This window comes from Nyctereutes procyonoides, unplaced genomic scaffold (genome assembly GCF_905146905.1).
Source record: "Nyctereutes procyonoides isolate TBG_1078 unplaced genomic scaffold, NYPRO_anot_genome, whole genome shotgun sequence".
Classification (NCBI taxonomy): Eukaryota; Metazoa; Chordata; class Mammalia; order Carnivora; family Canidae; genus Nyctereutes; species Nyctereutes procyonoides.
This window is the reverse complement of record NW_026575045.1, coordinates 3,211,421-3,283,509: the sequence shown is the minus strand read 5'-3', so window position 1 is coordinate 3,283,509 and position 72,089 is coordinate 3,211,421. Positions and strand designations below refer to the sequence as shown.

Below are 72,089 nucleotides of genomic sequence, written 5' to 3'. Positions count from 1 at the left end.
GTTTATTATTTGGTGGTGATTAATGCAACAAAGTGCCAATAAGTAACTCAATACGCAATCCCAATTCAGCAGATTTTATCAGTGCTTTTTTTTGAAGCTTGCATGAAAATATGAACAATCATTTACCTGAATAATCTTTTCTTGTGTGTATACACAAAGTGGATGCTCTTACGTATCACCTGGCTTAAAAAAAGAAGCAAATAAAGCAGTCTCTTTCCGTTTTTTTCCTACTCTTTTCTTTGTTATTTCTCTTCCAGAAACTTCTAGGGTCAATTCAAAGCTGCTGTCTCCCGTCTGTGAACAATGAAGAATGGGGCTACCTGCCAGCCTGGAAGTGTTCATGACTGACAACCTTTCTCCTGACGATTAGCTGTTCTTTATTACTGGTGGTAAGGATACAAAGTAACAGGAAGAACATGTGGAAGATGGAGAATAAATCCCAACTATTTTCACATTGGAAATTTCTCTTCTAATCCTAATGATATGCATGCTCATTTTTGCCTGATAGTTAATTTAATATGTGCAAAATGACACATCCTGCTTTCTTTTACTGAACATCATATGGTAAGCATTTTCCTTGCTTTTTGTGGGCTACATGTTATTTCAAATGGCTGCATTATGCCATAATTTAATTAATGCCTTATTTTTTTCTTTTCTTTCTTCCTTCCAACTTCTTAACTTCCTACCCACTTCCCTTTCTCCCTTTGTTCCTATCATAAATACTATTGCTTCTTGTCTATTTTGGCTTTTTTTACACCAAGTTTTCAGACCTGGGATTACTGTGTCGAGGCAAACAATGACTTTTATTACTCTTTATATGTGGTACTAAATTGCTTTCCAAAATGTTTGTAGCCATTCCCACTGTTAGCAGGAAAGACAAGTATATCCAATCCCACAGGTCTTTTCTAACAGCGTGAAGTATGTTTGAATTGCCAAAAAAAATCCTTGATGCTGTTTTTATGTATGTATTTTTTAGCAAGGTTACTAATTTTAAATCTTTTGTTAACTATGTTTCCTCCTTTTCAAATCTTTCATTTGTCCACTGAATTTTTTTTTATTAATTCTTTAAATAATAAAGAATTTGCTGTATTTGGCACCTGGTTGGCTCAGTCAGGAGAGCACACTACTCTTGATCTCAGGGTCATGAGCCAAGTCCCATGCTGGGCATGGAGCCTAATTAAAAAACAAAAGAATTTGCTGTATTTATCATATTTGCTGTATATGTCCTTTCACAGCCTTTGTATATCTATTTTAGTTAAAGAAGGTATTTTTGGAGATGTAAATGTTTTCAAAGTCTCTTTAACTAAATCTATTGACTTCTAGTTTTGTGAGCCAATATTTTACTTCTAAGGTTAATAAAATAATCCAGAATTTAGATATTAGATATTCAACTCTTTTTCTATATTTGGTTTTTTAAAATTGTATTATTTAGTGTGTGATACAGGTATAAATGGATTTTCTGCTCCAATCACTAACCACTGACCTCTGTCCCTTTCCTTCTTGGTCATTTTATGAGGCCTTCTTTGTGATATATTAAATTCTTATTATTATGAAGCTATCCCAACTCAGTGCTACATATGTATTGTTGTTGCTGGCTCCCTTTCCTAGTCTTTTTCTTTTCTAGAATGCTCTTTGATTTTTTTAACCTATTTCTTCTTTGAAATAAAATTTAAAATGGTATTATCAGATTTAAAAACATCATTTTGGATTTGATGGTAGTTTCTTTAAACCTGAAAAATTATTTCTTCTTCTTCTTTTTTTTTTTTTTATTTGCTTATGATAGTCACAGAGAGAGAGAGGCGCAGAGACACAGGCAGAGGGAGAAGCAGAGGGAGAAGCAGGCTCCATGCACCGGGAGCCCGACGTGGGATTTGATCCCGGGTCTCCAGGATCGCGCCCTGGGCCAAAGGCAGGCGCCAAACCGCTGCGCCACCCAGGGATCCCAAATTATTTCTTCTATTACTTGGGATAAGATAGCATATGATAACTGAGATATTTTAGCAAAATTTATCTGGAGCTAAACAGGATTCCATGACTTATTGCTCAAAACAGCCTGAAACAGATATGAACTGAGAGGCCAAGATAAATTATAGCCAAGGAAAGGAGTCCAGGTCTATATCTGAGTAAAATGTCAAGAATTAGGTCCAAGGGGAGAAAGTCTTAAAAGGTAGAAAGGGTATTAAGAAATCTAGAACCCAGGAGAGCAAGAATAAATCAGAAAACAGACATTATTTGATCAGTGAGGAATAACCAAATCCTTGGTTCTTCCTCTTGATATTTTTCCACAAATGGATCGCATTTTCCTTTGTGTTCGCAGTGTATCTGGCCATGCATTTTGTAAACTAGAAAGACACTTTTGTAACCCTGGGGAAACGGTCTCAGTGAAATCCAAGCATCTGTCAGATTTCCATAGTGTTTGATGTGTTCTGCAGGAATCTTAACCCAAATTATCAGGGAATCCTTCATCACAATTACCTCACTGCAGATTTCTGAATAAGCTAAAGAAACATTTACTTTGTGATATCCTGTGATATTTTGTTTTGGAAATGTGTACTCTTTTGGAATAAACTGTAAGTCATAATATTTACCTTTAACTATCTTCCACCTAAAAAAATTTTTTTTAAATCAGAAAGACCTATGATACCCTCTTAGCTATAAGCGTTGTTTTCCAGGAAATAAAATACTTTCAGCAACAAATTTTAGGTAGAATCTATTTCCTGAAATTCAGGTTAGGATAACAGATACTAAGATGCCAGATCAGTTCCCCATAAACATATCTTTACTCAAACATTGCTATGAGTTCAAATACATTTTATTTATAAATGTTTTCTGAAATTTTCTTTTTATTAGAGACTTCTTTATAAATGGCATCTCCATGAGTAAATATCATTGAAGGAGAAAAGATCATAAAGAACAGAATGTTGCATCCTTTATGATACTATATTCCAGTTTAGATCTCAGTACCAAGATTCCTTGAAGCTTGGAAGTTATCTACAGAATTCTGGTTGAAAATGCTTCACTGTTGTTTAATATTGGGGAGTAGCTATCGAAGACAATTCTATTTATCCATCTATCCTATTCCTTTGAGAGAGCTTCTGCTTTCCCTAATTCTAATTATGAAGTCTAAATGCTAACAGCCATCATTTGTGTAATCCCATATTTCGGCCATGGTGACTAGTCAGGAGGGAGAGTCCCTGAACCAGCTAAAGGTACATAGAATCTCAAGGCTCTGATAACAGCGCTTGCTCCCGGGAAAGCCTCGTGTAATAGACACTTCTGGTTCTTTGTACCAATCCCTTCAGGTACTTTTATCTGTGTGCCTGTGCCCTGGCTTTGATGCATTTTGCATTTAAGAGCTCACATTTGTGACTCTCTTCTGAGGCCTGTCTGCAGCTAGTGGAGATGCTTTGCTTTCACGTTTCACCTGCAAGCAAGTGCAGGGAGTCAGAAGCATCTGGAATTTATGCCTCTTGGGGTGACATAGCGGCTAGCTGGTGCGGGAGCTTGAGAGTGCTGCAAGCTTATCCTGTGTCTGGACGAACTCTGAGCACCATTTGCACCTCAGAGCTTCTGGCAGGATCAGGCTGAAACTAGAACTTGTCCTAAAATCACACTTCCATTTGGTTTCTTTTTTCTTTTCTGTCTTGCCCCTGTTCCTGTTCTCCTGAGAGCACTTGCGTTATAAATGACTGGAGCACAGTCTCTTCACAGACGCTGCTCCTAGAAAGCCTGACCCACTCAGGCACGGACTCCCGCCGGGTCAGTGAGCGTCTCTCCCTGAGATTTTCGCACCTGGAGCTGGGACCTAGAAGCTTGGCAAGAAGAGTCTACAGCTGCTGTGGTCTGGAGAGAATGCAGCTGACCAACAGGAGGCCGGAGAGACAACCTGTAGTGGGTCTTCCTGCCTCCAACCATCCGGAGGGCATCTCAGGCCCCCCGCAAGGTGTAGCTGAGATAGAAAATGTGTTCAGGGACACCTGGCTAGAGTTCAGAATGTGTGTGGAAATGTGGCTGGAAAAGGGAAGGTTTAAAAAAAAAAAAAAAGGTGGGGCACCTGGGTGGCTCAGCTGTTGAGCATCTGCCTTCGTCTCAGGGCATCATCCTGGGTCCCGAGATCGAGTTCCACATCGGGCTCCACGGAGGGAGCTGACTTCTCCTTCTGCCTGTGTCTCTGCCTCTCTCTCTGTGTCTAAGAAAGAAAGAAAGAAAGAAAGAAAGAAAGAAAGAAAGAAAGAAAGAAAAAATGTGTTCAGTTCTTGTCATTTGCACGCCCCAAATTCCCAACTAATATTGCTGAGATTGGAGTGTTCTCAAATGCTGAAGACCCTCTCCATGGAAAATAGCACATTACCCAAACCTGGTTACATAATCTCAGGGGTTCACATTTATGGATTCTTTATGGTTCAGCCTCAGCTATGGTTCACTCGCAGCACATGCACACCTCTGATTTTATGAGGATTAAACGTTCTCTTACTCCTCCTGGCAAGAGTATTTGCCTTGCTGGGTAATCTCTGGGTAATTTTGGAGAAAAATAGTAACTACGACCTTTGCCTTGGATTTTTTCCACCAGATAAACAGTTAGCAATATAGAAATTACAAATGATCAAGCCGATAAATAAGGAAGTTAAAAAAAAAAAAGTGCACCTAGCCAAGTACATATTCAAAGCTGTGCAAATGTCCCCATGAACAGAAAGTTCATGAAATCAAGTGGACAGGACAGGGAGAGATGGTATTATTGAACTATCATCTTACACTGAGAAATACCTACGTGACTGCGGTACTTCCTTGATTGGGGAAAAGTGTTTATACTGTTGCCAGATCAGTAGAATGCTGTCCTAAGTTCCACAACTCATCGACCTGATTTTATGTACGTTTAGTCAGTTCTCTCCTGACTAACAGTGTGTCCAGATGGAAACAGAACAAAACAAAACACATTTCCCTCAGGACAGCTAAGAGAGCACCTGTCTTCTTGCTGCCCTGTGCCCCTCCCTACACACAGACCAGTACATAGGAAAGATGAAGGGGCCTAATGCCACCAGGCCCATAGTGGCAGTGCCATGGACAGGACCCACATTTCCTGTTTTAGTCCTGGACCTGTGCTTACATGCACCACTTTTCTCTAAGTCCTCTCCTACCTTCCTCTGGCCATCAAGGTACAGCTGTGTGTGTGGACCCGAGGCCAGCGTGAAGCGGGGCCTGCTGGCAGGTGCTTATGGCACATGGCCTCCCCATCCCTTCATCTCACAGCGAGCACTCAAGAACTTCCTGGGACTCTTCTTCTTTTTTTTTTTTTTTTTTTTTTAAGATTTTATTTATTTATTCATGAGAGACACAGAAAGAGAGAGGGGGGCAAAGACACAGGCAGAGGGAGAAGCAGGCTCCATGCAGGGAGCCCAACATGGGACTTGATCCCGGGTCTCCAGGATCTTCAGCCCTGGGCTGAAGGTGGCGCTAAACCGCTGAGCCACCGGGCTGCCCATCTGGGACTCTTCTGCCCCAGGTAAGCAGGCAGGAAGGCAGTGTTTCCACGGTGCCGGGCCGGGGAGGGTGCCACGAGGAGGCAGAGGAGATGGCTCTGCCTGGCGGGATCCTCAGGCCAAGATGCCAGTAGCTTCCACAGTTGTAGTCTTTGTCCCTTTGGGGAATTTTTGGGGGCCTGGGAAGTTTTACCCAGGTTATCTTCTGCTTTCTGAAAAGCTGTTCTTATAAAATGTAAATGTATTTACATATCCCTTGATTTTATGAAATAAGAGAAAGAAGGAAGAAAAAAGAAAGAGAGGGGAGAAAGAAAGAAGGAAAGAAAAGAGAAGAAAGAGAGCAAGCCCTACATTTAATAATGGTATTTGTCAGCAGCTTTCTCTTAATCATATCATCTTCTCATTTTGACAGTGGCGTTAAACTTGAATGCTGCCTCCATCTCTGTGCCTAACTGAAACTTGATTTTGCCTGATGACAGTTTTCCTTCGAGCCAGTTCTCAAGAATAGACCACTCATATCCCCCTCTGCTTTTTTCAGACGTCACACCTTCCAACTGCATAGGCTCATGCAGCTGCAGGACACATTACCACAATCATAGCAACTTCAAACAACACCCATTTATCCACTCACAGTTGTGTGGCCAGCAGCTCCAGGAGGGCCTGTGTTCTCTGCTGAGGGCCTGGCAGGCACAAGTCAAGGTGTTGGCTGGACTGAGCTCTGATCCAGAGGGTCTGGAGAAGAACCTGCTTCCCAGCTCACCTGGGCTATGGGCAGAATTCAGATCCTCATCATCGGTTAGGACTGAGGACCTCATTTCCTTGCTGGCTGTTAGATAGGGACAATTTTCAGCTTCTAGAGGCTTCTCTCTTCTGTGAGGCCCCCTACGTCTTCAAAGCCAACAATGGGTCTGAATCCCCCTCACGCTTGGAATCTCTCTTACTTACTCTTTGGCTACTTTCTGGAGAAATTTCTCTGCCTATTTATTTATTTATTTACTACTTACTCGCTTACCTTAGGTAGGTTCCCCATCCAGCGTGGAGCCCAACGCGGGGCTTGAACTCACAACCCTGAGATCAAGACCTGGGCTGAGATCAAGAGTTGGATGCTTAACTGACTGAGACTTGCCCCCCACCAAGCACTCCATCTACTTTTATTTTTTTAAAAAAGATTTTACTTATTTATTTATGAGAGAGAGAGGGGGGCAGAGACACAAGCAGAGGGAGAAGCAGGCTCCATGCAGGGAGCCTGACGTGGGACTCGATCCCAGGTCTCCAGGATCACGTCCTGGGCTGAAGGCAGCGCTAAACTGCTGAGCCACCTGGGCTGCCCTCCATCTTCTTTTAAATAAAGGGTTTACCAACCTGAGTCAAGCCCTCAGTCACATATTTATTAAGACTGACTGATTTGGGACTTTAGTTAGGTCTTTAAAAATCTTTCATAGCAGCCCCTAGATTAGCAATTGATTGAATAGCTAGGGCACAGGAATCTTGGGGGTGGGAGCATCTTTAGAGTTCTGCCTACCATGACTACTGGCTTAGAAGCACTTTAGACTGCGTTGAGGGTCTTGGGTTAATGTGGCAGCCTCCACATTCCAGAGCTGATATGAATTATTTTCTCCTAGGTAACTCAAGCTTTTGGTTAAATTCTAAAACATTCTTTTAAAAATGTGCCTTAAAATATATACAAAATCTAGTTATGTTCTAATAGGAGGATATTTGGGGTGCCTGGGTAGCTTAGTGGTTGAGAGTGCCTTCGGCTCAGGTTGTGATCCTCGGGGTCCTGGGATCGCATCCCGCATTGGGATCCCTGCAGGGAGCCTGCTTCTCCCTTTGCCTAGGTCTCTGCCTCTCTCTCTGTGTCTCTCATGAATAAATAAATAAAATCTTTAAAAATGATAATAGGAGGATATTTTAGAGTATATAATCTGCTATAACAATGAATCAATGTCCACTGATTCTTGTGTGTGTGCTTACCAATGGCACATGTTGGTTACTAAGCAATCAAGATGGATACCAACCATGAATGTCCAGTGGAACTAAAGAGCAGCCCTACTATCTAAGAGGTACTTGTAACATGCTAAGGGAGATACAAAGATGGATACGAAAGCAAGATGGGACCAAAAAATCTTGTGAGGAAGATGAGCTATGTATGTACATAAAATAACATGAAGAAATGTATAGGTGTCAAAGGGAGATACAAATAAAATGTTCTGTAAGGTCAGAGGGGAGAAATCTAATTTTCAGCTAAGGAATCTAGAGGATCTGATGGGAATACGGCTAATGAAGTGAGCCTGTGGAGACCAGATATCTGAGGCCTTTCATAATTCCATCCGGAGAAAAGCCATTTATCAAGATCCTGTTGGAGAGCCCTCTATACTTGCCTGTTTCTGTGCTGCTTCTAAACTGTAGAAGATACTTTCCTAATGTAGGAGTAACTGTTTTTCTGAGCTAGATTTAATTTTGATTATTTAAAAATAAACCATGACACCAAGACATCAATGTCATGACATCAAAAGACTCAGAGACTAAGAGATTATCTGTTGCTATTTTATTCTCCATCCAAAATAAAATTGTAAAATATTCAGATATCATTGCATTTGTTTTTCACAGCTCACAAGATATCTTTGTTATTGGTCTCTTATCTTTTCATGGGCAATCCAGAAACAGAGGATTTGATCCACATTCGCATATCTGCCTCAAAAGGGAAGATGTGCTGACACTTTTAGTAGCATCTTCCAGGGCAAAAGTGATCCAGGTGGTGATTATTTTGATAAACTATTTGCAAACATGGCTATAATTATTCTGCTCCCTTTGTGATGTGACTTTGTAGTTCTTCCCATCAAGAGATGGAGTCTTTTTTCCTTCTGCTTGACTCTAGGCTGAGCATGTAACTTGCTTTGACCAATAGAATTCGAAAGAGGTGATATCATGCCCATTCTGAGCCTGGGTCCCCAGAGACTGTGCCCACCTGCCAGCTCTTTTGGAACTCTGCTGAACCACCATGTGAACAAGCCCAGTACCCCATGGGGCTAATTCCAGAAGCAGATCTGGATTCTAGGTGCTTGAGGAGACCCAGCTGAGAAGAGCAGAAGCATAGGTTCACAAATAATTAATGGCTGTTATTTTAAGGCACTAAGTTTTGTGTTGCTTTGCTATACTATCTTAGTTCCACTTCTCTTCTGAGGCAGGGTAGAAGGGCAAGTCCCTCTCTGATCCTTAGTAGCAACATCAAACAGTGACCTGGGACAAGGATTTCTCACAGGAATTTTGCAAGCATGACATATTTAATTAGTTTCAATAATGTGCAAGTCATCTTTCTGTGGTAATACAGATTTTGTGTAATTTACTTTTACAGTTAAAGGTCACAACATTTTATTTCCATCTTTTTTCCCTCTAAGAGTGAAAAGAAACATTAAATGTATGATGGGTTTCAGGTGCATCAGAAGAAAAATGGTGAGTTTGAGAATCTCCTGAACCTCCAACCTTTTTTTTTTTTAAGATTTCTTTCTTTATTTGAGAGAGAGAGAGAAAGAGAAGGGGGAGGATTCAGAGGGAGAGAGAGAATCCTCAAGCAGACTCCCTGCTGAGCACGGAGCCCACCACAGGGCCCAATCCTACGACCCAGGATCATGACTTGAACCGAAATTGAGAGTCCACCAGCCAACCAACTGAGCCACCCATGCACCTCTGGACTTCTGACCTTTCAAAATGCAGCAGTGGTGCTATTCACAGAGCATTGGCCAAATTTTCAGGGGCTAGTCTGAAACATTAGAATAACATATTCTTTTTAATTCTTATGGTTGATTTCTTTTAATACGTAACTTTATCTTCTACAGACTAATTAATTCTTTAAAGAGCAAATGCTCTTTGAACCTTATAACTTGAGGATGTGTGAATCCTCACCAGCACCACCACCCCCCAGCCCATTTTATACTTGAGAAAACTAAGGCTCCGAGTGATTAAATAACTTGGCCTATTGGAAGGCATGGTATGTTACCATTATCATCTGACACCAAAAGCTATGCTTTTATCCATGTGTTAATAAATTAGTGGTTCAGAATTTTCTAGTATGTTACATGTAAGGTGTTCAAAATGTTAATTCCTTCTTTTTAAATATGACATCCATGTCTTTAACTTGGAAGATACTGAGTAGGGAAATAATAACTATCAATAAGTCATTTAATTAAAAAAAATGCCTCCAGTCTTAGTTGCATGTTCAGCTTTCAAGCGTCCTTAATCTACTACTAACCTCACTGCTGAAGTTGTAGTTCTTTCCCTCATACATTTTCCTTGTGAATATTTAAACATCCAGAAAAGTTGAAAGAATTTTAAAGTAATACCCGTATGCTCACTGCTTGAATTCTATAATTAATATTTTGTAACACTTGCTCTATCATACCCATCTACCTATTCCTATCCATGTACCAATCAATCCCTCTATATTCTTTTAACCAGTTTTGTAGCCCAGAATAAAACATTGTTAAGAACATTGCTTTGTGAGCAAAGTTTGTCACTTCACCTTGGCACCAGGGTCTGCAGACAAACCACTGATGATCTGAAAGTCAACTTCAAAGGAAGGATGCCAATAAAAGCGCCAACTGCAATCAGTTTCAAAATGACTCACATAGTCTGAATGGAGGCATTGCTTGCCTGCTGATAGGAAGGGTTGGCGAGAATGCAACTTCTGCCTGCTGGCCCAGAGAATGTTCCTTTACTGCAGCTCTGAGTCATATTTTGGGCTTGCTTCTTTTTCTTTTCTTTCTTTCTTTCTTTCTTTCTTTCTTTCTTTCTTTCTTTCTTCTTTCTTGACTACCCTCTCAATAGTGATACAAACAAAAATGAAAGACATGGAAAGGAATCATGGAATTGTGGAATGTAGGACAGGAGACCAGACCACGTTGTGGCTCTGCCAAAGGGCCCAGATGTCCAAGATGAAGGGTAATGCTCCACGAGCACAAAACACTAAAAAACATGTACAGTGATGAAAGAAGAGACAAGGCAACTCTTGAAGAGTGATACAGCTGGGTATCAGGAGGGAGAGCAGTCAATATGTGCTTTGGGAGCCAGGAAAAGAGGCCCCAGAAATATTCTATTGCTTTAAAACCATAATGCCCACATAGCCCAATAACTGATATTCTGTCCCTGGAACATACTACTTCATGCCATGCCACTCACTTGATAAAAGTGTCGAACCAAAGGAAAATTTCAGTCTTACAAATGAATTCAAAATTTATGGCATTGGGAACCCCACAAATTCCAATGCAGGCTACTAGTTTTTGTTTTTGTGTGTGTGTGTGTAAATTGGGTGGGGGAAATTCTATGGCTGCTTGACTGGCTGCTGGGAGTTTCTCCAGTAAGTAAAACCCCAGTGACTCTTCCTCTCATTGCTAAAACCACAACCACTCAGTTTGGGAATTAGCAGATGTTTGCACACTGTTACCACCCACCCAGAGAGCACTCAGAGGGGTGTGTTTAGAGGATTGGAAAGAAGGAATTTTGGAGGAATTTAGGCAACTGCCCTGCTGAGTAAAGAGTAAGGAAATATTTTACCCCACCTAACTCTATTATTGGTGTAGTACATTATAATTTCTTTTTAAGGAAACTCCACCCCCAACATGGGGCACGGACTCACAAGACCGGGATCAAGAGTCCTATGCTCCACCGACTGGGCCAGTCAGGTGACCCAAAGTAGTAAATTATTCATGGATTTCCTTACGGAAAGGATTATCTGGATTTTGGCTTGAGAAGTGAGGGTCTCTGATGATAGAGTCTGTAGAAAACGATTAAAAAGTGAAGCCCAGGATGAAAACCATCATGTCATCCTAACTGGTTCTGGAGATAAAAAAGGCTATAACTGTTGCAAGGAACGTGGATAGGGGCTGGAGGGAGCACATGTCATGGGAAGCGCTTTAGAACCAGAGTGGCTGGAAGAGAACTGCAACTGAGCCATGGGAGTGGAAGACCATTTGGAGCAACTGGGCCATCCACAGCTGCCTTGATATCCTGGACAACCGTCTTGTTCTCCATAAGGCCTGGGTCTAAATGTGTCCTTGGCTTTGCAATCTTGAGCAGCTTAGATAAATGAAAATGGAGACCTCTCTCATTCTAAGACATCCTGGCATTTCAAAAGCTATATGTATGTGAGAGGAACAGAGGAATGAGCTACATCGTCTTCAATCATCCCTCCATATCTTTCCTCCTACTGTTTTAGGAGCTTAGATATATTAAAGGCAATATAATATTTATTTGATGAAATAAGCCTATGTTTATATGGTTGCTATGAACTGAAGTATGTTCCCTCAAATTTCCTATATGAAGCCCTAACCCTCAATGTGACTCAACTGGAGACAGGGTTTTTAGAAGGTAATTAAGGTTAAGTGAGGTCATAAGGATGGGGTCCCAATCTGATAGGACTGGTGGCCTTATGAGAGAAGAGGAAGGGGAAGATGAGTCTCTTGCTCTCTTCACACGCACACACTACAAAAAGGCCATGTAAGGATACAGTGAGAAGGTGGCCATTTACAAGCTAGGAAGGGAACTTTCATCAGATCCTGACCATGGTAGCACCCTGATCTCAGACCTCTAGTCTCCAGATTGTGAGAAAACAAATTTCTGTTAAGCCACCCAGTCTGTGGTATTTCGTTATGGCAGCTCAAGCTGACTAATAGAGGTGGTAATAAGACCAAAGTAGGAACAGTTCTGACTTCTGGCCAAACATACGTTTTGCACTTTTTTTAAATCTATCCACCAGCTTGCTTTCATTCCCATTCTCTCCCTCCCTCCTCCTCACCGCCCCCCCACCCATGTGTTTTCCCAAATCAGTGTTCTGTTCTTAGATTCCAGTTGACCTAGTGATGATAAACCTTAGCAACATGGAATTTAAAAGAAGCTTCTCAGAGGGCCAGGAACCATTAGGCCAGGGGAGTTCTATGTGCTGCAATAGCATTCCACATTTTTCTTTTGTGATATTTATATTCACCCTTGAATATCTCTTTTTTTTTTTTGAGGGTTTTTTTTTTCACCTATTTCACCCATCTCCTCACTCCCCTCTCCCCTAAATAAATCATCAGATTTTCTATAGTTAAGAGTCTCCTGGGGTGCCTGGGTGGCTCAGTTAGTTAAGTGTCATGATCTCAGGGTCCTGGGACCAAGCCCTGCATTGGGCTCCCTGCTCAGCAGGGAGTCTTTTTCTTCTCCCTCTTCTCTTCACTTCCCACTTGTGCTCTCTCTAGGTCTCTCTCTCTCTCAAATAAATAAATAAATCTTTTTTTTAAAGAGCCTCCTTTTATGTTTGTCTTTTTTTTTGTTCATTTGTTTTGCTTCTTAAATTCCACATGAGTGAAATCATATGATATTTGTCTTTCTCTGACTTATTTTGCTTAGTATTATACTCTCCAGATGTTGCTGCAAATGGTAAGATTTCATTCTTTTCATGGGAGAGTAATATTCCTATATATATATCCATCAACAGATGAATGGATAAATATTTGTATCCATTCATCTGTTGATGGACACTTGAGTTGCCTCCATAATTTGGCTATTGTAAATAATGCTGCAATAAACAGGGGTGCATGTATCTTTTTGAATTAGTATTTTTGTATTCTTTGTCACCCCTGAAGTTTTGTGCTTTTCCCTAAAGCATAAATTCCATGAGGACAGAGGCTGCTTGTCTTGTTCACTGCCATATCCCTAGCATCTAGCATAGAGAAGTCACTAGCTTTTCCTTCAGCCACAATTCTCTAATTTCTGTTCAACAAACATTCATGAACACCTTACTCTGAGCTAGGCACTGTGCCCAGGGAAGATACTAATTGAACAGTGGTTCTCACAGTGTGTAGCCTAAGGGAGTGTTGGTAACATGACCTGGGACCTTGTTAGAAATGCAAATTCCTCAGCCCTACCCTAGGCCTACAGAATCAGAAATTGGGGGTGGGATCCATAATCTGTGATTTCACAAAGCCCTTCAGGTGATTGATGCAGACTTATATGGAGGAGTGGTTATCCCCATCATTCCTTATAATTGCCCACATTCTTCTATCTAGGTAGAAGGTGTTCATAATACCCAGCAACTAGGTATTGCCAAAAGCTCTTCATAGCTCAGGAGTGTTCAAGCCTGACTGCTCATTAGAATCACCTGGGGTACATCCAAAATACCAAATGCTGGGCTCTTCCCCTAGAGAGTCTGCTTCAACTGGTTCTGTGTGTGACCTAGGCATTAACGTTTTAAAAGCTTTCCAGGTGATTCTGATATGTAGCCAAGGTTGAGAATCACTAAAATAGTTGGAAGTCTACAAAGGGAATGGGGAATTGAAACTGAGCAAAGTGAAGGAGCCTGAAGTACTAGGTTGAGTCACATGAGGTCGCCATATTTGTAGTCAAAATCTGTCAAATGTTGGTAGTGGTTTAACCTGTTAGATGTTCTCAACTCCCAAACAAAAGCAGTCATGGCAGGTAGCCAACAAAAGGACCCAGGAGAAATCAGGTCAGTCTAACTGAAGCAGAATCCATTATCTCCAACACTAATAATAGAACTGCTGCTGTGATTTTTCCTTTTGTTTTAAAGATTTATTTATTTATTATTTGAGGGAGAGCGAGTGAGTGAGCATGTGCATGTAGTGATGGAGTCAGGGGAGAGGGACAGGGATGGAGAGAGGGAGAATCTCAAGTGGACTCCCAGCTGAGCATGGAGCCTGATGCAGGGCTCAGTCTCACCACACACCCTGAGATCATGACCTAAGCTGAAATCAAGAGTCGGATGTTTGACTGAGCCATCCAGGTGCCCTGCTACTGTGATTTTCAATTGTTTTTCCTCAAGGGCTAGGTTCACAAACTTTTCCTATAAAGGGCCTGATAATAAATACTCTAGACTTTGCAGGCCATGTGTTCTCTATCGCAACTACTCATCTCTGCTACTGTAGTGGGAAACCAGCCACAGACAACATGTTAATAAAAGGGTGTGGCTGTGTCCCAATGAAATTGCATTTACTAAAACAGGCAGTGGGCCAGATTTGGCAGGGGTCATAATTTGCCAACCTCCATTCTATGACAAGCATTTTTCACACAAGTGCTAGAGTAGACTTAATATTTTTGCATGATGGAAACAGCTGGTTAATTGATTCTAGTAAAGTTATACAAATTAGCTATAAAACACACGGAGAGCTTCCATATATCAGTAGCATTTAGGTGACACAACAGATTATTGTTGAGTTCCCTTGGAATAAAGGACTCCCATTTAAGCAGCAATTCCAGGCTTGCAAACAGAGATGGGAGGACCCCCAAAGTATAGAAACTCCTTTCCTCTTCTTATACAATTGGTGATTAGCAAATGTTATTGTATATTTTGCTAAGGCTATCATACCAAAGTGCCATAGAGTGGCGTCTTAACCAACAGCAATTTATTTTTTCATAATTCTAGAATCTAGAAGTTTGAGATCCAGGTGTCGGGCAGGGTTGTTTTCTTCTAGGACCTCTCTCCTTGTTCCGTAGGTGGCTATCTTCTTCCTGTGTCTTCACATGGGCATTCTGTGTGTATCTGTGTCCTAATCTCCTCTTCTTATAAGGACATCAGTATATGAACTCATTTTACCTTAATTACCCCCATTCAAAAGTCTTTATTGTACATACAGTCACATTGTGAAATGCTGGAGGTTAGGACTTCAGCATAGGAATGCAGAGGGAGGCATAGGTTAGCCAGCAGTTATCAAATGCATTACTTTCATGAACAATACACCCACCCAATAAATCCTCTACAATGACTGTAGTATCTCATGTGTAGCATCTTAACAACTTCACCTACTTGGAGATGGGTAGAATGGGAAGGAGTCTATAGCTGAACTCATCCATACTCATTTTATTGCTAAGCAAACACAGACCCTGCAAGATGAATTATTTGACTATTTTCATAGGTAGGTCATGAGACCATGCAGGGCTGCTAACTCACATTCTTTCATGGATTTTCCAAATATGTAGTAAGCACCTTCTACATGTTGGGCATTGGGTTAGACACTGAAGATAAAAGGGGAATCCTGCCCTGGAGTGGTTTAGACATGCTCCAACCCATGAGCCACAGGTAAGTATGTGGCTCTGATGTGCTTGTGAAAAGTGGACAAAATTTGTGGGGGCTGAACACTTGTGGTTTTATTACTAAAAATTTGTAACTAAAGGGGAGTCTTTTTTTTTTTAAATAAGTTCTATGCCCAACATGGGACTTAAAGTCACCACCCATGAGATCCAGATTCATATGCTCCCCTGATTGGGGCACCCATGTACCCCTAAAATGTTAGGGAGTCATGGGGTCTGGGTGGCTCAGTCAGTTAAGCATCTGACTTAGGCTCAGATCCTGATCCTGGAGTCCCAGGATTCAGCCCTGCATCTGGCTCTCTGCTCCATGGGGAGTCTGCTTCACTCACTCTCTCTGCCCCTCCCTCCACTTGTATTCTTTCTCTCTTGCTCACTCTCTCTCTTAAATAAATAAATAAATAAAATCTTTTTAAAAAAGTTTGGGAATCTTTTCAGAAATTTCTGCTTGTAAGTTCTAAGCTTTTCCTTAAAAGACTCTATGGAGTTAATAACAATTTTCAAAACAAGATAAATCAGGCTATGTTAAAGACACACCTGATGTCAGATATGCTAAAACATGAAAAAGGACATTTAGTCTTAAAAAAATTTGGCTTATAAAATAGCAAATCTGAAACAGACCATTTTCTTAGTACTTTTTGGGGGTATCCAAGACAGTGTTGCTCTGTCAGTAATATGAAAATTATATATATGTATAATAGTTAATTATAATATATATTATATATCAATTATAATTAATTATATATAATTTATATTCCATAAATTTGATCTATATCAAATTTATAGAATTTTTGATTCTGCATTGCTTTGAAAGTGCTCCATAAATGTTTGTAGAATAAATGAATAATTTAGACTTTTGGCCAAAAATCTCTTACTTGTTTTCTATTCTCTTTGACTTATATATTTGTGCTCCTTACTTTGCCCTTCACTGTCATTTTGTGGAATTTCCCAACGAAGTGGCATTTATTTATGACTTTCATTCACTACGTTTAACCAGGATACATGTTTCTTAACATCTGTCCCCAAACACAGGCTAAAGATAATTTGTTAACTTGCAAATTCATTTCAGAGAATGCTTTCCAGCAGGAAAACCTCACTATTCTATCTTTCGTATTCCAGTGTCTTTGGGATACTCACGACTCTCTTGGAATTTTATTTGTCTTTGATCTGACAACCTCCATGTGCTTTGTAACTATATACAGGATTAAATACTTCCTCCATCTAAATAGAAATCCCAAAGTACAGAGGTGTAAAGTGACTTGAATAAGCTTTCAGCAAGTTGATCAGAGACTGGTTTAGAACAAGGGACTTCTGGATGGAAATGGTGTTTTGTATTTTGTTTATGAGCTAATCTTTTTTAGCTATAAATTCCCTTTTGATAAGTTGTGTGTAATAGAGCCATATTATTGAAGAGATTCGGACATACTGTAAAATTATCCTTTCCACATATTGTAAAAATCAAACAAAAGATAGATCTGATAGCTAAGTTTAGCTTTAATTACCAATATCTGTAATACAATGATTTTCTGGATTTAAGAAATTCTATTTATAGTGATGGGCTTAATATTTTTCTAATATTCTGTAGATCAGTGGACATTTTCATGAAGAATTATGGGCTCCACAGGAATTGAAATCTATGAGGATTATAATAAGGAAAGCGCAAGGTTTGGGGGAATAAAAGGTTTTTCCTAAGGCAGGGTTTCTAGTGTGGTCCCCTGAGATCAGCTGCATTAGAATCACCTGGAAGCTTGTGAAACATTCCTACTTCAACACCTGACATATGAATCAGAATCCCTGAGAGTGAGGTCAAGAATCTCCGTTTTAAACAAGTTCCCAGTATGTTTCTGATGCCCAAAAAAGTTTGAAAATCACTGGACTATATGAATGTGTTCTAGATTAAAGAGTAAAAGAAAATAAATATAAAAGTAAGCTGAAGATACCTTCAAGAACAAATATTGTCAGGATTCCTTAATGAGCAAGAATTACACCATATTTTAAAAATACAGTGGAAGATTTGGCTTTTGAAAATGACAGGGAAAGATATGGATAAATTACTGGTTATTGGTTGAAAATATACCTGTCTTTTTTTTAATAAATTAAAAAATTTATTTATGATAGTCACAGAGAGAGAGAGAGAGAGAGGGGCAGAGACATAGGCAGAGGGAGAAGCAGGCTCCATGCACTGGGAGCCTGACGTGGGATTCGATCCCGGGTCTCCAGGATCGCGCCCTGGGCCAAAGGCAGGCGCCAAACCGCTGCGCCACCCAGGGATCCCAAAAATATACCACTCTTAAAGGTAAAAGGTCTTTTATGCAAACAAATTTTCCTATACTAATTATTTATATACTATAAAATGTGAAAATAGCCTTGATGAACTTCATAGCAAAAGGTATTTTTCAATAAGATTTTCTGGGATTAAAGCACATTCCTTCAAAATTAAGACACAGCAGGAAATGTACTGTGTAAACCCCAATGAACTGAGTATAAAATTTAGTTCCTGCAATTGTTTGGCTCTGTTAACCTGAGGTTTCATTTTATGGTATCTTTATAAAGAGGGATTTGAACAGAATTATTTATGTAAGTCAGGTATAAATTAATCATTTTATTTCCCTGCCTAAACCAGAGAAATTCAACATTCACTGGCTTCCTATGTCTGTAAGGACACAGTTCAAACTCTTTTTTTTTTTTAAGATTTTATTTATTTATTCATTCATGAGGCACACCCCCCACACACACACACACAGAGAGAGAGAGAGAGAGAGAGAGAGAGAGAGAGAGGCAGAGACATAGGCAGAGGGAGAAGCAGGCTCCATGCAGGGAGCCTGACGTGGGACTCGATCCCAGGACTCCAGGTTCATGCCCGAGGCCAAAGGCAGGCACTAAACCGCTGAGCAACTCAGGGATCCCCCCAGTTCAAACTCTTTGAGGGTGGTTACAGACTTCACTTGCTGGCCCTATATTTTTCCTGGGTCCCTAGGTTTCCCTTTCATTTTCCCCTCACTCTGATCTCACAGACATCACCATTCTTCTTCCCTCTGCCAGGACCCTTCCCTTCCTCTCCCTTCTTCCCTAGCATATCATGAGCACTTAATATATATTGTATCATTACTAATAATGTCATTAATGGGACGCCTGGGTGGCTCAGTGGTTGAACATCTGCCTTTGGCCCAGGGCGTGATCCTGGGGTCCTGGGATTGAGTCCTGCATTGGGCTCCCTGTAGGGAGCCCGCTTCTCCCTTTGCCTATGTCTCTGCATCTCTCTCTGTGTATCTCTCATGAATAAATAAATAAAATCTTAATTACTGACAGTGCAGAAATGTGACACGTTTAAGGTGGTATATTCTCAAGGTAGAGTCCTCAGATCACTCTGAGCAATAGGCTGTAAGGAAGGCTGACAAGGTAAAGGGAAAAATCAAAGATGACCATTTTTGGCTTGGGAAATGAAGAAATGAGGGCTAACTGATGCAAATGAGAATGAGGACAAATGAGAAAAATAGAAGCTTTGAGTGATTATGAGCTTCATCATATTAAATTTAAGAAGTTTATGTGGGGAAGATGTTAACATGGAATAGGGTACAGGAGTCTGGAGTTCTGGAAGGGGGTCAGGGCTAAAGATACAGATGATAATTAAAGCCACAGCAGTAATAAAGTCCCTTGGGAAGAATGATGGAGAGGAAGGAAGAAAGGGCCACTTGGAGGCCAAGAGGAGAAGAGTATCAAACTGTGTTAAAAAGAAACAACAGGTCCAACATGGAGTCACTTATGCTAAGTACCACCAAGACTTAGTAAACCTCATTGCAGTTTCAGCTTCTCCCAGGGGTGAAATTTTAAACCACTCAGTCTGGAATTTCTTGATTAGCACCAGGGAGGTCATCTGCATCATCTGCATGAAGAGACCTCCTGCCTCTCCTCCTAAGGTAAGATAACCTTGCCTGAAACAATTTTCACTAATAACTTCCTTGTCCTGTCACCACTCCCATCACCCACTCCCCACCCCGGCCCATATATGCCTATAAAAGTGGTCTATTTGGCACAATTCCTTGGAGCTCCCTTCTATTTGTTTGAAGAATGTCAGTTAGATCTTTAAATTTGCTTGGTTGAATTTTTGGTCTTTAACTAGAGGAAACCAGTAAGGAAGGAGGGAAACTGAGAGGGTGGTGCCCTAGAGCTAAGAGGAGAAAGGAGTTTAAGAAAGTGGGAGTGTCAATTCTGTTGATGGCTGCCAATAGCTGAAGTAAAATGAGGCCTATGAGCAAGAGCAGAGTTTGCAACATGGAGGCCATCAGAGACATTGACACGGGTGAGCTTGGTGGAGCAGGGGCAATGAAAGTTCACACAACGTGGACTGCAGGAGAAGGCAACATGAGGAAGTGGTGGCCAAGACCATAGAAGATCCCATAAGTAGTTTTGCTGAGAAGAGCAGATAAATGGGGCTGTATGATGGTGATATTACTGCTGGGAGATGTAGACCATATTAATGTGATAAGAATGATTCAGGAGAGAGGAAGACATTATGATACAGGAGAAAGATCCTATCTGCAGGATGAGGCCCTGGAGGGTACAAGGATATAAGCTTGCAGAGGCCAAACAGAAGGGCTGGCCTCTGATTGCAACTGGGAGTGCTTATCCACGTTAAGAGTGCAAGGACCTTGGCACTTGGGTTTTCTAGGAACAGGGTTGGGGTGGGGAGGTGGATGCTTTTATCTTCTCTCTGTCTCTGTCCTAAGCCAGGACATCAAGAATATACTAGAGAATATCATCAAGTGGAATTGCCTGAGTGCCCTCTTGCAGTTTGTCATCATGAATTTAAAGTAAGACAAGTCATTATATTTGGGTATTTTTCTCCAGGAAATTTCAGATATTTCCCTCATCCCGATGGCCCCTCCAACTCCAGCCCTGCTCTAGTTTGGCTTTGTCAGTCCTGCTACAGGCCAATTCTGCAGGAAGGCTGTGCTGCTCCTCCAAGTCTAGATCTAGTGCTCTCTTGTCTCTCTGACCTCAGATATGACTGACTCTACTGTCATTGTCCACTGACTTCATCTGTATCTCCCTCCAGAATGTAAGCTCCCATTTGGCAGGGATTTTCAGCTCTGATGTTCTGAGAACTCTAACCCCAACCTCAAACACAGCCCTTAGCACACAATAGGTGCTAATTGATAAATATGGTCCATAAGGCAGATAGCAGTCTTTCCAATTTTCTCACTTACATCAAGAATTTTTCCATTGAATGTTAATGAAAAATAATTATTGCTTATTTATTACCAAAATATTAAGCTTCTTTAAGATTTATAGTTCAGCCTCATCTTGCTGCAGTTCTCAAAGTTACTATATATAATTATATACAAGGCAACTTTAATTTCCTATTGAGAGAGAGAGAGAGAGAATACAAGCAAGGTGAGGGGCAGAGGGAAAGGGAGAAGCCGACTCCCCATTGAACAGGGAGCCTGATGTAGGGCTCCATCCTGGGACTCCAGGATCATGACCTGAGCTGAAAGCAGATGCTTAACCGACTGAGCCACCCAGGCACCCCAAGGGCAATTTTGTTTTTAAAAAGAGGTTTGCATTTTATCTTTTATTTTTTTTAAAGATTTTATTTTTAAGTAATCCTTACACCCAACATAAAGCTTGAACTCAGCCCTGAGATAAAAAATCTCATGCTCTACTGACTGAGCCTGCCAGGGGCCCCTAAAAAGAGGTTTGCATTTTAGCTGACTTCCTTTCCACTCTGCTCTTTAAAAACAGCAAATAAGGGGGAAAAATTATAATAGTGGAGTTAGAGAAGAAAAACAAGTAATAAGCTTGAAAATATTTTAAGTGTGGTATGAGAGGCCTGCACATCATATTTTATCTACTGTTTTTATTTTTCAGATTAGAAACTAACGAGTTTGAGGGGAAATATGCCCTGTATTTCCCACAAACATTTGTATGAGAAGGGAAAACCCATGAAATAATGACATCTGAGAGTGATTAGAAATATTTTGAGAAGATATAATTTAGATTTAAAGTTAGTTTGAATACAAGGTAAAGATTTAACACAACCAGGGACAGGGGTCTCAGTGTTATTCCCGTCTCCATTGCTAGGTAATAGACATGATTTTTTTCTCTGACTGATCATAAGTCAGTGCTAATCAGTAGGCACTGCAACATTTTACAAAGATGCCAGAATGCGTTTACTCTGTCACGTAATCTTCAAAATATCCTACAACCTTGAGATGTACCTTTATGTCCAATATAAGTGAAAACATACTATAAGTAATATGAAGCTTGGAGAGATTCAGTACAACTTACATTAAGTCATAGAGCTGGGAAAGGGCAGAGTCTGAATTCAATTCAGACCAGTTGGTTGGGCTCCAGGAGTGACTAAACAGGAGAAGCCCCTTGTGATCTCTGCAGTCCCTTCCAGTTATATATAATTTCAAAAGAAACAAAGAAATTTCTCCCTGCACTTCTTTCTCCTCTTGAATTTTTAATCCCATTATCAACTGGGAGACAAATCAGAGTCATCTTGGTATCTCTTCTATTCTCCAGATGTGCACATGCGGACAAAAGCCTTACAAAGAGGAACGCAAAAGGACAACCTTTCCTTTGAGTAGTAAGAAATGCTCTTTCCATTTACTTTACTAGCTTAATCTCTGCTACGGAGAGGAGAATGCCTAAAAACAAAAGACCAGGACAAATAAATGTCTTAGAGATGCTTAGGAAATGGGTGTCAAATGAGTGTATTTGTACATATAACCTAAATCTGCACTATTTTTCATTTAGCTTCCAGTTATTAGGTCACATGCTTGTTGGAGAAGTAAATATTTATTTCAGTTCTGTATAATGCTGGATTCACTCTTGCCATTAATTTATTTTATGAGCTATAATCTGACCTCTACGTTTAACTCTGTAATCAGCAAAGCACATCATTAGATGAACATCTGGCACACGACATGGCATGCATTACTTAATTATGGAAAGCATATGTAATAGCAAACACTGGGATAGTGCGTTACTTCACAAGATTTCATTATAGGAATGAACTCATTGCACAGATGCAAAAAAGGTCTCAGAAAGGTCAGTGACCTGTCAGAATTCAAACTGCTGGTAAGGGGCAGAGTCAGCACCTAGCACGTACATTGGAGAGTTCATGAATACAAAAACACTGTCTTGGGTCACCTGGATGGCTTAGTGGTTGAGCGTCTGCCTTTGGCTCAGGGAGTGATCCTGGGGTCCAGGATCAAGTCTCACAACAGGCTCCCTGCAGGCAGCCTGCTTCTCCCTCTGCCTGTGTCTCTGCCTCTCTCTGTGTGTCTCTCATGAATAAATAAATAAAATCTTAAAAAAAAAATAAAAACTGTCTTAGGGATGATGTATTACTACCTCTCAAAAAGATAATCAGAGAATATTAAACAGTTTTTTAATTCATTCTTTTTTTCCTAGACAGTCCTAGAGCCTAGTGTTGGGGGTAAAAAATCCTTGGCTCTAGAACCACCGGGTGCATCATGCATGTGAGAATACAAAGGCTGAGTTGGACCCCAGTGACTAGAGAAAATTGTAAGGAATCTATGTGAAAGGGCGACTGTAACCCAGGGCAAAGATCCGTGAGCAGAGAGATGGCAGAGCAGTGGAGGCCATCTGTAAAACAGGAAGGTAAATCTCATGGGTGACTCTACTGGGATGCCCTACTCTTGCCTCAACAGATAAATGTCCTCTGGCTCTGCCCTCACAGGCTGACTGGCCTTACATCTGGGTGTTCCTTTGCCCTCTAGCTTCTGGTTGGTTCTGCGAATGAGGGCCCTTGCCAGAGATGGGAGGGATAGAAGTCAAGTCAGTCATTACCCTTGGCCTTCTCCCTGTGGGGTCCCCAAAGGTCAAGGCCCCTCCTGCCCACGGCTCTCCATCTCCATATGACCGTGTACCTCAGGCCTGTACCCATGTGTGTGCACTAGCCCTGTGGTCCTCCTACTCCGCCCCACATCCGTAATAGCAGTACACATTATCCCAGTTCCAGTGCTGCTGGAACCCTAATACGTTCGCAGGATTCCTCCCAGTTGTCACTCTGCTCGTGGTTACCTCGTAAATTATTGAACCTGGTTTGCTGGTTCTTCTTTCTCTAAAGTAAGGATCCTTGGCTCCTTCACATGAAACTCAAGTGGGGCACAAATTACTATCACAAGAAAAGGGTTCTGAATTCACTCCATTTTCTTAGAAGTGTAACTATCATCCACAATCACAAGAGAGAAGCCAAAAGTAAGTAAAATAAGGACACAGCTTTATTTCTCTACAAGGCAGTAAGTACACTGTCATATCAAAGTTCAGTGCCGACCATCTTGCACCAAATATTCGTAAGGCAGCCACTGGCTATCGACCCTAGTCTCTTGACTCCAGCTGCAAACACAGGCTGTATGGCAGTTCTAAGACCATACACCCAGAAACCGGGGGACGCTGATCAAACACATAACCTCTGAATTAAAGAACAGTGAGAGTGAACTCAAAACAAAACACAGGACATCAACAACACAGATCTCCCAAAAAAGAAGTGCAATGCATGCTCTTATAAACCAACGATAACAACAACAAAAAACCAGTAACAACAACAAATGCAAAATCTCCCAAACAACTTTTCCAATGTATTACAAAAGGGGAAAAAAAAGTACATATATATATATAAAAAATAAAAAAGTTTGAAATACTAGTGCATAGTCAATTACCTAACACCAAGTTTCTTTTCTTTCCATCCAAAGCTCTACTGCCCCTCTGATACTAGCAGCATGTCTACAGGCTAAAACCATAGCAGCAAAACACATTTTTCATTTGGCATTTACAAAATTAAATTACTGAATAAAAATATAATTTTTATAAAACTATTTCATACAGTAATAATTTTTAAAGCAAGCTAACAAAAAAACTCATAAAATGGCTTAGTACAATAAATGTACCTCCAATGTTATTAACCATAAATGAGCATTTACAATCTTGATTAATGATCCCATGGTATTAAGCCAACATTTACAGTAATGCATTGTGTTTAGTGGTTGAGAAAAGTGAAATATTGGAGTACCTTTTTGTGTGTAAAATTTCAAAAACCTCATCACAGGAAAAAAATACTGGTCCGTTGGATCCTCTAAAATACAGATAATTCATTTTATGTTTAAAAAAATCTGCATTAGGATATTAACAACTGACTACAATTCATTACCTAATAATTTAGGTAAGACTGTTTTTATTTATTTATTTTTAAAAAATCCTTTTAGTTGGGTGAAATCCGGGATTTCATCCACCTAAATGCACTTGGTGCTGCTCTCAACTGTTGTACCACAACAAAAATAGGCTCTTCTCCCATTCATGAAAAGTTTCATGTAGAGGAATGATATATCCCAAGTCAATCTGAAGTGTTCTGAAAACCATAATGCTTGTTGAGAAACGTCTCACATGACCAGAGTCCGGGTTGAGAAGGCATTCACATATTTCCGAGCCTGACCAGAGGCCGTCATCTGATCTTCCATCTTTCCACAGGATGCAGCTTCCCAGGCGCCTCCACAAGGCTAATGGGGAACAAGAGGCCAACACTGAGGTTAGAACAGGAGACCCCTACTTCAGCCCCCAAAGGATTCCCAATCCCAGCAAAGCCAGCAGAGGGAATTCTGATGTTCGGATGGCGGGGGTAGATGCCAGGGAGCTTGTGTCAGATAACGTCTGAGTTCTCTGACACCCTGGACTCCAGCGTTCTGAAGTCATATTAACAACCAGAAATCATCTATTGCCGAGAGAGGAAAACCCACTTCAAATAAGATCACAAGCTACAGCTGCATCTTCACCCTTGAGTACCTTTTGTAGATTAGGGTGATTTTTACAAAATTGGAGACAGGAATGGGCATGATCCTGCCAATAGCTAAGGCGTCCCAGGCCATTTATTCACTCTGCAAACTGGTGAGCGCTTTGGTCCTCTGATTGGGAGAAGCTCTCCCGGGTGCTGGGATTGACTCACACCTACCAAACACGCTATGGTATATATTCTGTATTCTCAATGAAGCGTCGATTAATGTAGAAATCCTGTTGACTGGGATCGCCATGCTGGAAGATATGGATGAGCTAATACCTGCCAGGTGGCATTGCTGTCTGGGCCCGGGGTTTGACACATCACAGTCACCACCTCACTGACACAGCACACCCTGAGGGGGAGGTTCCCTCTCTCTTCAACAGAGATTTGGAGAGTGGCCATAACCTGCTCACAGCCACTCTGAGGGCGAGGAGCGGAGTGGCTTTCAACCCACGTCTGTCTTCTGCACCATCCGAGGCCCTGCCTTGCTTCCAGCGGAAATATGTACTGTTTTGCTCTACCTCATTCCCAAAGGATTTATGATGCTCACAAAATAAACACGAGGTAACAGGGATGAAACAGTGGACGAGTCAGGGTCATGGGTAAATATGGGAAAAATAAATAACATGCTCAAGGGGTGATATTTGTCTGTAAAAAGTTTGTCACGAAGTACAGCGTGCCAGCTAAGTGTAAGCCACAAGCCTATCCAGAAACTCTCTAGCAACTGGTATAAAGGGGGACACAGAAACACAAACAGATGGAAGATGTGGGGTCTGTAAGCTCAAAACCAAACCAGTGGTTTAGTAAAACCACAACTATTCCTCGTAATAGTTGGGTAAACCCAAGAGAGATTTTTTCCACGGGACAAAAGAAGCCGGGAAGGGCCTCTGCTTTCTAGAGCCTCCAATGTCCTGTAGGGGACAAAGTGAAGACACACGAAGCAGGTGGGGTGACAACAGACAGTGTGGGAGGTTAGTGGGGCCTACCCAGGTGCGGGGGGGGGGGGGGGAGTGTGGGGGGGTGGCCCACCGAGGCATTGCCAGGGAAAGGGAAGGAAAGGTGGATTCAAGTGGGCAGCCGAGAAAGGGGGAGTGTACCCGGGGTGGAGAAGGAGCACAAGAGAACCAGCGAGCCGCAACGTGTCCACCACTTGCAGGAGGGACTGCGAGACAGGAAGAGAGCTGCTGGGACTCTAGCGGCGTCAGCAGGTGCCAGCCGCGCTTTCAGCGGTCAGCGGCCGCACGTCTCTGGTCTGGTGGGATTCTCGCTCCGCACCTGAGGCACCGAGCCTGGGGCACCGAGCCTGGGGCCCTGTCTCACGGGCTGGGCTGGCCGGCGGGGGCGGAACACCCTCGAGGTCTCCAGCCAAGGAGTGAGGGGGCCGGGCTGCGCGCAGGCCCTCGTGAGTGCAGGCCGCTCCCTTCCTTGGTGTCCTTCACAGGGAGCTCGGAGGGCTCCCCAGCGAGGTGCTGGATTGCAGGAAGGAGCGTTCGGGCGGCGAGGCCAAAGTCATCAGGCCGCTAGCAGAGAGGAATCGTTCTGAGGGAACGTGGCGTTTGTATGGTGATGGGGTGTCCCAGCCCGCTGGCCGGGGCCACGTTTCCGGGGCAGAAGGCTCACGGGGCCGTTTCTAACTCGGGCGCTTTCACAGGACACAGAGCGGGTCTCCGGCCTCCATCCGCCGGGCGCCTCACGCTAACGCAGGGGCCACTGTCCAAGCGCGCACGTTTGCTCTGAAGGCTCAGAGGCTCAACCCGCGACGCGAAATACTACACAGCAAGATGGACTGTCATCGTATTTTCCTGGAGCCGTGTATCACAAAGATGACAGGCACTTGTTTGGGGCCGACTTCTGCCACCGGGTCACACTGAATCATTTCCTAAACAAAATCACCAGGGTGGTTACAGTATTCTTGGAGATCATTCGGAATCAACGATGTTTCTCCGGGTTTAAGCAAGCAGGTTAAATATGCATATTTCTCTGGTGTATCTCTGTCCATACAGATTCTGTATTTCAGTTAAGTTGGTTGCTTGCATGTTGTTGCTGAAGTTTTCAGTGCTGCACTGAAACACCAAATTGATGCGTGAAACCCAATTAAAGAAACAAAAGTTGATGTTGCCATTTCAATTGCTGAGCTGGCACCCGTTGTCACTGTAGCAGTGTGACCTATGACTACTCGAGAGTGAGGAGGCAGCTGTGGGATATCTGTGCCGCACCCGCCTACAAAGGACCGTGCCAGTGCTCAGAACCCATGGTGCACGTGGGTCAAAGTGCACAGATCTTAAAAACAAGTGACTAAAGAGGTAGCAGAAGGAAATCCCTTCGTACACTAATATCTTCTAGGTAAATCCCAAATCACATAAAAGATACATAGAAAACCCAAGGATACCTATTTTGAGAAAATCCATACAAACGGAGGGGAAAGGGGAATGAGGGGAGCGAGGTTGGAGATAAAAGCGTGAAGCAGGGACAAATGTTTCTATTCTTCTCTGGTTAAGACTTTCCCTACTTAGCTGTACGTCAATTAATATTGGCTTAATTTTCTAAAAGTGCAAATTGCTTAAAATGCTATGTAGAAACAATCTCCTGCCTGCTTTTAGCACATCTCTTGGTAAATGTCAAGTTCTGCCCCTTTGGCCACACAGTACTTAAGTTAATTCAGGATTCCCAAAGTCTGTTCAGGAGAGAATACTGAGTATTATCAGTTTCACATATTCTTCTTCTTCTTTTTTTTTTAATCTATTTATGATAGTCACACTCACACACACACACACACACACACACACAGAGGCAGAGACACACACAGGCAGAGGGAGAAGCAGGCTCCATGCACCGGGAGCCCGACGTGGGACTCGATCCCGCATCTCCAGGATCGCGCCCTGGGCCAAAGGCAGGCGCCAAACCGCTGCGCCACCCAGGGATCCCAGTTTCACATATTCTTAATTTGAAATTCGGCTGTGTTCTCATTGGATCTCCCACATGGCTCACCACTAGATTCATGCCTGGCTTTTTCTCCAGGGCAGATATTGAAAACAAGATCAATATAAAAAAGATACCATATATTTTTAATTAGTATTTTTAGTAAACTCTTCAAACAATCAGCTTTTCCTAAGTCAAAACAGAATTTTCTAGGAAACAGATTGAAACATCTAGGAAACAGATGCATCTCAATTTTCTAGGAAACAGAGCATCTCAAAGGCCTATAAGCCCCGAAGCTCAGAGCCTAGGAAGGGCAAGACATTTGGAACACCTGAATCCCCCAAGTGCAGACAAATGCCAGTAAAAACCACTGTGTATAGAACAAAAAGGGCAGCAGGTGAGCATGAATGGTGCACGGTGCACGGTGTGAGTACTTCTTGCAACAATAAATGAAAAACCTGATCAGAGCAGACACAGACCTACAGGGTTAGTTAGGGAAGAGCAGAAGGTCAAGTACTCAGATAAGAGAAGAGGTGCTCAGGTCCAACAGCTGAAATGACAGCGGCCTCCTTTTTTGCTAGTTCCTTCTCTCTCTTTACCTTGAAGCCCTGGAGCCTTTGGGCAACTTTTCAAGCAGACAGAATAGTTTTGACAAAGGGGGATTAAATGTCCCTGTGCTAGGCAAATATTTTTTAATACTGTCATATGGATCTTTGTGCCTTCTTATTCCTTCTTAAATTTTAGTTTCATTTACACTCAAGAACTGATAAGAATTATGTATTTCTGCACAAGAATTCTTGTGCTAATGCAGACCTGTCACTTGAGCCTAATTCATTTCAACATTAATAATCCTACTGCACATCCTCCTTCTCTTGCCTGAGAGTCACCTTGTTTATCCTGTAATATGCCTGTAACTGGCCCCAGGCAGAAGTGAACTGTAAACAGACTGTCAAAGCTTTAACTGGGATATCCTGCTAAGGCATTTTAAATAAATACTTGGATCCTTTGTGGAAAACAGAAGAACTAAAATGAGACAAGATCATGTCCACAGGTGGTTTTCTGTCAGAATTAGATTATTTTCACATTTTCATTTAGAATATCGTTTTTTTCATCATGCTGAACAACTGCTATTATCACTATTGTCATACTGCAACTTCACACAATAGCTGATGTCAAAAACCGTGGCAAAGTATGTGCTTCCCAAGTTGTAGACCTAATAAAAAAATTTGTATCAGTCACAAAAATAATGATTTTGTAAAACCAAAACAGCTCATGAGATAGAACTGTATTTTTCTTTTGTTCTGTTTTTAAATAATAAATATAAATGAATGGTGTCCTAACGAGTAAGAATGATTTTTCTATTTAACCCATGTGAAGAAAATACTTGCTCTGGACTAAAATTCTAAAAGTCAGAATTCCTTCCCAAAAGGCCATCTCTTTTAAAGATGTATCAATTTTACAAGAGAGAAGGTAAAAATCTTGAAAACTGTTAAATCTTGAAAGTCAGGGATAGACCTGAGATAAAATGTCACTTAGGTAAGGTCAATAGCCAACTTCTCTCACTCATGAATGTCTCTTTCTGTCTGCACAAAACAGTGAAGTGACCCCAACTTCAGAGTTTTTAAGTTCTCATAGAAAGAGCCTTCAAAGTTAGGGAATTATAGGTCCGGACAGTGGTTGGAAGTTGCCTCACCCACCAGGGCCTCCACTGCGCACCCAAGCTTAAGTTAACTATTGATTATGTGGATAGACTTCTCCTCAGCTTGGAGTTTGTCCTAGATGTTTCCAGAAGTCACTCTCCACCTTACATGTTTATAGATTTTACAAAGAGTTGATATTCTGTAACCTAGGGTGTCACAATTTTTGGAAGAATAGCCCTTTTCTTAGTCACGTATTATTTCAGACTATTAAGATTAAGACAAGTGCCAAACTGCTCTCAAGCAATTCTATTCTTTGCTGACCCAAGGAAGAGTCAGTATCTTAGTGTTTGTCAAGGCGAACCAAACAAAAAATCCACATCATGTAATGTCTGGGGCAGAGCCCTCTAAATTTGAGCTTGATATCCTTTCTTCCTTCCAATTTGGTCTTTCCTGTGTCAACCCAAAAGCTGTGCACAGCAAACTTGCTTAATTTAGAACATATATATAAAAGCAGGTCGCTGAAATATGACCAACGGCCATGTGAATTCTTGCTGGGGCAAGTGGAAAAAAGTGACCCAAGGGAGAAGCAAATGAGTACAGAGGTATCCCAGGGAGCATGTCAAAAACAGCACATGACATTAGGAAATGCCCTGAAAGACCTAAGGCACATGTAGACAGATTGTTTTCCAGGTCTGTTGACATGCCAACACAAGCAGTAGAAAAATAGAGAAAACTAGTCAATCAGTTGTTTCATCTCCATCACGCCAAAGGTAGATCTGACTACCTTTATTTCAGGAATCAGTTGAGTCAGCTATCTCTTTGGGTGACCCACTGACACAGTTCTGCAAGAGTGGAACAGGGAATGAGAGCGTGCTAGAGGAAATAGTACACCACAGGGCAAAATGCCCTGGCTGTAGGTGAGGCCTCCTTGCCTGTCTTTCTGACAGAGACTATGCACAGCCTTTGCCTCATACTAGATACCACCAATGGACATGGGCACCTGTGCTGCCATTTTGAGAGCAATATTATGCCTGTTTCATCTTCCTACCAAACCTGTATGATGAGGGGAAGACATACTATACTCCTCAATTCATGGATGAGAGCATTTTGGTCTGAAGAGGTTAATGGATTGAGATCACACAATCAAAAAATGGTGGAGTCTAGACTAGAACCCAGGTTCCTATTGTCTGCATGCTGGTTTATTGTGCTTTTCAGATGCCGATCATACAAAAAGCGTTTATCCTATTTTTTTTAAAAAAATTCATTAACAATTTATAGAAAGATAGAAGCAATCAAAAACGCATAGAACTGAAAAAGTGAGTCTCATCTTCTTGCAATAATATTTTAAGATTCTTCAATGTTGTGCAAATATGTTTCAATAATAAGGGCCTGGGAAATTCACTTAAATTAAATTCACTGTTTTACAAAAGTAAGGCCATGACAAGCCAAGTCAGGAAATTAAAATTTAAGGCTGTCATTCTGTGGTTAGAAAAAAAAGAGGAAAGTGAGTGAGTAAAAAAGCATATGAACACATCTTTTACATTTGGGTTTTAAATAGGAATGAATGGAAATTATAATTTAAGAGAAAAATACAGAAGTTCAGAAGGCTTATAACTTATGGACAGTTTCGGATCTGCCAATGAAAATGTCTACCTCCAGAAATGTGTATTAGCATAATATGTTTATTTCCTTTGAAATACACATTGAGGGAAACAGGCAGCTCTTTCCTCCTTGCTGAGAAGGGAGCTTTGCGTCTATATGGGTGTGTGTGTGTCTGCCTCAGCCTCTATTAGGGTAATTTTTGAATAGTGTTCCACCATGAATCTCTTTCCTGTCCCAAACTGCAAGCTTTCTAAGCTAAATTTTATTTCCCTAAATTTGATAATTTTATATTTTTCTAGACTCCATCCACTACCCCACACAACATGGGACAAAATGGTACAAAATTGTCCAACGTGAAAATCACATATTCTGAGCTACATGAAAGACACAAATATCAAAAATGTCTCAGAACATTTTTATTATAGGAGTCTCTGTTTAATGTTACAACTTATAATTAAGGCACCTTTAAAAAGAAAAAAGAAATCCAACAATTTTAAGATTGTGCAGCTGTCACAAATTCCTTTTGGAAGAAGACAGAGCATAAATAATTTTAAAAACAAATAGAGCATTATTTATGCATAATGGCTCATATAGCCTCTATGTAAGTGTTATAGTTTATGGACTGTAATTCAGAGTTCTGAGTTGTTAAAACTCACTGCTTCTCAATGACACCCCACATAACAAACACATGGACATACTTAGCACCCTGGTTTTGGTCTCTACATACTGTTTCCCATTGAAAGGGTCAGAGATCTTTGGGGAAGAGGTTAATTCCAGGACGAGAGGAGGGAAATGTGACATTAAGTTAAAGCAATGCAAATTCAAATGAATTTGAAAATTTTGTTCCTCAGTGGCACAGCCACATTTCAAGTGCTCTAGCCACATACGACCAGTGGTCATCACATTAGACAGCAGCATACTGGGCTTTTCCATAACGGTAGTTCTATTGGACAACACTGGTCTAGGATTAAAAGAGATTTAAGAGACTGAACAACAAAATGCATTGTGTTTCATTTCTGATCAAACAAAAAGATTCTTTTTTGGATTGATGGGGAAACTTAAATGCAGCCTGAGAATTAGAATATTAAGGAATTACTGTAAATAACAATGTGTGATGACAGTATTAGGTCATATATAAAAGCACCTTTATTTTTAGAGATACATCTGAAAGTACATAGATGAATAAATATAATTGTGTCTGGAATTTTAACACACTTCATAAAAAACAGATGAAGTATATATGGCAAAATGTTAATAACTTAAATCTAAATCGTGGAATATTTTCTATACTTCTATGTCTGTTTGAAATTTGTCATAATAAAATCTTAAACTCATAGATTCTTGCATTTCTAGTTTTAGAATATCAAATGTAATTTACACATATTTACATATATGCATGTTCTTTTCTATGTACATCAGAAGCTAGAACCATAAAGGTCCTCAAAAATAGTAATTGGGGCTCTGTCTAAAGTGTCATTGTCATAATTAAGTCAGGTTGATTAAAATTGAAATGAGAGAACATAGAATTACCATAGTCTTCAATAAACTGTTCTTGTGGGCAGCCCAGGTGGCTCGGCGGTTTAGCACCGCCTTTGGCCTAGGGTGTGATCCTGGAGACCCAGGATCGAGTCCCATGGCGCGCTCCCTGCATGGAGCCTGCTTTCTCCCTCTGCCTGTGTCTTTGCCTCTCTCTCTCTCTCTCTCTCTGTGTGTGTCTTTCATGAATAAATAAAATCTTAAAAAAATAAAAATAAACTGTTCTTGTACCTAAGTTATTTAGACACCTGGATGGATAGACAATTAATTGCCCTATACAAGTGGGAGATATTTTATATTTTAGAAGTGTCAAAATTCTGAAATATTTTAGGAACCATATTTAGTTGTTTTAATTAAAAGCACTATGATAAAAATATCTAGATTGTTTGGCTAAAATCCCATTCAATATTTGATTTCATATAAGTACAAAGTATAAAAGTTAGAGGTTATATAAAATACTCTTAAATTGAAAAGCCGGATTATGTAAGAAATGCATTTATTCAGTAATACTATTCATGAACGATCTGCCTAAGTCAGTGAAATTGAATTATCAGTGGAAATACATGATAAAGTATTATGTTCTAAACAAAATTACCAAACTGCATAAAAACCTGTGTAAATATTGTTGAATCAGGATTATATGAAATATAAACAGAATGTTTAAATATTTAGATTAAAAATATTTAGATTCATTTGATGCATTTTCCAGTATTTACCACAGAAGTTTAAAAGATTTTAGAAATCACATAGTGGAAATACTTGGTGTGTACTTTTCATTAATTTAATGAATATTTCTTAAAATGAATTAGTTACCTATTATAGAAGGTTATTAAGACATATTTAAGCAGTATAAGTCAGTTAACCATTTAGTGCAGATAGAAACACTGACTCTAAAATAAATTTTTGGATCTTAGTTATTTCATTTAATGGAATTGACAAATCCTGCCTTCACCACATGATGTTATGGCTTTAATCCCAATATGCAGACATTAGAATCTGTAGAGTGCCATATATAACTCCTTTATATAGTAGAAAATATAGATTAATAAAAAAGAGGGTTACTACTTAATTCTGAGTTTCAAAGATAACTAATATTTCCATTAAATAATGTTTAAGTAAGTATGTTGACAATAAAGTTCCATCATTTTTTAAAAAATGCACTGACAACTTGCCAATTTCATGTAACGTACATTTTATATCAGTACCATGTTCAGCTCTAATGGTTTTGGCCAAACACTATTTGGTTACGCCAAAAGCTTTTAGGATTCAGTTTTAGCAAAGTAATTAGGGGTTTTCAACTCATGTAATGACAACTACTTACACCATGAAAACTGTCCTCAAATATACTTATATGTTTGCTCTTTGAAATTCAGAATGCCTTTTTTCTATACTACTGTAAATATAGGTTGAATTCCAGACTAGGTTATAAAATATATGTAAGGTCTACTCTAGTTTACTGTACTATCAGCGATAGTCAAGTTCTATGCTCTAGAAACCCGGGGCCAAGTATTTAGGAAGGAAGAGGGAAAGAAAAACAAAGAAAGCACTGCCCTTCTGGACCCAAGATCAGAGCTAGATAAAACTTTGAAAAGGCTGATCTTTGCCTTGACATCTGTCTAACCTGCATCCTGTGTCCCCCTTCTGCCTCGATGCGAGTTTATTCTCCTGTCCCAATTCTTGGTGATGCACAGGCCACCTACCCAGGCCTGACGGACTCAAGAACACTCCAAAATACCCCCCAAACACCAGCTTTTTCCTCTTCCATGTTCTACACTCCAGGCAACCGTCAATCTCACACCAAAGCAGTTGGATCCGATAGAGGCCACAGGAAAGGAATTGGATCAAGAAACAAAATGTGCCTACGGGGCGGCCTGGGTGGCTCAGTGGTTTAGCTCCGCTTTTGACCTAGGGCGTGATCCTAGTGACCCAGGATCAAGTCCCACGTCGAGCTCCCTGCTTCTCCCTTTGGCTGTGTCTCTGCCTCTCTCTCTGTGTCTCTCATGAATAAATAAATAAAATTAAAACAAAACAAAACAAAACAAAATGTGCCTACAGCCCTTCTAGCTGTATTTGTATTATCTAAAAAATAATACTAGGTATCACAAATACTTAAAAAGGGGAAGTTTTAAGATTCTCACAATTTGGGGGGAGAAAGCCTACCACAATGATGGGGAAGCCCTTAAGAGAGAGAGAAAAAAGACAAGTTCTCAAAGCACACCATCCTGTCACAGGGCCTTTAACTCTCAGTACAAATAGCAACTTGCTGTTCTGAGTCCAGGTTCTCTATATGATCTGGAGTTTATGAAGTCTCCCTCAGTGTGCCTCAGAGGGATGGAGGGGAGGGCTCTACAGATGGCTGGGTATTGGGCTATTTAACATAGGGAACTGCTTTAAATAATTTAGGGGAGTAAATTTGCATTCTTATTTATACATTTGGCTCAGGATTAATCTGAAATTTGCTGTATTTCATCAACATACACCTACTCAGAGTTATAAGGGAAATCTCTCTTGATATAAAACCCAGTAGCAGATGGTCAACTATGGCTTAGCCACACCACACTGGCAGCTGAATTTCTTATTCTGATAGTTAAATATATTGTAATCATTTTCCAACTAGCTCATTTGAAACATCATCTAAAATCCGAACAGCACCTCAGTTTTGATGGCTTACTAATTAAGTGTAAAAAACAAAAATTTTAAAACAAAAAAAGAACTATACCAATAAACTTTTTATAAAATATTTAAGAGCAAAAGAGGGAGATACTGCCATGTGTAATCCATGATCTTGCCCCCAGTCACAGCAGGAAATGTTTCACTTCATCATGCTTTGAAAACCTGCTCTAATGAAAACTTCTGGTGCATCTCATGTGAGCAGCAATAAGGAAAGTTAGCAGATTTTCAGACATCAAGAGTTGCTAAACTCCTCTATAACTCAAGTCTTAAAAAAAAAAAAAAAAAAAAAAAAAAAACAAAACCCTCCAGATGACAGTGTTTTGCGAATGGCTCTTAAGACACCAATGTTGGAATAGTAATTACCTGTAAGGGACTCGCCAGGGACCTGTTTTTAGGTACCGTAAATGCTTTGAGAACATTGTCTTCATCTTCTGATACTGGCGTCATTAAAACGGAACTTGTAAGAATATTCTAAAGGGTAAGAACAATTTGAAATTTAAATGAGCCTGGAGAATATGAGAGCTGACACAATTTTGATACCATAGACAGGAGATTATTATGAAGTGATACACATGAGCAGGAACAACGCAGGGATCTGCCAGAAACTCTTCTTGCTGAGCTTACGAAAGACCTTACCTATGCACCAACCCTAATCCCATTGTGGCAAACATCACTAAAACAAAAAGCTTTGGGGCCTGACACAGTTCTAGGTAGGAGATGGGCACTCAAAAAAACATCTGTTAAAGGGATTAATAAATCCATGCTTTTAAGAACAAGAGATTGGGGTGCCTGGGTGGCTCAGTCAGTTAAGCATCTTACTCTTGATTTCAGCTCAGGTCATGAGATCAAGCCCTGATTTGGGCTCTGAAGCTCAGTAGGGAGTCTGCTTGGGATTTTCTCTCTCCCTTTCCCTCTACCCTTCTCTCCATTCATGCTCTCTCTAAAGTAGATAAATAAATCTTTAAAAAAAATGAAAATGAAAGACTTACTTAACTCTAGTTGGAGAACTATTTATTTTGTATATTGGTATCAAAATATTCTAGAGCTACAAATCCATGGCAGCATAGTATAATGGTTAAAAGAATGGAATTTAGAACTAGACTTTCTGAGTTTTAACCCAGAGTCACTACTTATTAGGTATATAATATTAACCAAGTGAGTATGCCTCACTATGCCTGTTTCCCAGTTGGTATAATGGCAATGATAATGTTACCAACCTTGCACAGCTGTTGTGAGGATTCAATGAGGTAATGCATCTAAAGCTCTTAAAATAGTACTTACCACTTAGTACATATTGAATAAAAATTAACAATTGTTATTAGCTCTGATTCTCCATAAAGGACAACCATTCATCAATTGCAAACTTTAAAAATGGTGGTCACTAAGTGCTAAAGAGAAAGGAGCTATCAAGCCATGACAAGACATCACGGAAACATAAGTACATATTACTAAGTGAAAGAAGGCTACACACTGTATGATTTTAATTATATGAAATCTGGGAAAAAGCAAAACTATAGAGAGAGTAAAAAGATCACTGGCTGCCAGGGGTTGGCAGGGGTAGAGATGGCGGTGGAGGGATGACAAGGTGGACCACAGAGAATTTTTAGGACAGTGAAACTACTCTGTGTGATACTACAATGGTGGACTTATGTCATAAATTTGTCCAAGCCCATAAAATGTACAGCCTCAACAGCATACCCTAATATAAACTATGGACTTTGGGTGATGAAGTGTCAGCACTGTTAGCTCATCCATTTTAACAAATGTCCCACTCGAGTGGGGAATGTGGACAATGGGAGGGCTACACATATGTGGGGGCAGGAGTATGTGGAAAATCTCTGTATCTTCTGCTTAACTTTTCTGTGAACCCAAAACTGCTCTAAAAAATAAGGTTATTTTAAAAAAATGGTGGCAACCAAAGTAATGCGTAACAGGAATGATAAAGGGCATCTACCATAGACAGGGACTGGCATTATGCTAGATGCTGCATAAAACCAAACAGGAGACAATATAGCAAGGAAGAAATAACTACTTTTGGAAGACAAGAAAATTAAAAGAAAATGTAAAATTAACATTCTTCTTTCATGGAAGTACATATTTTCATGCAGCAGATTTTTTAAGTGGTAAGGACTCTCAAATCATAAGAAAATAAATAACAAAAAAAATCTGCATGGAAAATAATCTATTTCTAATACATAAAATTTCTATATTCAACATTAATCATAAGGAAATAGTCATGTAACAGAATATTTAGAAATACGATGCATTAAATAGTGCTAAAACCCCTTTAGCCTCACATACCATGCAGAAAATTCTGTGAGGCACTAAGACCTCATAACATGGGCATGTACTTACTGGCACATCTGCCACAGGTGATGCCTGTGTGAACAGCTGAGTGTTCAGACTCTCCCCTTCCCAGTGGTTGGAGCAGAAGAAGTTTCCTGCTTTATCCGTTGGAGATTCCACCTAAAAGCAAACAGAAAGTGCGCTGTTGTTTCTAGAATTAGAACTTCCCATGGAACACCAACACTTATATATATAGAGTAAATTTCTATGAGTAATATCTAAGGATTTAATGTATAACATGATAACTATAGTTGGTAACACTGTATTGTATAACTGAAATTTGCTAAGAGAGCAGAACTTAAATGTTCTCACAAAAAATTTTAAAAAGGCCAACATATGAAGTATTGGATGCATCCATTAAACTTAGTGAGGGAGAATCCCTCCACAATATATATGTATATCAAATCATCATGCTGTACACTTTAAATACCTTACAATTTTGTCAATAATATCTCAATAAAGCTGGAGAAAAAGAGTAAATTTCTGGTCAGTCTGTTAAACATTTATCCTTATATGAAAAAAAAATTCCAGAGGCACTCTATCTACTTTTTGGAAATGCTTCTTGCCACTCAAGCTAGAATTTTGATCCTTGCAAGTCAGTCTTTTTCTTTTATAAGTTAGATACTATTATTTTAATTTAAATTTTAATTCTCCATGAAATCTGAAAATTAAAAATCTATCCATTTGTGTATTAGTGATAAAAAAAGTACAGTAAAGGGGCGCCTGCATGGCTCAAATGGTTGAGCATCTGTCCTTTGATCTCATCTGATGTCTTGATCTCAGGGTTGTGAGTTCAAGCCTTGTATTGGACTCCATAGTGGGCGTGGAGCCTACTTAAAAACAAACAAAACAAAAAGTACAGTAAACAGCCATGCTCTTTTTTCCTTTCTGATATATTTTCTGTTCAAACATGAAGTAGGTAGAAGTGGCCTGGCTTCCCAAATGTAAGGTCACATGCCTCCTATACAGTTTGGCAGTACCTCTTAGCTGCATCTTGTAGGAAAATCTTGTATAAAAAGTGGTGTTGTTACATAGTTCTGATGCCAGACATATAAAGCTGCCCACAAGGAACAGAGGCAGCACAATTCACATCTTACTCCTTCCAAAGGATCTCATGTGTTTACCTCTTGTTTGATCTTTTTCAGTAAAGGTGGTCCATTTTCTTGAAACTCAGCAACAATTCCTGGTTCATCTGATTCCTGCTTGATCACATCCTGTAGATCTTCTACTAGATGAGATGGTGTCTGAGGCTGAAAGGAAGAGTGGGTATGTTCACATCAGAGAACAATTTCTTTCTGTGCTAATAAACCAGCTAACCTCAAGAACTTAGCCCAAACTTACTAGCATCTTCAGAGGACCATATTTAATTTCTTGAGCTGCAAGGGCATGTTTGAAGGGTGTAGGAGTTCTTGGAGAGCTTTCTAGGATTGACCTTTTGATAGCTGGAGTTCTAAAACTTTAAAAAGAAAACAAGTACTGAAATATTCAGTATGTAATATTTTTTTAGTGAATAAGCTCTGTTATTGATATGTGAATTAATCCTATATGTGTTATTAAGAAAAAGATAATATACACATTTCATATTCCCAAGTACTTCAAAATATTATACTCCTAAGAGCATTAAAATATTTTTTCATCTTTCTTTGATCATTCTGAAGACACATATAGTACTTGTAGGTCTTTATAATAATCATAAACACTGTAAAGATCTGTTGTCATTTATAAATCAATTTGATCTATTCATTAAAACAAGCCCACAATAGAAAACACATGTTAACCTTTTGAAATGGACTTATTGTAACTGGAAATAGTAAGATATAATTTTTAAAAGGTTTTCTCTAATTCATATTGATGTTTTCTGCCATTTCTTCGAATTGGGTAAGACTTTTTTTTTTAATATAAACATTGCTTAATCACTCCTTGGCTTCTGATCCTATAATATTCTTTGGGATTTTAAAATAAGTTATAAATATATAAATTTCATAAATTTATACATAAATTTCATAAAAGAAACAAGATTAAAAAAATATGAACTAAGTAAAGAGCCATACCATTGTTACTCTAAATTTTATTATCAGAGAGGAGAGGGGGTTGAAAATCTTGTCTTCAGTGAAGAAAAGGCCTTATCAAGCAAATGGAAAAACTGAATAGAAAAGTTATGTGAGGACTATCTCCGCCTGTAGTCCTACATAGTCCTTCAAAATAGGAGATTTTACAAAAAGTTATTTAGTATATCTACTGACTTGCCACGTCTAGGTAGTTGTGTCATGCTCAGGACAGGTACAGGCAATGTGAGACTATACATGATTATATACCAATGGGTCAGACATTTGGAGGCTATATTCCATTAATTAAATATCCGTAAATAAGGATAAATAATTTTATTCTTGAAGTAAGGACTTACATAGTATTTTCCTTTTGAGTTTTCACAGTCTGGTCTCTATGAAATGGTGTTGTAACAGTCAATTTGTGACCATTGAGAGGAGTAGAAGTCAAAGAAGCCATTTCCAAGTCTAAGTTTTCATGGTTACCAGAAGTGTTTAAGAACTAAATACGGGAAGAAAGAAAAAAAATACTTAAACAGTGATTCGTTATTCAGCCCAACTTAAAAATCACACCATGATACATACAAGTAAGTATGTTTTACTGACCCTTCTTGTAAAATAATAAAGATGCTAACAAGCACATAGTATTGGACAGGGTATTATCTTATTTCGGTTGGAGTGCAATTTGGAGTGTAATTTCCAAGAAATAAAATCCAGGGTCACTGCTGAAAAACTCACAAAATCCTACGAAAATATTCTCAATAAATGCCATTAAAGAGAACGGGATGTAATCTTTATTAAGATTATAAGCATCAAAGTGATATTTTTGGGAAAGTAATTATTGTATTTTTATGCAATTTTTTCTCTAATGATCTATGAATGACTGTGATAGAAGGTTTGTATTATGTAGAACATTCTTGAATAATAAACTGTGTTTCTCAGAATGTCATTGTTCTGGGGAAATAACAGGTGTTCCTTAAAAAGTTCCAAGGTCAAATAAGTTTGGGAAACATACATATCATAATCTCCTCCTGGAAATTCATAATGTGTATCAGTGTATTAAAAACTCTGAGAGGTCCTGCAGTAAAGAAACCAATTTTAACTCTGACTTAGTGTTTCCCAAACTTATATTTTTATATATTTAGATTTTTTCTTGAACATCTACTAAGGTCTTGTAGACCTAATATTCTCCAGAACACAATTTGGAAGATACAAATAAAAAGAACAAGATAATTTTTTTTGGTGGGTGCTTCATTTGTTCATACTTAAAGCTGTTCTTAAAATAAACTCAACAGACATAACTGGAAAATGTTTTAAAGTGTCAAGTTACCTACTAACTTCCATTAGTTTAATAATTAAGGAATACGAATCTCTGATAAAAATTATAATTTCCATGCCTTAAAAAAATTCATGAGATGAGAATATTCATGGCAAAGACCGTGTTGATAAAATAGTATGGCACAACTCAAAAAAGCCAATGTTAAGAAATTAAAATTTAAAAATAAGTGGTTTTTCTTAAGCATCTGTTCCTTATGCTTTTCCAAAACTTTTCCACTTAAGGATGGATTGGACCCTCTAAAGTTTCTGGTTGCAACCCAAATGCTCTCCAAACATAGTTTGGTCCCCTCCTTCCCTGGGTCAGTGAATCACAAAATAATAAGTGAACAAATAGGCAAAAAGTTTGCTAAAGTTTTTAAGGAGCAGGAAAGAATGGGAGAAAAGGAAGGGAGAGAAATGTTAAACTCCAGCATTGGAGGAAATAAAAGCACATCCCATGCAACTAACAGCATTTCAAATCACCAAAAAGAAAAAAAGAGAATTATGACAAAATCATCAGTCAGCCTACAGACAGTTCAAACTTGGGGAGGCAGTATGACTTAGCTAGATTCAACGACGGAATGAAATCAGCGAGGGCAGCACTAATTAGTCATTTGTTCCAAAGGATTAGTTTCTAGATTATTAAGGCTTTAGTGTCTGTTGAAAAATTAGTAATAGCTGTGCAGAAATCATGCTCTACCTGCGAAGGGGAGAAAGGTAGGCTTTTGACAGGGGAGCGCTTGGGAGTTGAGCTGCTGACGTCAGCAAATACGAAGGAGCTAGAGTCTCCAGTGGCCAAGGGGCTTGCCTGGCCCCGCTTTTTTCGTAGGATGACCAGTGGAAATGTGCTGTGCCTCGAAGGAGGTAAGGGCTTGAGCAGGTCAAGCGAACCCTCCCTCAACTTGAGTTTGTTCACCCTTGTGCTAGGCTCTCCCGCAGCTCTATTCACACTGCCCTCTCTTTGCAGAAGCTGAAGGGCTTTGCCTGCGTGATGTTGGCTAGGTGAAAAATCTGCTTCTTCACAGAATTCAAAACTGCTGAGATCACACCATGATGAAGAATCCTGAAACAATGTGGGAGGCACAGAACTTTGAGACAGTGTGTGCATGATGTGTGCCATCACCTGAAACACAGCACTGAGAAAGGCAGAGAAAACACCTGGCCCTCTTGAGAAATAGCTTCAGGATTAACAACTGCTCTGCTACGCTGCCTGGCAGCTCTATCATGCCGCCTCCAGATTGGCCCTACATATGTGCCACAGGGACATCCTGGTACTCTCTCCTTTGCAAGCAATCCAAAGCCAAAAGAAAAGCTTTTTGAGATGGCACATTTTGGCAAGGTTCTTCCCACTAGATGGATACACAATAAATACTTTTTAGCAACAAAGGAAATGAACTGAGTATCTATGTCCTAGGTGCTGAACTCAACATTTGTTTCACTGATGGTTTATCTCAGTGAACCAATCGGGACTGGCAATCCATAATCGATGTTCTTTGGCAAGAGCCATGTACAACCAATGAACTCATGACTGCTTCAAATACACTGAAAGACTGTGTTAAATTATGAGTAAATACAATTCTTAATGTGCTATCCAAAAGCAAAGCACAATTCTAGAGAAATGTAAAGAAGTAACAAAGTAAAATAAGCTAAAAAATAACTCAAACATCATTCCACAACCCAGGATCTACTTGTAGGTCATTAACTTTATTTTTAAAAAATATGCATTTTGAAGGAAATGCATGAAAGGCCATCTTTTATCTGAGTAGCCTATAAAGTCAGATCTTTGACAAAACATATATATGCAAAGGCTAAAATCACACTTTTATAGTAATATATGCAAATAAAATGATATTTGTATAGAAAAATGGCAATCATTTGAGAAATGGGTTTCCTCATTCACCTTCAAAAACATTAACTCGCCTTAACAATTCTACTTACAGAATCTATAAATTGAAGTGTTTCTGCAAATTCTAAGAGGTTCTTAACATTATCCAGAATGGTGCCTTGGTGGACGATCATGCACCTCGCTGGCGAGGCACTTTCTTCAGGTAGGGAGCCAGGATCCACAGGCAGAGATGGAGTGGAGTGGTGTTCTTCCAAACAGGAAACAGGTGCACTGTCCCCATGAGGTCTGGTGTGGTCAGCGATGGTGGTGCTGTGCCACCCGGGATAGCTGCACGTGTGGTTCTGGCTCTGAGGCGGGGGCAGGGGGAATAAAGAAAGAGCAGGGAGAAGAAAGGGAGAAGGAACTTAGCAATGAAGTTGCACAAGGTATCAGATGCTGTTGGAGGAAAGATAAAAGCAGTTGCATCATCCAAAACTTGCACCCATGAAACAGTTGTCAAGATGTTTCCTTTTATCGATGCAAGACCCTTTTTAAGAGTGGTACTGTCTGTCACCTATTGAATACCCTCACTGTCATCATTTTGCTAAAACTGCAAACAGAGGGACTATGTCACAAAGTATAAGCCTCACATGGACCATCCAAAAGATCTACTTTCATGTAACTACAAAAAAGGCCATACGTGGTTGCTGCAGACTAAGAATTACCCTGTTCTTCTAATCTATGAAAAGGCCAAAGGACTCAAGTCAGAGTTGCTTAATCTGCATATATTCTTGTTGCTTCTAAGCCTTCTTAATGTTACAGATTGCACTGATGCACTGAAGGGCTGCCAAATCAACGTGGTTAGGAAAGCAGAAGAGCACATTAACAGAAGTCTCCTTTCAGCATGACCGCGCAACAGGAGAAATTGCAAAACATTAACTAAAGTTAAAAAGTGGTCGAGCAAACATAGGCACCTAATCATCTTATTATTTAACCCCAAAGGAATTCACTCCTAAGGATCCCTACTGGGTATCACATCTCTTTTATCCTTTTTATTGCTTAACTCCATAGGTTACAAAGTACATTCCACTTTCTCTGTCTGCAGCCCAACCACCAAAAAAAGATGTCAAAATTCAGTAATGGTCTGCACAACTTTCATAATGCAAACAAAAGAGAGCGGCCATGTTATTTACTTTTTTATATATCTTATTCACATGTGTAGGTTGAACATGCGTCAAATCATATGTGAAACTATGAAGTATGAAAATCTAGGTTAAGAAAAAAAAGAAAAAGAGAAGCATCAAATGGATAGGTACCATACAGATACAGAGCTTTGTCAAAAATGCTGATTTTTCCTTCATTTATATCTGTTAGTTAGTCTTTGAGTTGATAACAGTCCCGAGAAAACAAGAAAATTGATGGTGGCCACTAGCAGATTCTGAGTTTCTGCTGCTGCACAAAAGGGCTGCTTTCAATTGGTCAGCATTCACTGTGATACCAACTCCATTTTAGTAGAGACAACTTGTGTTCAAACACTGTTAATGGATCTATAGTCTTGATTAGTGTAATAGTTAGAAGAGAAGGTAAAATAGACAGAGGGCCCTGGGGTGAAGCTGCTGGCCCCCCATTCAAGCACACAGTCTGTTCTTACCGGTGATGCCTGCTGTCCTTTCAGCTCATTCTCAGTTGACATGAGGAGCAATTCTAATTCCTTTATTCGCTTTTCTTTCTCAGGATCTTCATCATTATAGTGTCTCTGAAATGAAAAATGCAGGGAGAAAAAAAAGACAAGGGCTTGAATGGAAGCTGCCATGGCCCGTAGTCCTGAGGGACCATTCAGCCCAATAAGCCTCAGTGTGAAACCAACGCCAACTGAATCTGGCCCCCATACAACGCTTTGGGAGTGTTAGTCCAGACCTAAGGGAGTGATGTGAAGTCTGAGGCTCAAGAGGCTGCTGATGACTGAGCCACTCGAGCCACTGGTTCAATTTATCAATCAGAGAGAATCAGAGAACTCCTGAGCAAGTTTACTCTAGAAGTGAAGATTGGTAGCTTGCTGGCTAGAACTTCACCCACCGCTCCACTATTCCTTTTTTTTTTTTTTTAACTTCAGTTGGTCAAGTGAAAATAACTGTTTAGATGAAAGAAATGAAGCATGTCTTTAAAAAGTTTGCTTTGAACAGTCAATGAATTTCTTTACAAAATGGTCTTCAAATGATCTTACCTGAATGGCTGCAGCAGCTGGCTGAGGGACATTGACTATATTTACATGTAACGCTACAGGATACGGGACATGACTGGAGACCTAGATCAAAAAAGGCAGACAAACAAAGGCCGAGTCATTCATGGTCACATAGGCTTTAGGGGACGTGGCTTCCTGAGGTTTTGCTCTGACTGAGGGAAAAAAAAAACCCAAACTCTACTGATAAAATTCACACACGCACAGAGGAAAAACAAAACAAAACACCCCTTGAATTTGAAATTTTAGCTAGGCCTTATGGCAAAATAAATAGCTCAAGCAACATAAAGAGATTGAGAGTGCTCATTGATCTTGATGAGAAGTATTCCTTAATTAGAGAAAAACACAATAAAAAATACAACCTAAAAAATATTTGTGAATGTATGAAAGAAGTCATAATGGGAAAAACTGGATGGCTCTAGCTGGTGGTAATAGCAATATTTTTCTTGGAATAATTAAGAGTTTTAGTAAAGAGCACAGTAGCGCCTATGATACTTCATTCATCTGAGACTTTTCTGGAAAGGCTATATCAGATGAATGGAACAGAGAAGACTAAAAACTAGGAATACATTTTGAATATAATTTGTGTATGAACTCCATATTCTTGGCTAAGTTTCACCATCTGTTATTGTTAGTGATAAGATTAAAGTTTATTGATTTTGTCTTTATTCTCCTTATTTTTCTTTTTCCAACCATGATGGAAATTTCTTTCCCTGAATAGAAATATCTGGCAATTAGGAAGAAATCACACTGATCCAAAGCAGGATGAAAGGAGACATCAGAAAATGGTGTCACAAGCCTGCTCCTGACTCAGAGTAAGAAGGGAAACATTCCCAGAAGGAATTAATTAACACATTTCTGCTAGATCACTACCAGAATCAAACTTATAGAATCACACCTGTTGAATTTCAATGTCAAACGATCTCCTCTGTAAATGTAATACTACATTCACTTTTCATTTTGGAAGAGGAAGACAACAGCCACAAATGCATCTCCATTCCCCCTTTCTTCTTCTGCAAGAGCTTAAGTAAATTGACATTCAAAAGCTAATCTGATCTAAGGCATTGAAGTTAGACTCCAACAACCTGGACTCCAGTCTGCACTGTGAGCTCTGCGACTCTTGGCAGATCACTTCACATCCTGGCTTCTGCGTATGGACGCATGGATAACAATACCCCCTCTACCTGGAAGGCTGTATGCAGGAGGGGATCGAAGGTGATCATATTTATGGAAGTTCTCTGAAAAGTATGAACTTGTGATGATATTATTGCTACCTGGACTTAAAACCACCATCTCTCTCAGTAAACTAAATTCTCAGAAATGGCTTACATTTTGTGCTTCAGAAATGTGGTAATAGGAATAGTCATTGTTAACTGAGGGCTGGCCAGCTGGAGGGAGATGAGCTGAAGGGGGAGCATGAGCAAAACCCATCAAATGACTGTTCTTCTGAAAACTTGTGGCCACTGCTGGTGGGCTGGCTTTAGAAGACTCCTGCAGATAACCTTCCTGCTCGACCTTTCGACGCATTGTAGAATTCCAGTGGTTCTTGATAGCATTATCAGTTCTGCACAGAAATATATCACATAAGAATTTTACAAACAAAAATTTCAATTCAGATTAGAGTTAATTGACAGAAAACTGTTTCGAACAGAGACTTTTTCTTTTTTTTCTTTTTTTTTTTTTTGTGGTTGTGGTTGTTTTCATTGTTTTAGTCGTGAACCTCTGAAAATCGTGCTTCCCTCTTTACCTAATTGAAAATCCATAGATTTTTTTCTCATTACCCCATATGGGACATATGTGGATTTTTAGAAATCTTTAAATTCCTTAACCACTTTGTTTCCTTGATAAAAGAGTATTTTCAGTACAACCACTTTTCATGTTTATTCTGACTGTTCAAGACTCTCATACAACTTAGAGATCCAGCTGTTCTAGAAAATTACTCCTTTGAGTGTGGCTTAGCAGGGCCTACACACCACAACAGGCGCACAGTAAAGTTTGGTGAATGATAATGATGTCGCCACTGCCTCACTGTCTGCTCTTTATCTCAAATAGCAATGGCCAGAAATTTGGAGTAAAAAAAAAAAAAAGATTAAAGAAAAAAAGAAACTCCCGTCTTTAGACATTCACCTCAAATTGTTCTAGAACTGGAGGTGAGAATAGAAAATGGGATCCAGAGGGGAAAGATGCTAAGTCCCGATATATTTTCAAACTGCAAAACATTTTTTACTAAAGTCTTTAAATTCTCAGGAAAACAGTTTCTCAATTCAAAAAACAAAACAAAACAAAACAAAAACGTTTTAAGCCTCCCTTTGACTATTCTGATGGGGGTGGGGGAATGTATGCTAAAGAAAGAGGAAGTTCAATCGCCCCTTAAATTTTTACAAGAATCAACAGCATATCCTCTCAGGCCAAATGGGAGAAAAGGCCTCCATTTGTCAACTTCTTGGATTCTCTAGGCTGATACATCCATAGGGAGGAAATGCTCGGGAACACCACACGAGAACATGACATAAGCCATCAGAGCCATGGCCTTCTTTTAAAGGACCCTTTCTCCAATTTCGAAGCTCAAGAATAAAACGTATCAAATATTTTCTATTTTACATTAGTTACATAAGATTTATAATGAAAAGTATCTTCCAAATTAAAGAAAGCATGTTTATAAACTGTTCAAGTGGGGTAAGTGGGACAAAAATGAGCTTTTCTAGATATCCCTCATTATGAGGCCATTTTTGTGCCTTGTTCATTAAAAGAAAGCATAACACTGACATTATTTAAAAACTGGAAGCAGTATGATAATTCTAGAAATACTCCACTTCTTCAAAGGAAGAAAAACTAAGCCAAGTGGTATAATGAAATGAACGCTGGTAACAGGAAAATGATAGCTAAGCTACTTCTGGTCACTGAACCAGCTGCATGAGCTCAGACTAGAGACAAAATGTCTATCCTCAGTTTCCTTCTATGTGTTTAGAGTTTTATAGTTTACCAACTATTTCGACATTCATTTTATTTGATACTAACATTGGCTCTGTGAAGCAAGCTATTACTCATTTTTTAAACAGAGTGATTGAAGCTGGGGAAAGTTCAATGACTTGGCTCAGAGCTCACTGTTGGGTGGATTCTGGAAGTCCTCAACCAGATACACACTAAGAGCTCCTCCAGTTTCAAAATCTACGGATCTGGTGTATCTAATGAAACACGATCACTGCAATGTAATTCACTCACTCACCATTCATTTAAAACAAAATGGTCAATACCCACTCCCTCATTCTTCCCAATCAATATATTTTTTGACATATTATTACCGTCCAGGCAGTAGCTTTGCGATTTCTGCCCATCTGTTCCCCAGTCTCTTGTGTGCCTGGTAAATAATTCTGTCTTCCTCTTCTGTCCAGGAGGTTTTCTTAACTTCTGGATTCAAGTGGTTATGCCACCTCTCCCTACATTGTTTTCCAATTCTCCCCTTTAAGTGCTTGGCAATAACAGACCAACGTTTCGGACCGTATTTCTGTACAAGTTCTATCACCTTCAGATAAACACACAAAAATAACCTATGTTTTAATGTTATGTAATGACTCAGCGTAATCATTCTTCAGTGTTACAAGATCTTTAGAAAATGTCTAAGAATCTGCTTTCATTCACTGGAAATATGGAAATAGAGTCCTCTGCTTCCTGACACTTTACCTGTTTCCTCAAGTTGGGAAACATTCAATAAAGGTGTCTGGGGAAATATTCTTATTTATGATTCACACACCATAGAGAGAAGAACTTACTCTCTGATCTTCTTCTTTGGTCCAAGGACCCTTGATGAGTTCAGGGTTTAGTACCTTCTGCCATCGGTGCTGGCATTGCACATCTGTTCGATTCTAGACAAATAATAAAATATGCGCTGTCATATAGATAAGATATGATAAGCACAATAAACACATTCAGGAACATTTTAGGGCATGTTTGGAGAGCCTACCCATCACTCATTACTTACAGCTAATGAACATACAAAGAATATATCAAAACTGCATCTAAAATTAGAAGCTCTGTCTTCTTAGTGAAATAGTCCTGCCTTATGAACTGAAGGACCTTCATATTGTACACATGGCTATCAGTTTAACCTTATCCTCCGCATGCGGCAGTACCTCTATGGACTGAGACTGATACTTGTTAGTGATTCCACATGACGGTCAGAGTTTCCTGGAAATCTACTCTAAATGATTGAAGTTTGCTTCCCATTCAAACCAAGAGATATACTTCAATTTAGGGCCTCAAATATTAAAATTGCAGAATAAAGATGAATAAAGATAGGCCCTAACTTATAAAAGAGTGTAATCTTATAAGAAAAAAAAAGACAAATATATAATTAACTAACAGAAGGCAGAATTTGATTCATAAGCAAGAAGAAACCAAAGCAAAACGATATTGGGCTGAGAACAGAAGCATCTCCTTAGGAGGAGAAATTATGTTTCCTTAGGAGGAGTCTGGAAAAGCTCTTGATAGCCCCTTGGAAGGCTGAATGGAACATTCTAGGAGGTGACATCACCAGAGACAAAAGCCCAAAGGAGGGAAAGCAGAAATGAATTCAACCAAACGTGCTGACAGAGAGGAAGTAGGAAAGAGAATCGGAGTTGTATGTTGGGGCCATGTGAAAGCACCTTTGTTTGCCAGCTCAAGGCAGTACACTTAATTTGTGAGACTCTTATGTCATTGCTGTTGTTTTTGAAAAGTTAAGGTACAGCTGCATTTTAGGACGCTCCGTGTACCAACAATGTTTGGGGGGATGGAAGAGTGGAAAGCTACAAGTAGGGAAGCCAGTTAGGAAGCCACGGTAATTGTCCAGAGAAAAAGGATGGAGGCTGAATCTGTGAAACATCAAGGAGGATGGAAAGAAGGGGCTGACTGACAAAGGAATTCCAGATTCCTTAGTCACTGCTTGGATGTAGGGTATGAGAAATGGGGTAAATAAAAAAGGATGAACCAAAATTTTCAGCCAGGGTACACAAGTATGGCTTTGAACTAATAAACAGGAAATTTAAAAGAAGTTACCTTGGATATAGCATGATTTTAGTCATCCTACCATATAACAAGTCATCAAAATGCTAATTTATATTATCCTAATAAAAAGATAAAACAAGAGGAAAAAAAATCTTAAATGTTGTAAAAATCTTTTAACAATCTGTTTAGAACCCCTAATTATATGCATTACAATATAAACTAGAAGTTGTGGATGAGGCATTTCTCCCCCTACTTCTTATATATGAGCAAAATGTGTAATGTCTTAATATCCTCTCCCAGAATATCTTACTTAAGTTGTTGGGGAGATTTCATTTTATAGAAAGAAAATATTATGAACTTACCGGAAGATAATTGGCAATAACTTTCCAGTCATCTGTTCCATTCTGTTCCACCAGCTTCTTTAGTTTTTCATCCTAAGACATTTAAAGTTAGTCCTAGGATATCAGTCATTTACTGTATAATTTTATTCAAGTTAGAGTAAAAGGGAACAAATCCAATAATCCAATCCAGGAAAAAACCCTCAAAAATATTTAAATACAACAGATATTAATGTAATCTACTGGTTTAGAACATAGATTTATATAGAACCTGACAGACCAGAGTTTGAAACTCGACTCAGCTATTAACGAGTTAGATAGGCTCAGGTATATCATGTTGCTTTTCTGGGCCTTAATGTTGTCATCTATGTGGTGGGACTGCTGACGTCAATGTAGTTATTTGGGGATTACCTGAAGTTGCTATGCAAAACATTTAGCATAATGCCTGGCTTACTGAATGTTTATTTTATTTATTTTTTTAAAAAGATTTTATTTATTTATTCATGATAGTCACACACACACACACACACACACACACACACACACACAGAGGCAGAGACACAGGCAGAGGGAGAAGCCCTCAGGATCGCGCCCTGGGCCAAAGGCAGGCGCTAAACCGCTGCGCCACCCAGGGATCCTGAATGCTTAATATATAATAACTATTAAAAGTTTTGCTTGATGGGAAAAAAATGATGTACTCCAATGTTAGAGTTAATAGACATTTATGGCAATAAATAGGATCTTGAGTAAGCAACAGCTCAACCTCTATTTTAACATTTAGTTAGTTCAACCTCTTTCATGTAAAAAATGGAAGATCACTTTTTTTAATTGAATCTGAAGGCATGGATAACGTAAGAAAATAATTTCATTTTTGCATCAATATATTCACAATTTAAATGAGGCCAAACTTATTAAAACACAGAAGACACGTACATCAGGCAGAAATCTTTCAGTTGACAGGTGTCTTTCTAAACATGTACCTTCAAGTGAAAAAGAACCACTATGTTTTTGCAAAGGTAACTTTCACAGACAATGTGGGTCCTTGTAGGACACAGACACAGAAATTAGGAAACCAGTGTTAAGAAACAGAACTTCTGTATCTCTCAGGATCATCGAAGATCACAACTTATGGACCTCACTGGCAATCCCACTTGCCTATCCACAGGGGGATAGGGGCTCTGGTTTAAGTGAAGTAAGATAGAATGAAACTGAGGAAGAGTCAATACTATTTATTCTAACCTAAAATCCTCTAAAATCATTTGCAAAAAATTTTGAAAACTTTAAAGAAAAAGCATTTCCCTCCATTCATTAATAAATAATTTTGTTCCTTAAGTATTTTTCCATTTCTACAAAGATCAAGCTTTTGATAGGCTAGCAGGAAAAGAAAGGTGGGAAGAAGACACATCTCTATCACTGAATGCTGTTAGAACATGAATATGGCTCTGTGAAATATTATATATCACGAATGTTAAATCAATACGTTATGACAAGATGAGTTCTATATTTTGTTTCATACTTTTGTTTTGGGAAGTAGCAATTAATTCATCTGTACAGAGAATACTTACTAATATCTCCCTTTGTAACAAGTGATTCTGGGCTCAGGGAACGTAAAAATGAACAGTTAGCTCTGCCGTCAGTAGATCTGTAGTCGGTCTACTGGGGGAGGCATGCCTGTTACAGCAGTAATAAATAAGAATGTGTATCCAGTGCTTGGAGGAGGCATCCAATCTGCCTGAAAGCCAGGGATAGCCTCACAGAAGAGGCAATACCTTCACAGGTGTCGAAGAAGTAGTAAGAAGGAGTGCAGCTGAAGGACAAGAACAGAATAGGCAGAGAGAAACACAGATGAAATCTAAATTGAGAAGAAGGGGACATTCAAAGAGCTAGGAAGAGTTTGGAAGTGAATGGGATAGTGTACACTCAGGGGAGTGGTGAGAGGTCAGCACGTTGCATAGCAGGCTAGGATAAGATTTCAAAGAGCCTGCTAATGAGTTTGAGCACCCGTAGTTCAGCTGAAACATTTTTTTTTTCATAAATTGATACACTCTAGGTTTGTTCCATGTTTTGATGACACAATTAGTTACCTCTTCCCTGGTCCACCTAGTTTTCCCCAAGTGACGCTTTCCAGACTTAGGCAGCAGCCCATCATAGTCATGATCACACATCTCAATGTCTTCATCATCCTCGTCACTACTGTATATGCTGCAGAAATAAAAGATGGGCAGACGTGGACTGAAAGCAGAAGACTTAAACTACTAGATTACAAAATTTACATGAAAACTCAATCTTTGCAGAGATCATAAAGATAAAAGTTTGAATACTTGCACAAGATTGTTTTCTGCCTTCTGTTGCTCTAGTATTGTAAACTGGTTCTGCTGTTAGTGGTATCCACAGATACCGCCAAGGACCTGGCACTTTCTTATTGCTCTGCATGTTTAAACCTGCTGAGATTGTTAGGCCAGTGACAAGTTACACACTTGGCAACCTTCCCACCAATGAAGGTCTAAGTTGAAAACTTAATGTTAAGGACAATAAAAGAAACAAGAGCCTATGTCCTTTTATAAGTACACACTCAAAATCTTTGGAAGAAGTCATGTCATTTAAATAATATTTCTCCAATACAATAAGCAACTCAATTATGTTACTCCAATGAGGCTGGTGTTTTATTGAGAAAGAAAAAATTTCTTCAAGAAGTAATACAACTGACAATACAAATAGAGTCATTCCTTAAAGATTAGAAGACTAAGAGAATGTAAGACAAAAGGATTTTAAAAAAACCTGAGGAAGGAGAAGACTGAGTGATCAGACTGCTTTGTACACAACATTAATATCCAACAGCTCGAAACTCCAGGTCAGTTGACCCAACTTGTGGCAGAGGTGACAATACTCAGTTTCCTAAGTAACTTAGTGAATAATTAGGCCACTTGGTAGCCACACTCTTACTTATTTTTTGTTTTTTTTGTTTTTCTATTTATGACTGAATGGTATTTGACATCTCTGAAAATGTTCCTAATTCAGAACTGAGGGATTCCCCCAGATGAGTCTAAAAAGAATGCATTAGTGTTTTGAAGAGAGCTTTTTCTTTTACCTAGTAGACCAACAACTATGAATTTTGATGACTCTTCAAGTAACTACATTTAGTGTTTATTAATCATATACTAAATAGATGACAGTAATGTTACAGCCAGTAAAATTTACAATTTACTTTTAGTTATAACTTTACTTATAAAACATAATATGCTGTCTTAAATTATATTTTAATATAAGATATAAATGTAATATAAATATACCTTAAATTACACCCTCTTAGAAATCCCACTAAAATTTTTCACTGTAATATTGAGAAGTCTACCAAACTGAGAACAATAAAAATAATGATATATAATGCAAATTGTTATTTTTAAGAAGGAAATTTATATTTATATCAGATTTTGTCTTCCCAAACTAACTTATATTACTCATCCCTTACAAGTCAAGCAAGCTTTCCAAAAATACTGAATTTGAGGTTCTTAAAATTTTAAATTATTATTCTGGGCAACAATTTGAAGGCCCACGATGGATGGTGACAAGTAGGATGTGATCCAAACTCCAAATGCCACCACAAAAGAGATCCCTAAGCTGTATTTATAATCTATAATGATTTTTGATTTAGTGTCTGTTCTTTTCAACAAGAATCTAATCCTGTTCCCCAATGTCAACAAGAGGCTCTAAACAACTTCTGATTAATAAATACAGCAGTTTCCCTTTCATAAAAAAAACACGAGCATCAGAGATTTAATAAAATATAATCAATCCCGAGGCTGTAGGTCAGCATCTTTCTTTTTTCTTTTCTTTTTTTTTTTTTTAAGATTTTATTTATTTATTCATGAGAGACACAGACACAGGCAGAGGGAGAAGTAGGCTCTATGGAGGGAGCCAGATGTGGGATCCATCCCAGGAGCACAGGATCACGCCCTGAGCCAAAGGCAGACGCTCAACCGCTGAGCCACCCAGGCACCCCACGGTCAGCATATTTCAAAAGGTTCATAGGGAACTCCTTGGAAAGCCCCCAAATGAAGTGACACCCATATTAAGTATCAGGAATACCAAGCAAACCAGAGTAATCTGGAAAAAGAATAACAGATTCAATTTGCTTTAACGTTTTAGGTTTGGTTAGGTCTGGAGATCACATTTTCAGAAGTGAGAACTGCATTTTCCAAACTGGTAACTGGGCATCTTTCTCCTGGAAACAGCAGCTCACCTCTCAGGAACAGGCAACAAATACGGCCGCCCATAGGGGGCAGCCAACTTCAGGTGAGAAAGGGTAGGCATCAAAAGGGCTAGAGCTCTGGAGGCAAAGGTGCCAGTCCTAATTCTGCCTCCAGTTCCCTGCTTGAATTGGACAAATCCCTTCCCGTCTCTCCGGACCTCAGTTCCTCACCTATACCTAAGGGCTTGGATTCTATTAGTAAGGTACTTTCCGGTGCAAATAAATGATGATCTCATGTCTTCTGTGCTCCTTCAAAATCCAGCACAGAAGCAGAGATGCGCAGAACCAGAGGCTTGGGGGAAAACGTGGTGTGGGACTTCCGCAGGTCCTGAAGAAAGCGTCAGGGGAGGAGGGTGAGCTCAGGGCTGCTCCCAGGTGCCCCTGGGGCCATCAGCAGGTGCGGCGCCAGGGCTAGCTTGTGAGCTTTGCATGCGATGCCCCTGCTCGAAGCCGTCCCGGTAGCCAAAGCGCGACTAATTTTTACCGAGGACCCGAAATAACTTTTCCTTTATCTGCTCTGACAGGCTCTCGGACTCAACAGTCAGAGGACTTAGAAAGGCTGAGTTCAGGCTTGATGCACTCGCCTCCCCACCTGCCAGACCTGGTGCGGTCACAAGAGTACAACTATGAATATTACATTCTGTCAAGGAAACACACCGTGCAAAGAAACGAAAAAGAAAAGAGACGGTGGGGGGTGGGAAGAGGGAGGGGAGCGGGAGGAAGTGCCTTGTGGCCGCTACTGTGATTCTAGAAAAGGGGTTCAGACTCATTTCGCTGACCTGGTTAATAATCCCTGCCGAACTGACGCTCGCCTGGCAAGAAACGGCTTTGAACCCGCAGCCGGGTTTCTCTTCCCCCTGAGGCAGGTTCAAGGCTCCCGCCCCTCCCGGCCGCCGCCGCCCTTCTCCGCTACCTGGAGCTGCAGCGAACCTGCGCGGCCCCGCCCCGCCCAGCCCGCAGAGGTCGCGGGGCGCCGGTGCTCCGCCGCGCCTCCTCCCAGCACCCCTTCCCAGCTTCCTTCTTCTCCTCCTCCCTCCCAGTTGCTGCTCTCAAAAAAAAAAAAAAAAAAAAAAAAAAGTGGCCTCTGCTGTTAAGTCTCAAAGGCGAAGGTGAAACCACTTCAGGGGCAGCACCGCCGCCCCGCGTGGCCGGGCCCGGGCGTGGCGTAGGGAGCCCAGGAGCCCCGCAGGTCGCCTTCTCCGTGGCCCCGGGGCCCAGCCCTGCCGGGGCGCTGCTGCCCGCCCGCCTGGCCAGGCCCGGGCCCGGGGGGCCGCCGCGGGGCCCACACCCACGCGCCTCGCAACTTCCCAGCGCTTGCGCCGCGGCAGGCGACAGCCGGTTCAAAAACAAATACGCACGCGGCAGGCAGACAGCCCGAAGGCAAAGAGGTCGGGCGTGCTCGGCCCCCGCGGGCTTATGCCAAGGCCCCCGAGCGAGGGGCGGCGCGTCCCCGGTCCCCCGCCCGCCCGGGCGACCTTAGGCGGCGGGAGCAGGGCGTGGGGAGGCGCCGCAACCTCAGCCGCGTCCACGTGTGCGCGCCGCGCCCGGACCTCTGCGGCCGCGAGGGGCCTCGAGGACCGCGTCCCGGTGCGCGGCGGCGGCCTGGGTGCTGCTCGCCCGCGTCCTTCTCCGTTGAGGGGCAGCGGTGGCGGCCGCCGAGCGGGTCCCCGCACCCCGCGGCTCGCAGGGCGCTCGGGCGCGGCCGGTCCGCGCAGTCCCGAGGCCGGGGGCAGCGCGAGCGCCAGCGGCTGACAGTCGGGACGAGCACTTCGCTCCTCCTGTGCGTCCTCCCCTCGCGCGGCCGCGACGTGCGGGGACCTCAGCCCCGGTCCCGGCGGCCTCCCCGGGCGCGAGGACATGTGCGGCGCGGACGCGTGCGAAGGCGTGTGAAGCGCTTGCAAGAGAAATAAAAGCCTCCGGGGTACTAGGACCAGAGCCCTCAAAACCTGGGCCAAGACCACCTGCAAAGGCGGAGAGACCCTTTTCTTCCCTAAAACCTTCTTTGCGGCCGCCTGTCAGCCGCCGCTCTTCTCTTCTCCGCCTCCATAAAGAATGAATGAAATTCAAGGGAGCTACCTGCAGCCACTAGACAATCCGGCATTCCCCCTCCAGCTGCCATATGCTCCGCGCTCCCAAGTCCGAGCTCGTCGCAGGACGTCCAGCGGTCACGCCGCGACTCCCTCGCCGGCGCCCGCGGCCTCGAGCCAGGCACCCGGTGGGCTCCCCCGGGCTGGTGGGCACCGCTCTGGCCCCGCGGGGACGCGCGGCTGGTTTGCGCCCTGGAGAGGAACGTCTCCCCGTGCAGCCTGCGGGACGGGCCTCGGCGCACGCTTCCCGACGTCCGAGACTATTTCCCGCACCGGCGCTTCCTTTCATCAGTAGCCGAGGCAGAGGCTCCGGGTCCTCGCAGCATCTGACAGCCCCACAGGAGATCCGGGGACGCGTTCCCACCTGTGCCCCGCGCGCCTGCTGCCCCGCGCGCCCCCGCGCGCCCCCGCCCGCGGCCGCCCGTGCCCGCTCCCCGCTCCCCGCTCCCCGCTACCTGTGTCGGGGTCTCCGGGCCATGGCGCGGCGGGCGCGGGGCTCAGCTGGGAGCCGCCGGGACCGCACGGGGCTGCCGCCTCCCGCTGCCCGCCGCCTGCCTGCGTCCGTCCCCGGCTGCGCCGCGGCGTTCCGCACCGCCCGGGCGAAGTTTCTCGGGAGAAAGAGGAGAAGGAGGAGGAGGAGGTGGCGGAGGAGGAGGAGAAGGAGGAGGAGGAAACAGGTTGATATTAAAATGTAAACTCTGTAAACAGAGATGCCATCAAACAAAGAGCTTTGGACACTCCCCCTCCCGCCAAATCTGGCGCCCCTGCAGTGCGCACGCGCCCTGCCCGCCGCCTCCGCGGTCGCCGCGGCTGCCGCCCGCCGCGCTGCCGGGCCGGCCGGGCCGCCGCTCCCCCGGGCTCTCGCGCCGCCGCGCAGTGTCTGGCGCGCAGCGAGGCCCGGACGGCGCGCGGGCGGGGAGCCCGGGGCCGGGGGGGGCCGGGGGGGCGGCCGGGGGCCGCGGAGGCGCCTTTTCGGGCGCAAACCCCGCTTTCGGGCCGCGGCCGCGCGGGCTCGCGCCAGGTCCCGCGGTGCCGCCTCCCCTGTGGGGCGGCCGCCACCCGCGCCCCACGCCCGGCGAGCCCCCGGCACCGGCGCCCGAGCTCGCCGGGCTCCGACGCGCTGTCGTGGGGGCGCGGCGGCCGGGGGCCGGGGGCAACGCGCGCGTCTGGGGTTGGAGTTCAGGCGGGGGGTAAAGGCAGCTCCCTGCAGGGGGGGCGGGGTGGGGGAGCAGGGGACCGGAGCTTGTGTTTTCATGGGACGTCTGGCTGTGTTTGGGTCTTGTGTCTAGGATCTCTGACTTAACTCGTTAATGACAAAGGACACCTGAAGACCGGGGGGCTGCAGCTAGCGCCGCTCCACACGGGGTGTCCGGGCGGAGCTCTCACGCCTCTCCCGGATCCCGGAGCCCACACAGCCCCGGCGCCACCTCCGCATTGTCACCAGCGCTTCACTGTCCCCCGGGCACACGCCCGGCCCCACCCACCGCGCGCGGCCTGGCCCCGGCGGCGCCCACCGCACCCCGCTGCCCCCGCGCCACTCCCGCGGCGGCGCGCCCGGGATCACACACCTGCAGAATCCAGGGCTTCCGAGCAGCCCGCCCCCAGCAGAGCTAGGACACCCCACGTGTGCTTGCGACGGTTCTAAAAGTTAAGCAGTTTGTGTGTGATACGGAGGTCGGTTTCCAGCCTTGGCGTAGTTTGGGGACTCTCGTTTTACGAGATAAAAATCTTGAAGACTTTTGTGTTCATTTAACCAGGGGCTCCCGAAGAAATAGAGGGAGAAGATAAGTGCTGAATTTATAAGGATTGATGATTGGGGGATTTTAGGGGAGTTTTGGTTTTACTTCCGTTTATAGACTCGTAGCATTGGGGATTTTTTTTTTCATTCTCTGTACACACTAATTTATTTTTCCTTTAATCTTATAAGTTCGAGACTTCTGCTGACTGGGTTTGTGGGTGTCCCATGTGCCCCGGCAGTTTAAACTTAGCTCAGAAAGCATTTTTCTTACTAAAAAAGCATTTTCTTACAGAAATGAGTCATAATTTTATTAAATGGTGAAGCATGGTAGGTTTCAAGGCTTTATCTGGTGTTTCAAACTTTTTGTTTCTTAAAAATTGTAATATAGTTTAAAGCCTTATCAAAAATGTTAGTTGCTAGCAAGGTTTGAACATTACTTTCTTCGTGAGAAAAGAATAACACTGAGACAAAAATTATTGTGAGATATTTCGGTTCACAATTCTGAAGGACTAGTCACTTGCAAGGTAATACTTTTTTTTTTAAAAAAAAAATACATTTTATTTATTCATGAGGGACACAGAGAGAGGCAGAGACACAGGCAGAGGGAGAAGCAGGCTCCATGGGGGAGCTGGATGCAGGACTGAATCCCAAGACTCCAGGACCATGATGTGAGTGGAAGGCTGACGCTCAACCACTGAGCCACCCAGGTATCCTGACGTTAATACATTTTTAAAGCCAGTATTTATTTCTAGATTCTATAATAAAGATTTTTTTTTCTACACATCAAAAATAAATAAATAATGATTATAAAGAACAAACATGTAAGAAATTACTCTGAAAGGAATTACATTCTGTCTTTCGGATTACTTTATGAATCTAACTGTTGCGATTCCCAGACTGAGCCTCTTTGGCACAGACCCTTCTGAAAATGAGTTCATAACCTGTTTCCCAAGATTCTTAGGACCTACAACTGCTCTATGATTCTTAAACTCCTTTTTAGTAGAAAGATATCAAAAGCAATTTTATTCCCTTTGTTCACTTTGTGCATCATTTTTCTGTGTGTTTTGAGAATTTATTATGATTTCATTCCCCAGACATTCTGGGATATAGTTTTATATTTTTCCTCCTATGTGTAACGTTAGTCAAGCATGGTCCAAAAAAGAGTATACATGCAGTGATTCTTACGAGGCTAATTTGAGATATATTGCCACCTGATAAGTATATGGAAGGATAGAATCAAATGGAATTATCATAAATTCCTGTATAGATGAAAATAAATTTTCAAAGCCATTACAGAATGTTTGCTATCACTATGCATTTCTCCCCTGTACTTAAAATGATTACAACTGCATTTTTTTTTAAAAAAGATTTTATTTATTTATTCATGAGATACACAGAGAGAGGCAGAAACACAGGCAGAGGGAGAAGCAGGCTCCATATAGGAAGCCCGATGCGGGACTCGGTCCCAGGACCGGGATCATGCCCTGAGCAGAAGGCAGATGTTCAACCGCTGAGCCACCCAGGCATCCCTAAAATTGCATTTTTTGATGAGAACTTTATATATTTCATCACTCTTAAATTTTTTTTTTTTAAGATCTGCCACATCAATCATTTTAGCTGTGGCTGGGTTGGGATAGGGCTAAGTTCAGATACAGCCTTTTATTTGCATTGAGTTGCATTACATAGGGATCAGCAACTTTTCTGTAAAGGGCCAGATAGTAAATGTGTTAAACTTTGTGAGCTATATTGTGTGTTCTTTTCTTTTCTTCTTCTTCTTCTTTTTTTTAATATTTTTTGAAAATGTAAAAGGTTTAGTTTGAGGGCCATATCCAGCCTGCAGGCCAGAGCTGGCCGACACTAAAACAGTAGTCTTTAATCTTTACTGTGTATCACAAACACTGAGGGTTCCCATGAGAAAACACAGTCCCAGGCAGTGCCCCTGGAGACTGTGATTCAGTAGGTCTGATACAGGGCCTAGGAATCTGCATTTTAAACAAGTACCCAAGTAGTTTTCATAGAAGTGGTTTCTAGACCACTCATTGACGGTCTCGTTATAAGGAAGAGGACAGAAGGGTTCACTACACTTTTACCTTTGCCAGTTGTTTCTCATCACCTTCTCCCACCTCATTCTCTTTTGCTTCAGATTCAGTTTCTCCAACCCAAAATACGTAAGTTCATTTCTCTTGTGCTTAGAATTCAGTCTCTCCAACCCAAAATACATAAGTTCATGAGAGAAAGTTGGTGCCAGTGACCACAAGGCTGTGGCAACCTATTCTTTCGTCCTTTGCTGCTAAACTTCAGCCTTAGATCTGAACTTGAGAGGAATCACATCACTTGCTGATCATCATTATGATTTTCCTCCTTGAGAAAGCAAATGTTTCGAGCATTTTGTTTTACGCTAAACATCAAGGAATGGCTGAAGGAAAAAAGATGTGTAAAGGGTACAAATGTCAGCTTTTTTGCTTCTGACCACTCAGAAATCCAGAGCATGTGGTGGATCTTCAGTACCTGTAGTCAGTGTCTCAAAGACAAATGAGGTTTATCAGTGGTGGTGACAGACCAGGCTTCTGGGGCTCCATGTCTCTCCGTCCCACCACTCCTCCCCTTCTCAACACATTTCAGTTCAGAGCATTATTAAAAAGGAAATAATTACAGTAAACACCAATGGTTACAGTACAGACAATTCTTGATCATTTCAGCTAATGAATGACCGCTGTAGCATATAGAATTGAAATCCATATGTTTGAGATAAACCTCAGGTCAGCTCACTGAAAAGCTTTTCGTAACACCAATGGGGAAAGTGCTACTTTGGTGCAGTATGTTTTATTGAGTGTCTATATTAGATAGTGACTAAATACATTTTTATCTTTAAGTGATTTTTGGGTTTGGCATTTCATGTGGAATTTCCACCTTCCAAATTATATATTCCTCTGACAAAAAAAAAAACCCTGCATATTTTCATCACCATTTGAACTGAGTCTTGATTAAAAAATATGAGTTTTTCCATGAAAAGGGAAGGACATTCCAGAGGAAGAGAAAACTGAGCAAAAGCACACAATCAGGAATCCCAAGGCATATTCTGAGCATAGGAAACAAGGAGCTGTCCAGATTGTCTGGGGCAAGGAGATCTTTGAAGGCCACATTAGAGGATTAGCGTGTACATGCGTTAAATGAAAGAGCTACATTTTCAGAGCTGTGTGTTTGAAAGATTAACAGTGTGTCAGAAAGACTGTAGTCAGAAGAAGATGAAGGGGAAGAGTTCGGTTAATTGGTCTGGATTGGGATAGTGACCCGAACTAGAAATGAAAAGGAGGGGGTAGATCAGGACACTGTCCAGGCCGAACCTTCGAGACTTAGCAACTGATTGGATGGCTATTGGAGGCATCATTCATAGAAATAGGGAAGTCAAGAGGGGAAGAGAAGTGTGCCCTATGGAGATTCAAAGAGGAAAGTGAGTTTAGATTTCAGTATGTTAAGTTTGTGGTTTCTTATGGGAGGGATCCGGGTACAGTTGTTCAGCAGGTGGTGGGGAGTGTGGGATCCCAGACTACTGGAGAGGTCAGGCAAAATTTTGTGAGCCAGTTGTTAGACACAGACATGATTAAAAATTAAATGTTATAAACCTACAATTAAATATATTGTATTTCAAAAGGTAATAAACATTCAAAACTCATAATCCTCTAATTGTTTTATTATATTTTACTAGTATGTATACTCTTGGGGTAATTTCCCCAATACATGTGCATGATGGAAATACTATGTAATGTAGGCTAATGTGCATATCTTCCCAGTCTGGTGTTCAGTGAAGTCATTCGGGTAGCTAGGCTTGGCTATGGTTGTAGTACTTAGACCACAAAAAGTGGCAAATGCTACAAATAGGGGCTCCCCAGACCCCAGAAAACCCATTGCTAAACATTTACCAGGGCAATGCTGGAGAAATACTATATTTAAGAGCTATCTGCATGAAGGCAATAGTTGCAGTATACTGCGGGTTCACTAACATGCATTTGTATAGAGATATGGTCAAGGGAAAGTCTTTGGAGAATAAGAAGTTAAAAAAATGAGTTTGTGAAAATGAGTGTAGGGGCTAGTTGAAGAGATCTGTTGGAGAGTAAAAAAGTTTTCTAGACATGCATAAATAAATATTTTTTGTCTTTTCTTCTTTTGATAGAATTCTGTATTTTATCAATTGATTTTGAAAGGTTTAATTTACTTTGAGAAAAATATTTATTGGACAGTGGCTTTCAAACATCTTTGCCTGTGACTCATAATAACAAATCCATTTTATATCCTATCTCAACACACATGCACACACACACACACACACACACACACAGCTAAAAAATGTTTTCTAAACCAATATGCACCTCCTACTACTAACCATACAGTTTATTCTATTCTATTCTATTCTATTCTATTCTATTCTATTCTATTCTATTCTATTCTATTCTATTCTATTCTATCCCATCCCATCCCATCCCATCCCATCCCATCTTATCCATCTCATTCCATCCCATCCTATTTTAAATATATCTTGGTCATGAACCCTACCTTGTTTTTATGCCCTGCTTATGGGTGGTGAACCATAGTTTGGAAAATGCTGCTGAGAGGAAGAAGGCCTTATCTCTTTCTGCTTTAGGAAATTAGGAATAGTCCTTTCTTTTCAAAGCTTTGAGGAAACGTCCAAAAACCAGTTTACAGAAGTCATTTTTCTCCCATTTCTTCTCACAACTGTTCGAGCCAACTCCTCCTCCCTCTGTCTACTCCCTCCACATGTGTTATAACAGTAAAATAGCAGATTTTAAAGTCAGTCCACAAAGTAGCAAGCTTTTATTAATAGTGATCTTTAACAACAACAACAACAGTAACACCTCCAGGCTTACTGGGGTAACTAAGTAACAAAGTATCCAAGCCAGGTTCTTGTCATGTGCAGGCAGGGACACAATTCTGAGCCTCATATTACAACATTTCAAAATGTGGAGATTGCAGTAAAGAGGTTTAAAGGTGCTTCCAGCCCTTAATTCTCTGTTTCTCCCTAAAATACCCCGGCTGCCCATTTTGCCTCTACATACTTCACAGTGTTTCTAGTTTCTTTTCATTGGTAAACATACAGAGAGTGTTTACTGGGCACTGTGTGAGGTGTGGGCTTGCAGACAGAAGAGGGCCTTTGCTCGAGGATCCTGGCACTTTCGGGGCCTCTTTCCTGCACCCATTGTCACCACCTCCTTCTAGATCACCATTATTCAGCCTACACTAGCACAACACCCCCTCACTGATATTCTCCCGTCTGAGCTCATTCTCCCCGACCTATTATCACCTCCTTACTGGCACAAACTCACTGTAACCCCTTTTGGCAGTTTAATCATCTGGTTAAAACTCCTTAACTGGTCCCTAATGTGGGGGAGATAAGATCTGAACTCCTTAACTTGGCATTTTCTGCCTTGAGCTGGTTTTGGCCTCTGTGCCTACACAACCTCACCCCCAGGGGTGATAGTATTTAATGACTTGACTACGTGGCTCCTGTGCCAACTGATCAGGATGGGCGTGGCCACAGGCAACCTGGGCAGCTTGGCTGGGGAGCTGGCTCCGGGCTTTCTGCTGTTCAGCATGAGTTCCTTTGCAGCCCATCTTCCACCAAACCCCGATCATTCTGCTTCCTCCCCAGAAACCCATTGGCAATCTCAGGGCCTTTCCTTACACCATGCCTGCTGCCTGCAATGCCTTCCTTCCTCCTCTTTGCTTCTGTCAGGTCAGTGCTCCCCATCTTTCAGACTCCGCTGAAGCCCAGACGTCCTTCTCAAGTTCTCCGGAGGCCTGCCTGCTCCACAATCACTGCCCACCCGTGAGCTGTGTTAATGCCCAACCTCTCTGCCTTTTATCAAGCAGGTGGCCAATATTACCTTCCACGTTGTTTATTTACTTCATTTATCTCTGTCTTTAATTTTTATAACATGCTTTGTCTCATTTTGGGTCTTGATTATAAACTAGAGGGGAGAGACAGTACCTTCTCTGTCTTTTTATATGCTTCATTCTAGAACAGGGTCTTGAGCACAAGTGTACACATGAATGTTTGTGATGCTGATCACAATTGATGAGAAATTAGTTGGAGCTGGTGTGTGTGTGTGTGTGTGTGTGTGTGTGTGTGTGTGTTTCAAATATACTTGATAATGTCTTACATTTGGGTTTTAGGATTTGCGATAGGCTTTGCCGTATCAATCCTTATAGCAGTTCTTGTCTTTCTGCCTATGTTTTTTTTTTTTTTGGGGGGGGGGTTCCCTCTAGATATTATTTTTTCATTTTTTGAGTGGGAGAAACTAAAGTTGAGAGAGGTAAAGTAATTTACCCAGGGCCACACAGATAATAAATTAAGAGCTGGGATTGTTTAAACCCAGGGTTTTATTTCAAATCCTGAATGCTTTCCACTGCTCTATGGTAGCCTCCAACTTTAATTCTTACACTTTGATGTTCTTGTAATTTTTTTGAGTTATGAATACCTTCCCATGGATTCAATTCTGTCCTCAGGCAAAGGTTGATACAAATTATGTCTACACCATAATTTTAATCCCAGTCGTAGTGCTTTATTTCTAATATTTGTAAAGATTGGTATCCTTCTGGCAAATTGACGCTGGAGCTGTTTTCTTTCAAAGCCTGTTTTTTCCCTCCATATGTCATTTTTCTGAATTTTGTTCCTTCCTCTCCTGCTCTATCATAAATTTATCTCCACTTATTTACTTGAATATAACTTTCTACAATATTAAATTCTATTTCTGTACCTCAAGTAGCCATCCATTTTGAAACTAGTCGTAAAATCAATGAGTGCTTAATTCCAGCAAATATGAAAAGCTTTCTTAGACTTTGTAAAAACCATTTGGTAAAAACTGAACATCTTTTCTAACCGGTAGTACATCTTTCCTATTTCTTTCTCCCATTCTTTCCTACTTCCTTCGTCTCTTTCTCCCTACTTCCCTCTCTCTTCCTCTCCTTCCCTTCCTCCCTCCATCTCTCTCTCTCTCTCTCTCTCTCTCTCTCTCTCTCTCTCTCTCTCTCATCTGAACCTGCAGTCTAAGGGAATGAAGTTCTTACCTCTATCAGAGCAGGAAGAAAGGAATAGCTTTAGGATAGTTATAACTGTTCTTTGGCCCTTCACATCAAGTGGACTACGTAATTTAAAATGTCAACCTGTTAGGATAAAGTATACCATAACTCTTGTCTTTCCATTTAAGTACATCGCTAGAAATATAAAAAGCTTATAAAAGTGTAAAACCAATACTACAATGTTTGGCAAAGATTACATATTTTGATTTACTTTTCAGTGTTTGTTCTAGGGAATAAATAAAAATTGTTAACTTGCCTATGAAAAAAAATCATTCTCAGAATTATCCTAATTTGGTTTAAATAGTTGTGTTAAGCAAAACATTTTACTTTTTGTAAAGAAAATATCCTTTAGCAAAATTATGTTGAATTGTTTCTAATCCTCTGGATTAAAGTTTTAAAAAACTTTCAAAATGATAGCTCTGTGGGAAGACTCATCTGATCCTGTTTTAGGGTACAGCCTAACTGAGAGGACTTTTGTAACGAAAGGCAATATTTTGTTGAAAAATATCAGATCTGTCAAAATTTTCCTATAAAAATTTTAATTTCTGTTTAGTTGAGATTATATGTAGTTTCTTTTCTTAAAGCCCTGTTGGTGCTTTTTCTTTCTTTTAAATACCTGAGAGTTAATGATATCTTCATAAAACAATTAAAGAGCAATACACATGCAAACTTTGACAAACAAGTTACTTTTTGTCTTTAGACTATTACACTTTTTATTTAACAATTAGATATATAAGGGTATATGAAGTAGGTGTTACTAATGTTTAAAATTAAAAAAAAATCTCATTACAACATACTTAGGGGGACTTTTAAGTATGTGAATATTAGAACTTTCCTTTTTAAAAAAAGATTTTATTTATTTGTTCATGAGAGACACAGATATAGAGACACAGGCAGATGGAGAAGCAGGCTCCCTGTGGGGAGCCTGATGCGGGACTCGATCCCAGGATGCTGGGATCACAACCTGAGCCAAAGGCAGAATGTCAACCACTGAGCCACCCAGGTTCCCCCAGTATGAGAACTTTCATGATAGTAATGTCGATTCAAATCCCAAATAGTAAATAGGTTTTTTGGAAAATGTGACATGGGAACAGCTTTTCCTAATGCAAAACCTGGTATAGTTCCTGTGTGCTGGTATATAGTCTTGTGCCATGTGATGGATTTATTGGATCCTTTTGAAGACTGTCAACAGGTTTTGCATAGAATGACTCATTCAGAAGAACATGCCAGACAAAGTTTTGAAATTAGACTAGGTTGGGTTGTTGGTGTTCTCTCTCAGCGAATGGCATAGCCACCCATTTGATGAGTCAAAGCAGGGACTTGGAAGTCACCCTAAATTTTCTCTGCCCTAAGATCCAATCAAGCACAAATTCCTGCTGAGTTTACTGCTTTAACATTTATCCAGCGATTTCTCTCCTTTTTATCCCTCGTACCAACACTTCAGTTTAGAGATTTACCAACTCCCTAAAGCTTAATTAACTTCCTTAAGCTGTCAGACAGAAAAATTTGTAAACACAGACCTGGTCATAATGATCCTTGCCTTAAAATCCTGCTTGTAGTGTGGACCAGACCATAAGGGCCATCTGGAAACTGTTTTCAGAGGACACATGCCTTCTCTACCACCTCTCCCTTCATCCTAGAAAACAACCTACCTACAGGTTAGGAATCAAAATCCTTAGCATTGCATCTGAGACTCTTCATAGCCCCCTATCATGTTGAAGCCCTAGTAAGAGTCCACTGTTCATATGCCATCACAGGTACCATGAGGATCTCAGCTCAAGTATCTTGCTCATTCTGATCCTCTGCTTGCCGCCCCCTCCCTGTCTGTCTTTAATGACTAATTCCTGCTTGCCATTCCAGCCTAGTTTAGATGCTTTCTGCTGGAGAAAGGCTTCCATGACACACTGGCCTTTAGCAGAGTACTTACATTATGTTTAACTTTGTTTCATGTCTCTTTTGTCTGCTGCACCAGTGGGTCTCATATTTTAGAAGTATGAGAACTGCCCTTCAGTGCACAGACTCCTAGATCATCATTGTTCAGAGTCGAACTCAATAGGCCTCTCTGGGATCCAGGAATCTGCATTTTTAATAGGCAGAATCAGGTGGTGCTGATGCTATGGTTTATGATGAAGGCACTTCAGAGACCGCGTTTTGGGTTCTATTAACCTTTGTGTAACAGGTCATTTTCATTTCATAGACATTCCATAAAATACTTATGGAATTTCTACAATTATGAATTTTAATTGATTTCTATGAATTAGAAATAGTTCACTGAATTAGAGTGAATTTAGCTTTTAATTCAATAGTTATGTCGATTTCAGGATTTTTTTAGGCCTTTGCTTGCCTCTGTACCAAAAAAAAATACACATTCTTGCCTTCTGGCTTTCTCAGAGAAAGTTGCACAGTGAAAGATCTTAGTAATGAAAAACTGAGACTCTGGCCAGTCAAAAATTAAAATTTATCAATAAAATGAAATGTGGTATTATCGGTGATTTTCCACACTGACATAATTGGGTTTCCTGTGGAATGGTGCCACCAAATAAAATTTGATGCCAGACATATATCTGCTTTAAAAAGATTTTTGTGGCCATGTTTTAAAAAAGTAAACAGAGGGATGCCTGGGTGGCTCAATGATTGTCTGCTTTTGGCTCTGGGCGTGATCCCCCACGGGGAGCCTGCTTCTCCCTCTGCCTATGTCTCTGACTCCTTGTGTCTCTCATGAATAAATAAAAAAGCAACCAGAAACTGATATCCCTAATTGTAATAATATATCTTATTTAACCTAATATATCCAGAACATTATCACTTCAATGCATAATCATTATTAAAAATTATTAAGAAGGTATTTTGCATCCAGTTTTGGTACTAAGTCTTTGAAATCTGGTTTGCATATTATGTTTACAGCACATCTCAACTCAAATGCTAATTTTCATCAGAAATATTTGTTCTGCTTCCAGATTTCATAAAATGTACAATTAAAAAAGTAAATTACATGCAAGTTGTTTCAAACATACCTAAAAGTTTTTTAGTAACTGAAGCAAAAGTCAGATTTTAAATTTAATATTAAATTAATTAAAAACAACTAAAATTTAAAATGCAATTTTTTGGTCACACAAGCCACTGTTCAACTGTTCAATGGCCATATGTAGCTAATGGTTGTAGAATATAAAATTGCTATATATCTTCATCTATATAATGAAGATGATACCTATTTTGTGCATGACCCTACAGAATCAAAGTGAGAATCAAGTGGATAATATATTTCAAAGTATTTCATTTTTAAGAACACAAGTATGGTTCACAACCATTTAATTGAAACACTAGCTACCATTTTATTAAGCGATTGCTATATGGCAGGCACTTTGTGGGCTACCCCTTAATTCTCAAAGCATCCTTGTCGGGTAGGTGATATGATCTCCATTTGACTGAGAAAGAAACAAAGCAGTTTAGAGTTTAAGTACATGTGCAAATTTACATGACCTTTAATGTTCAGAGCCAGAGTTTTAGCCCAGGCCTTTTGGATTCCGAAGGTGTGGGCTTTCCTAGAAACTTTATCTCTACCACCCTCCCTCCCCTTGCCCCCAATAAAAAAAGGTGAGGTTCCTAAATTTCTTTTCAGTTGATGGAATGAGATAATCCAATTAGGATTTTTGGAAATAATGAATGAGCTGAGACTATAACTCCTTTTGAGAGGGGTTGTAGAATTCTAGGCCTATGGGAGGGTTAACCCATTGCAGCAAACAGAATGAAGAATAACTCCACAGAGATTTTTTTTTTCCACAGAGATTTTTTAATAACGATTTTACTCCAGATTATTTCCCAAAGAAGGAGTACATAACCTTCTGAGGTTGGTAATTACTGGCATTTCTGGCTTTGAGCCAAACCCGATGTCATAGGAATTTGTTGGTAGTGATTAGACATATGCTCATGAAAAAAACCAACCGGCTTCAAAAGTATCACAGTCAGGTTTCATGTGAATCTAAAAACTTGTCTTTTATGGAATACCTAACATGATGTTGAGAGAAGAAAGGGAGTCAACAGTAAACACTCAAACCACCGGAAGTGGCCAGTGCTGAGAGCTACTTCCAAAAATCAGAAAGGCAAGGCTCTGTATTCACATGGTTAGATACCCGCTTAAGCCCCTATTTGTACCCAAAAAGACATAAGGCAGCTGTAGTCATGTGACTACAAAATTTGTGTTGCTTTTGTATAGTAGACATAAATTATATTTGTATAGTAGATACAAATTTTGTTTGTCTATTTTTTCTTCTAGGATTTAGAAAAAAAATTTTCAGGTTTCACAGCAAGCATAGTGTCATGTTGGCCACAGAACATCCTATCACTTCTTTGAAGGCCAACAAACATTCAATCAAGGCTTACGCTGTGATGGCCATGGTGAAGGGGTCAGCCTATGAATTAGTGCCTCAGAAGAGAGTCTCCCCATTGCCCTGGCTACTAGCTCCATGCCCTCTCCTCCCCCAACCCTCAGCATGTCCCCCAGGCAGCCAAGAAGGCAGTATAGCTGGAAGGCCTTGGAGAACAACGTTGTGGGCAAGAACAAACATCAGAAGCAGAGTGACACAGATGAAGACCAGCACAGCCACCAGCAAATCCTTCAGCATTGGTGACAAAGATAAACGGGACAAGTTCTGTTCTGAGATCAGCACGTAGTAATTACCATACCATGTGCATGAAGTCCCTGAGAGAGAGCTTAGGTTATCCAAAGTTCTAAAACAAGCAGAGAAGCTGTTGAAGAGGACTTGCCCTGTATAGCCCAGTTGTGTGTTTTTTCAGTCCACTGGCCTGTCCAGGTGCTGTCCCTGTCTACATGCACATCAGAACCCTAGGGTGATAGCAGCCTCCTGTTCAAACTATTGCCGTGAAGAAACGAGCAGATCGATCCGTGTATAACTCAGTGTGCTTTAGCGTGCTTTCATTCTTGGGTTGAGAGTTTGGTGAAGAATAGGCCCACATGAGACACTGGAGTGAAAAACCTCATGCAGTAGGAGAGAAATCCTAGTGAGTGTCTCCCACTCAGTGGACGTGGGAAAAAACCTAGAGGTAAACTGGCCTTTTTAGGTTTGCTTAGGTCCTAGTCTGCCTCTAATAAATGCAGCACCCAGAATGTGCACATGATAGCACATTGTGAAGTGTTTTAAAAAAAATTTCTTCAGGGATGCCTGGGTGGCACAGTTGGTTGAGGGACTGACTCTTGGTTTCAGCTCTAGTTCAGATTTCCAGGTCATGAGATTGAGCCCTGAGTCGGGCTCCGTGCTCAGTATGGCATCTGCTTCAAGATTCTCTATCTCCCTCTCCCCCTCATGCTCTCTCTCTCTCTCAAAAAAATAAAACCTTGGGAAAAAAAAACCCAATAAAATAAATAACATAAATTTTAAAACCTATTTTCTTCAGAGACATACTTTTTTGGATACCCTTGAAGTTTTTAAAATTATGTAACAGATTCTTGTTTACCTTTTGTGAAGTTGTGCTGATGCCACTTGTGAGAGCAACTGCCTACCTGAGTGAAGTTCACTAATCCATTGATGATATCAGGGCCTCCATGTGTATGTTGTTCCCTACCCTGGGCTGAACTCCATGGCCAGGCATGTGATGCCAAAGGATTATTTATTTTGGCTGACCAAGAGATTAGCTTCTGCAATTACTTCCCAGTAGGAATAAAACTTTGGGTCAATATGAAAAATGCCATTCTTGCATTGCTTTTCCATCCTAATAGAACTCTAAAAGAACCTGGATGTTGGAGGTGGCCTTGCACAGCTCAACTGAGGGCTTTCAGACGAGATCATGGCTTGGCTGTCACCAAGTGAAAGAGAAGTATTTCTAGGAGACTCTGGTCTCATCTCCGTGGCTGGTGCTGCATCTCTCCTGCTGAACTGCTCTGGTTAGCAAGTTACAACTTTGGGGATGGTGCTCATAGGGGTCCAGAAACCTAGTAAGATCTAGCCTGTGCCCTATTTTCTCTTCACATTCCCTAGCCCCGGTCTTTTGACTGGGGTTTATTTGGAAAGGAAGTTGCCTTCGGAGCCATGTTTCCCTGTGAGAAAACCAGGTTGATCTGAAGGTAGGTGAATCCTGAGGTAAAG

At 40.9% G+C, this 72,089-nt stretch overlaps 1 protein-coding gene across 2 annotated transcripts; it reads right to left on the bottom strand.

The window, feature by feature from the left end:
- Positions 1-23,787: 23,787 nt before the first annotated feature.
- On the bottom strand, positions 23,788-57,857 carry MYB (MYB proto-oncogene, transcription factor). 2 transcript variants are annotated; one of them, XM_055324732.1, is made up of 16 exons: positions 57,611-57,857; positions 52,904-53,021; positions 50,844-50,915; positions 49,269-49,361; positions 48,801-49,021; positions 46,828-47,062; positions 45,484-45,564; positions 44,911-45,015; positions 43,373-43,627; positions 42,135-42,497; positions 40,477-40,619; positions 39,414-39,528; positions 39,197-39,322; positions 38,082-38,192; positions 36,090-36,197; positions 23,788-25,081 (listed from the first exon to the last, which is right to left on the bottom strand). In XM_055324732.1, exons 1-16 carry the CDS (start codon positions 57,631-57,633, stop codon positions 24,965-24,967), a joined length of 2,286 nt encoding a protein of 761 aa, XP_055180707.1. In that variant the 5' UTR covers positions 57,634-57,857; the 3' UTR covers positions 23,788-24,964. The 2 variants fall into 2 exon arrangements, with proteins under 2 accessions (XP_055180707.1, XP_055180708.1); XM_055324733.1 differs by lacking the exon at positions 42,135-42,497 and having other exon boundaries at positions 57,611-57,855.
- Positions 57,858-72,089: the final 14,232 nt, after the last annotated feature.

Bases quoted from the DNA above. Each gene is read 5' to 3' on its own strand.
- MYB (XM_055324732.1), bottom strand. From the start codon at position 57,633: ATGGCCCGGAGACCCCGACACAG. The intron at 45,016-45,483 runs GTAAGATCATTT...TTTTCATTTCAG, and splicing joins CAGCTGCTGCAGCCATTCAG to AGACACTATAATGATGAAGA. The intron at 36,198-38,081 runs GTAAGTACATGC...CTTACCCTTTAG, and splicing joins CACCTGTGGCAGATGTGCCA to AATATTCTTACAAGTTCCGT.